This window comes from Hippopotamus amphibius, chromosome X (assembly GCF_030028045.1).
Source record: "Hippopotamus amphibius kiboko isolate mHipAmp2 chromosome X, mHipAmp2.hap2, whole genome shotgun sequence".
In the NCBI taxonomy this organism is placed as follows: domain Eukaryota; kingdom Metazoa; phylum Chordata; class Mammalia; order Artiodactyla; family Hippopotamidae; genus Hippopotamus; species Hippopotamus amphibius.
Window position 1 is genome coordinate 3,024,512 of NC_080203.1, and position 70,920 is coordinate 3,095,431.

Genomic DNA, 70,920 nt, shown 5'->3' on the forward strand with positions numbered 1-70,920 from the left:
CCTTCCAGGGCCCAGGTTCAATCCCTGGTGGGGGAACTAAGATTTAAAAAAAAAAGGAGCTCTTGCGAATTGGCCTCTCTCCTCTTTGAGGAGAGGGTGGGAGCATATTTTTATGGAACACGCTGGCCTTTGGTCAGGCAGAAACAACGTTGTCACCATTGCTGATGGAAGTTCAAATACACGTAGAAGGGTTTCCAGTGATGCTGAGAAGCCGAAGCGGGTGAGAGCGGGGCTCTCTGCCCGTTGGGTTTCACCAGTACAGGCACTAGAGGAAGACTGAAAGGCTGGACAAGGGGACAAGGGTCCTGCTCCTTCCTGCTTGCTTTCTGTTCCTACCGCTCTTGCCCGGCCTCGGCCCGCAGCCTGGCAGCTTCAGGTGATTTCTGTCTCGAGCTGATTTCAGCATTCTCAGAAGCGGCCAAGGGGCACCCCTCCTCAGAGATGGGAGACCCAGATGTGGCCATTCCACTAAGCCTCGGCAGCAGCCACTCAGCACCCTCTCCTCGGTGTCTGATTTCTAACCTCGCAGGGCCCCTCCTCTGAGCTCTGAAGTGCATATCCAAGCTCTTCCTTGTGTTCTCGCAGCCCGGTAGTGACGGCCTCTGTGCTATCTCCGTTCCTCCAGTGCCCAGCCTTCCGCTTCCTGCTTAAGCAATTCTCTGTATTAAATCCTCTCTGTTGAAATACGTGGTGTAGCTTCCGTTCTCCTGACTTAACAGTGTACTTTAATGGTCATGTGTCAATTATATCTCAAGCTGGAAAAAAATCAAATTAAAATGTCAAAAACGGGCAAAGCATATGAATAGGGAGTGTACAGAAGAAAAACCCAAAATGCTGAAAAGCATAAAAAGAAGATGGTCAAGCCCATTGATTGTGAGAGAAATGTGAGTTAAATTAAAACAGCAATGACATATGACTTTCTACCCATCAGATTGGCAAACACACACACACACACACACACACACACACACACACAGAGAGAGAAACACAGGTAATACTCAAGGCTGGCAGAGATGTAGGGCTGCAGGAGCTGCGTGTGCTGCTGCTGGGAATACGGGCTGGCACAGTCCGTGTAGAGAACAATGGGTCGGGATCTAGTTAAATTAAGTATGTGTACACCATGTAGGGAATATAGTCAGTAATTATGTAATATCTTTGTATGTGGACAGATCAAATCTAGATTTATCATGCTGATGATTTTGAAATGTCTAGAAATACAGAATCACTATGTTGTATAACAGGAACAACAACGCATTGTAGGTCAATTATACTTGAAAAACAAGCGAACAATAAAATTCATAGAAAAAGAGATCGGATTTGTGGTTACCAGAGTTGGGGTGTGGTGGGGGGGTTGGATGAAGGCGGTGAACATGTCCACACCCCCAGTTATAAGAGAATAAGCACAAGGGATGTAGTGGACACTATGATAAATATCATCTCCACTGCTGTGTGTTAAGAGAGGAAAGCCAAGTTCTCATCACAAGAAAAACTGAATTTCTATTTGTTTAACGTTGTGTCGTGTGAGACGATGGATGTTCACCAAACTTGCTGTGATGATCATGTCATGATGTATGTAAGTCACATGGCTGTGCTGTACATCCTACACTTGCACACTGTTCCATGTCAGTTATATCTCCATAAAACTGGAAGAAAAAAGGATAGCAACAAATTTTAAAAATAATAAATTTAAAATATTAAAAAATATGTATACACCTGGGACTTCCCTGGTGGTCCAGTGGTTAAGACGTCCACCACAGGGAGCGCGGGTTCTATCCATGGTCAAGGATGCCCACATGCGTTGCAGCACAGCCAAATGTGAAAAAAAAAAAAGTATGTGTACACCTAAGACACGAGGTGACAAGGTGTAAGATGTCACATGTGTGACAGAGCTCATTGTAGCTTTCTTTTCGGTGACAAGGAGGTGCAGGCAATGTGACCATCCGTCACTGAGGAAGCAGATAGGACATTAGGGAGCACTGTGCTTGTCTTTGCAAGCAAGGTTTACATGTAGAGAATTCCCCGCCAGTCCAGTGGTTATGATCGGCGCTTTCACTGCCGGGGCCTGGCTGCGGAACTAAGATCCCACAGGCCGCAGGGCACGACCAAAAAACAAAAACCAAAAGAACAGCAACCCGCAAAAACAAAACAAACAAACAAAAGGAGATTTACATGTAGATGCAGTGACATAAAGAGAGTCTCAAAGCATGGTGCTGAATAACGTCCGTCCGTGGCCAGCGATGACAGAGGGAGCCATCTGACCACAGCTCTCACCAAGAACAACTAGACAAGCTCAACAAAGTATGAAAAACATTTGCTTGAAAATGTCCAAGGGATAACAGGTTGTGAAGAATTATGAGGCCAAGATATGGAGGAAAGAGGAGAGTGAGAGAGACATGAGGTCAGCATTGGAAGAGGCTTATCCCCTAAGGCTGCCTGCCGAGTCCGGCAGCTGAGAGTGTGAGAAGCCAAGCACAGCTGCTGACACACGCGGCGGGGGATAAAAACCTGGAGTTCAGGGCCCACCAGAGAGGTGGCACCTCATGCTTTGGGGTAAAGACCCAAAGGTCTAGGAGTAAGTGTGAGGTGGAACTAGAACAGCTCTCTCAGATTGCAGCCCTCTCCCGTAAGGGACTGTACTTAAGACCTGAGCTATTTCAATCCTGGGAAACTGGATTAGGGAAATCCGGGATTTCTCGTGGGCCAGCTGTCTGCCACATGCAAATATAGACTGTCTACGGAGGACAGGCCTAACTACCGGACCATGGGAGGACCAGGGCATTCCGTACTGGTCGACTTTTTGGTGATGGCCATTCTGACTGGTGTGAGGTGATACCCCATTGCAGTTTTTTTTTTTAATTAATTTATTTTATTGGCTGTGTTGGGTCTTTTTTTTTTTTTTTTTTTTTTTTTTTGCTGTGCACGGGCTTTCTTTTTTTAGTTGCGGTGCGTGGGGGCTAGTCTTCGTTGTGGTGCGTGGGCTCCTCATTGCCGTGGCTTCTCTTGTTGTGGAGCACAGGCTCTAGGTGCGTGGGCTTCAGTGGTTGCAGCACATGGGCTCAATAGTTGTGGCTCAGGGCTCTAAAGCGCAGGCTCAATAGCTGTGGCGCACGGGCTTAGTTGCTCCGCGGCATGTGGGATCTTCCTGGAGCAGGGATTGAACCCGTGTGCCCTGCATTGGCAGGCGGATTCTCACCCACTGCGCCACCTAGGAAGCCCCCCTATTGCAGTTTTGATTTGCATTTCTCTAAAATATTCTTTAAATTTGACTACAGCTTTACAGGATAATTTGTTGGAACTGGCTATGGATGAAAGATTGAAGATGAATGTTGAAAATATAGCATCACTTGCTTCATTTTAGAGAAAAGTGTAAAATGAATATCTTGAGTTTGTGAAAATTACTTTAAAAGCTCTTTTTCCATTCCTGACAGTATATCATTGCTTCTCTACCGTGAGATTTATTAACATAAAAATATTACAACAGCTGAGATACACATTATCCCCTGCAAGTAAATTGCTGTCAATCTGACCTAAATTCAAAAAGGTAAGCAAGAAGCAAGATAATTTACCAAAACACTTTATTGTCCTTTTTTTTTTTATTTTTTTTTTATTTTTTGGGGGGGTACACCAGGTTCAATCCAAAACACTTTAAATATTAGTGCCCGCGGTACTCATTCCAGGACAGAGGGGCGGCGTTTTGTCGTTGCTGGAAGAGGCCTTAGTCGGGGTGCAGGTGTGCCTGCCCTGCACACGAGGCTTCTGCGCCAGCTCCCGCCCGCGGACCCACGGAACACCCCGTGTCTTTCCTCACGGCCCTGCGCGCAGCGCTGGGCGGAGGAGGAGCCGGCTTCCCGGCAAAGGAAGCGGCGCGGGGGCCCACGCTCGCGGCACCCACTGCTCTTCCCGCGGGGCGGGGGCCGGGTCCTCCCGGAGGCTCGCGGGCCCCGAGTCGGCGGCCGGCGGCCGCGATCCCCGGGCGCAGGCGTCAGGGCCCGGGCCGGGGCTGGCGGCGCCCTCCGTGAGCCCCGGGGACCCGCGGGCACAGGCGCCGCCTCCTCCTCCCGCGGCGTCGTGCGGAGGGGGGGACGCCGCCCCCGGGAAACGCCGCGAGGGTTCCCTGCGGCCGCAAGTGCGGACGGCCACCCCGCCGCCTCGGGCTCCTCACGCCCCCCAATCAGCGGGCAAGGAAGGGAGTTCCCGAGCTGCCGGTGCGGCGGGCTCTGTCACTCCAGTCTGGGATGCGGGAGATCGTCTGTGTGTGCGCATGTACATAACATGCCGTTATGGAGGCTCGGCAGCCCCACAGTCTACGGTCTGCAGCAAGCCGGTCATATAAACTCCACTCTGACTTCAAAGGCCTGAGAACCAGGGCAGCTGATGGTGTAAATCCCAGTCCAAGGGCAGGAGAGATCTTCAATGACACCAGCGCCCATTCAGGCACAGAGTGCGGATTCTCCCTGGGTCTTTGGGTTCTATTCAGGGCCTCAAGGGATTGGCAGAGGCCCACCCACACTGGGAAGGGCCACCTGCTTTCCTCAGTCTAACAGATTCAAATGCTCATCTCTTCTGGAAACACCTTCACAGACACACCAGAAATCATGTTTAACCAGATAGCTGGCGTTCCAGGGCCCACCCAAGTGGACACATAAAATTAACCATCACAACCACCAACAACAGAGGAGGGTTCCAGCCTCTCCAACAATTGTTTTTCATTCTGGGCATTCTAGTGGGTGTAAAGTCACATCTCATTTTGCTGTTAAATTGTGTTTCCCGAAGGGCAAATAAGGTGAGGCTTCTTTTCATGTGCTTATTATCCGTTCATATGTTTTCCTTGGTAGAACCTGTATTTAAATCTTTTGTCGATTTTTTTACATTGAACTTTTTCACTTTGAGATAATTGCAGATTCACATGCAGTTGTAAAAACAAAAACAAAAAAACAATACCAAGAGCTCTCCTGTCTCCTTCGCCTAGTTCCCCAATGGTAGCAACATCTTGCAAAATTGAAGTGTGATATCACAACTAGGTACTGACACTAATCCAGCCAAGATACATTCCCATCCCCACGAGGTTCCCTCCTATTCCCTTTTATAATCACACCCACTTTCCTCCATCCCCACCCTTTCCTTATTCTCAGGTAACCATGAGCTGTTTTGTTTTGTTTTTTGGCTGCACCGCACAGCATGCAGGATCTTAGTTTCCGGATGAGGGATCCAACCCGTGTCCCCAGCACTGCAAGCACGAGGTCTTAACCACTGGACCACCAGGGAAGTCCTGGAGTTGGTTTTTTACATTGAGCACAATTCTCTGAAGATTCTTCCAAATTATTGAGGGTATCACTACTTCCTTCCTTCGTATTGCTGTGTGCTCCATGGTGTGGATGGACCGCAGCTGTTTAACCATCCCCTATTGAAGGACATCTGAGTTCTTTGCAGTTCTTGGCTATTACAATTGAACTACATACTGCTGTAAACATTCGTGTACAGATTTTTGTGTGAACATAAGTCTTCACTTCTCTAGGATAAATGCCCAGGACTACAATTGCTTGGTCATATGGTAGCTACATGTTTAATTTTATAGGAAACTGCCAAACTGTTTTCCAGAGAGGCTGTGCCATTTTGCATTCCCATCAGCACGTATGAAAGATTCAGTTCTCTGCATCCTCACTGACATTTGGTGTTATGACTATTTTTTTTAAATTAATTAATTAATTTATTTTATTTATTTGCTGGCTGTGTTGGGTCTTCATTGCTGCACATGGGTTTTCTCCAGTTGCTGCGAGCGGGGGCTACTCTTCATTTTTGGTGCGCAGGCTCCTCATTGTAGTGGCTTCTCTTGTTGTGGAGCACGGGCCCTAGGCGTGTGGGCTTCAATAGTTGCAGCACATGGGCTCAGCAGTTGTGGCTCACGGGCTCTAGAGCACAGGCTCAATAGTTATGGCGCACGGGCTTAGTTGCTCCGTGGCATGTGGAATCTTCCCAGGGCAGGGCTTGAACCCGTGTCCCCTGCATTGGCAGGCGGATTCCCAACCACTGTGCCACCTAGGAAGTCTGACTATTTTTTATTTTAGCTATTCTGATAGGCATGTAGTGATGTTCTCCTAGTGGACAATGATGTTGAACATCTTTTCGTGTGCTTATCAGCCATCTGTATACCCTCTTTGTTAAATGTCTTTTCATGTCTTTTGCCCATTTTCTAATTGGATTGTTTGGTTTTACTTTTGGATTTTGAGTCCTTTAGATATTTGAGATACTAGTCCTTTCTCAGATATGTGCTTTGTATTTTCTCCCTGTCTGTAGTTTGTCTTTTCATCCTCTTAACAGTCTTTCAGAAAGCGAAAGTGTTTTAATTCTAATGAAGTCTAATCTGTCAATGTTTTCTTGTGTGGATCATGCTTTTGGTGTCAAATCTAAGAACTCTTCGCCTAGCCATAGGTCCCAAAGATTTTCTCTTTTTTTTCCCCTAAAGGTTTTACATTTATGTCCATGATCCATTTTGAGTTAATTCTGAGAATAAAGTGTGAGACTTAGAGATTTAGGTCAAGGTTTATTTTTTTTGTCTCTGGATGTCCAGTTGCTCTAGGACAATTGCTTGAAAGTCTATCCTTCCTCCATTAAATTGCTTCTGTATGTTTGTCAAAAATCCGTTTTATGAAGTTTTATAAAATGTCTCTACCAGAATCATTTAATTCCAAATCAGACACATAACATCACTATTGCATTACTCCCTTCAGCTCAAGATGTAACTGTGGAGTGCTATGGGCTCTTCATCTTGTGTTTATTTCTCTTTACAAATTCACAAAATTTACTTGAATGAAAAAATTTTTTTAAAAATCAGTTATATTTGTGCAGGTCTATTTCTGGGTCTCCATTCTCTTTCATTGATTTATGTGTCTTTCTCCTGCCAATAACATACCATCTTAATTACTGTAGCTGCTTAATAAGTCTTGAAATTGGGTAGACTGATTCTTCTCATTTTATTCTTCTTTTCAAAAACTGTTTTAGCTATTCGAATTCCTTTGCGTTTCAATATAAATTTTAGAATAATGTTGTTTATATCTACAAGAAATCTTCCTGGGATTTTTATAGGAATTGCATTAAATCTGCATGTCAATTTGAGGAGAATTGATATCTTTACTATGTTGTCTTTCAATCCATTAACAGGTTTCGTCTCTCCATTTATTTAGATCTTTCATTTGAGTTTTTTGTAATTTTCAGCATGTAAGTCCTATTCATGTTTTGTTAGATTTATAGAATAATCATTTCATTTCTTTGAGTTCTTGTAAATGTTATTGTAATTATTTTTTTGGCCTTGCCTCGTTACATGTGGGATCTTAGTTCCCCTACCAGGGATCGAACCCGCGCCCCCTGCAGTGCAAGTGTGTAGTCTTAACCACTGGACCGTCAAAGAAGTCCCTAAATTATATTGTGTTTTAAATTTTGGTGTCGACATGTTCATTTTTAGTATATAGAAATACAATTGACTTTTGTGGTATACTGCAAGCTGGCTTAATTCCTGTATTAATTCTAGGAGTTTTTTGGTACACTCTTTGAGATTTTCCACATAGACAACTATGTCAGCTACAAATAGGGACAATTTTATTTCTTCCTTTCTGATCTGTATGCCTTTTATTTCCTTTCCTTGCCTTAATACACTGGTTAGAACTTCTAGCATTATCTTTTTTTTTTTTTTTTGCGCATGGTCTTAGTTACTCCACGGCATGTGGGATCTTCCTGGAGCTGGGATCGAACCCGTGACCTCTGCATTGGCAGGCGGATTCTTAACCACTGCGCCACCTAGGAAGCCCCCAGGTGAATTCTTAACCACTGCGCCACCTAGGAAGCCCTCTAGCACTATCTTGAATAAGAGTAGCGAGATCAGACATCCTTGCTTTGTTCCTTCTAGATCTTAGGGGGAAAGAAGTCTTTCACCTTTAATTATATTTGGGGGGGCGTGTCTTTGTTGCTGCACGTGGGCTTTCTCTAGTTGTGGTGAGTGGGGGCTACTCTTCATTGCAGTGCATGGGCTTCTCATTGTGGTGGCTTCTCTTGTTGCGGAGCACGGGCTCTAGGTGTGCGGGCTTCAGTAGTTGTGGCTCGTGGGCTCTAGAACGCAGGCTCTGTACTTGTGGCTCACGGGCTTAGTTGCTCTGTGGCATGTAGGATCTTCCCAGAGCAGGGATCGAACCCGTGTCCCCTACATTGGCAGGCAGATTCTTAACCACTGCACCACCAGTGAAGTCCCACCTTTAATTATAATGTTAACTGTAGGATTTTTGTAGATGCTCTTAATCAAGTCGAGGAAGTTCCTCCTCTATTCCTATATTTTCTGAGAGTTTTTAATCATGAATAGGTGTTGAATTTTGCCAAATGCTTTTTCTGTATCATTTCATATCATTATGTGAATTTTCTTCTTTAGGCTGTTAACATGGTGGATTGCACTCATTAATTTTCTTTTTTTTTAAATACTGTCGTTCACACAGTGTATAATGGGATAATTTTTTTAAAGTATTTATTTATTTATTTGGCTGCACCAGGTCTTAGTTGCAGCATGTGGAATCTTTGTTGCCGCGTACAGGATCTTCCTTGTGGCATGTGGGATCTTTAGTTGCGGCATGCAGACTCTTAGTTGTAGCATGCATGCGGGATCTAGTTCCCTGACTAGGGATCGAACCTGGGCCCCCTACATTGGGAGCATGGAGTCTTAACCACTGGACCACCAGGGAAGTCCCTGATTAATTTTCAAATACTGAACCAGCCTGCATCTCTGGAATAAGACCCTCCTTGGTCATGGTATATGTCTTTCTATATTTTGCTGAATTCCATTCACTAATATTTTATTAAGCATTTTTGTGTCTATGTTCATGAGGGATATTAGTTTGTAGTTTTCTCTTTTTAAATTTTCTTTGTCTGGTTTTGATGCCAGGGTAATACTAGCTTCATAACATAAATTAAGAAGTACTTCCTCCTCTTCTATTTTCTGGAAGGGATTGTGTAGAATGGATATTAATTCTTCTTTACATGTTTGGCAGAATTCTCCAGTGAAACCATCTGTGACTAGAAGTTTCTTTTTTGGGGTGATTTTAAACCATCAATTCAATTTTCTTAATAGTTATAGGATTATTCAAATTATTTATTTTATATTGGGTGAGCTTTGGTAGTTCATGTTTTTGAGGAATTTGTTCATTTCCATTTCTTTATTTTTATTTTTGGCCACGCAGCACAACATGTGGGATTTGGTTCCCTGACCAGGGATAGAACCAGGCCCCCTGCAGTGGAATTGCAGAGTCTTAACCACTGGACCACCAGGGAAGTCCCTGTGCATTTCCATTTCTATTTATTTATTTATTTATTTTTTATTATTATTTTATTTTATTTTTTTTGGGGGGTACACCAGGTTCAATCAACTGTTTTTATACACATATCCCCATATTCCCTCCCTTCCTTGATGCCCCCCCCTCGATTCCCCCCCACCCTCCCTGCCCCAGTCCTCTAAGGCATCTTCCATCCTTCCATTTCTATTTAAATTGTCACACTTATGTAAGTTACTGGTAGAATTCCTTATGATCCTTTTGATGCCTGAAGGGTCTGTGCAGATATCCCCTTTTTCATTCCTGATAGTCGTCATTTGTTTCTTCTCCCTTTTTGCTTTGTCAGTCTTCTAAAGGTTTGTCAATTTTATTGATCTTTTGTTTCATTAATTTTCTCATTTGTTTTTCTGCTTCCACTGTCCTTGATTTCTGGTCTCACCTTTATTGTTTCCTTCCTTCTGCTTGCTTTAGGTTCATTTTGTTCTTCTTTTTCTACTGTCTTGATGTGGAAGCTCAATTTGAGCTTATCCTCTCTTCTAATGTACGCATTTAGTGCTATAACTTTCCCTCTCAGCATTGCTTTAGCTGTGTCCCACACATTTTGCTATACTGTATTTTCATTTTCATTCAGCTCAATATATTTTTAAAATTTCCCTCAAGACTTCCTCTTTGAGCCATTGGATTCTTTAGAAGTGTGTTTGTTGTTTAGTTTCCGAGTATTTGGAGATTTTCCTGTTGTCTCTCTGTTATTAATGAGGTGTTAAGGTGTTGGATGTCAATACTGGAAAGGAGAGCAAATGCGATATAATTCTACCTTTTTCTTGTCTCAATGAGAAGAAAACCAGCCCTTCCTATTTGGATGGCCAGCAAGGCTGATGCCATTGAGAAACTACCCAGGACTCTGAGGTCATCCATATGCCTTCCTGGACACCTGATATTACCATTTAAAGCCCCAAAAGTTTGCTGAAGCAGTGTCGGTTGCTCAGTTGGAACTCTCCTAAAGGGAGTGATCTCTACTCTGGCCAACCTGTAAGGGGGAGAAAGGAAGAAAGACCCTGCATGTCGTTATCCGCAGAAGCTGAAGAATCCCAGACAGAGGGATTGGAGAAAGAGACCAGAGGAGGCAGGAATTGCAGGGACAAGAGAATCAGGAGAGCCTAGAGGGCAAGACCTTCAGCTAGGAAACACTTGGCAAAGGGCTCAAAACTCACAGACTGTGAGACTTTGAGAGGTGCGAAGTGGGGAACCTCTGTGTCAAAAACATTTCCTCCTTTCCTGGGGCTAATCCACCCTTGCCTTTTCTGGCAGATACTGCAACTTCCTGAGAAATGTCTCGCTTCCCACCAATAAGGGCTGCTGTTCCTACACGGATACATTCTCTGACCAAGGAATGTGTGTCTTCACTGCCTCCAGAATCACCACAAACCTGCTGGGGAGAGGGGCTTGATGTGCAGCTTACAGGCTGCCATAGTCTTGTCCTCCAGAGGGAGTGTCTGTGTAGCTCCTGGGGAGAAAAGCACCTGATTTGGTTACTCTGTGCCTTCTGAAAGGAAATGGGGATGGCAGAAGTGATTGCGTCACACTGTGCTGAAAAAGCACCCCAAGCTGAAACAAATTGTTGCATCCTTTGAGCCCTAGAGGATAAAGATGTTAAATTCGCAATATAGAAACAATACAAATAGTTTACTAAAGAGATAAGCCAGGGACTTCCAGGGTTGCACAGTGGTTAAGACTCCACGCTCCCAATGCAGGGGGCCTGGATTCCATCCCTGGTTGGGGAACTAGATCCCACATGCATGCTGCAACTAAGGAGCCCGTGTGCCTCAACTAAGGAACCCACCTGCCGCAACCAGGGAGCCCGCCTGCCTCAACTAAAACCTGGTGCAACCAAATAAATAAATAAATATAAAATAAAATAAAGGGATAAGCCACAGTCATGTGTAAAACAATATCCTTTGTGATGAGCTCAAATAGAAGGAGTAAAACATGTTATAAAAGAATTAGAAAAATGAGGGATAATTTTAAAAAGGCACTCACCGCCTAAATTCCCACACTTCCAGTGAAAAATAAAGATACCTTAGTCAGCCTGGGCTGCTAGAACAAAATATCATAGACATGGGGTTGGGGGGAGGGTGCTTAAACTACAGACATTTATTTCTCACAGTGCTGAAAGCTGGATGTCCCAGATCAAGATGCCAGCAGATGTGGTTCCTGGTGAGAGCTCGCTTCCTGTAGCAAACTGCCTTCTCACTGTGTTCTCCCACAGCCTTTCCTATGCACTTTTGGGTAGAAAGAGTGATCTCTATCTTCTTCTCATAAGGGCACTAATCCCTTAAAAGCCTCCCCCACCCACCCCCGTGCCATGACCTCATCTAAACTTACGTACCTCCCAATGTCTCCACCTCCAAATACCATCCCATCCGGGACTGGGGCTTCCACAAATGAATTTTGGGGAGACATATTCACCACACAATGGAAGGAAAATTTGATAAAGAAATAAATACATTTGTTGTTTCATTAACTCCTGCAACTCTTCTGACTTTGGTACTGTTGTCCGCTCAAGTTTTTCTGTATCTGATCTATATCCTGCATTTTCTTTCTTTCTTTCTTGTTCCTCTAGCAAATGAGTCTAAATTGTTGTTTGCTTTTGCTTATGGAAAAAGTCCAATATTTACAGCAAAGGATTCCTCAAGGATTTCACACTTATTATTTTTTAAAATATGGAATGCTTCGTGAATTTGCATGTCATCCTTGTGCAGGGGCCATGCTAATCTTCTCTGTGTTGTTCCCATTTTAGTATATGCGCTGCCCAAGCGGGCACCACACTCCCTTACTATTTTCTTTAGTCATTTACAGGAAAACTTAGAGAGATGTGTCAACCAGAGAGCTCTATGGTTATTCAGGATGTAGATGATTTCATGGTAGCCTCAGAAACTAAAGAGCAATGCAAAACTGTTGCTTGGGTTTTCTTACAATTTCCCCCTAAAAAGGCACATAAGCCTCCCTGGACAAATTGCAACCTTGCTCAACTCAGGTCGAATATTTAGAGCATTCCTTGTCAGTTGCCAGCCATAGACTGTTAGAGTCTAGGAGTCAGCCCATTTTGCAGATAAAACAGTCTGCTTTGGCTAAAAAAAATTAGCCAATTTGGGGGCTAGTGCAGTGTCATCCACAGCGGATTCATTCCAGCTTTTGCAGAGCAGACCAAACCTCAGATGGAGCAACTGCATGGCCATTCTGCTGGTCTCTGCTTTGTCTCTGGAACCTGAAGAAGCTTTTGAACAACTGAAATTGGCTTCCAGTCTCTCCCCCAGCTTTGGGGGTTCCAAACTGTGAAAACCCCAACCTGATTCATCGGATATTCCTATTCATGTCGCACATTTGATAATGTTTACTCATGGGGTCATGAACTTGGGATAAAAGTGGCCCACTTAAATCTAAAATATGACACAAATGAACATATCCGTGGATTTCCCTGGTGGTCTAGGGGTTTCGATTTTGTGCTTTCATTGCAGAGGCCACAGGTTTGAACCCTAGTCAGGGAACTAAAATCCTGCAGGTCACAAGGTGCAGCCAAAAAACAAACAAACAAACAAACATCTACTAAACAGAAAGACTCACAGACATAGAGAACAGACTTGTGGTTGCCAAGGGGGGTGGGGAGGGAAGGAGTCTGGGGTTAGCAGATGCAAACTATTACATATAGGATGGGTAAACAACAAGGTCCTACTGTAGAGCACAGGGAACTAAATTCAATATCCTGTGATAAAGCATCATGGAAAAGAATATGAAAGAGAATGTGGGTGTGTATATATATATGTGTATGTATAGCTGAATCACTTTGCTGTACAGTAGAAATTAACACAACATTGTAAATCAGCTGTACTTCAATAAAATAAATTTAGAAAAAAAAGCAGCCCACTGAAGGCTTCCTGTACCATGGTGACTTGTCATAAAACCGTGGAGGTTTGAGTTTTGTCTGCAACTAAGCCTGCACCAGCAGACAAGTTAATGGCAGTAAGGAGGCCTGCAATTCTTGGTTTTAGACTTGAAATGAATATATATTTTATATAGAGAGTTTATATACACTTTATAAATTATATGTTTGGTATCAGGCATACCACATGGTGAATTTGAAAAAATAGACGATTCCTGGATTCCATGAGAATTAAAATACCTCATTGAAAAAATTGATAGATCAATAAATCATTGCAGAGCTCACACGGGGCAGAAGGAGGAAGTTGCTAAAGGCCAGGACTGTCAGGCTAGAGCTGCCAAAGCTGCTGGTGAAACATGGTGGGCTCCAAACACAGGAGCTCCGCTTTTTACAATGAGAAGCTTCTGTTCGTTTAAAAAAAAATGCTCCACAGAAGGAACTGGACAAATGGATGGAAAAGGGTCTAGAAGAAGTTTGGGCTGTGGGAATTCCCTAACACAATCCCTATTTTCCTGGTTAGTGTTGTTGTGTTATCAACAAAAATCATCTGAGTGAGAGAGGAGTTTTATTTTATTTTATTTTATTTTTTTGGCTGCAATGGGTCTTTGTTGCTGCGCACGGGCTTTCCCTAGTTGTGGAGGGCAGGGGCTACTCTTTGTTGCAGTGCACAGGCTCCTCAGTGTGGTGGCTTCTCTTGTTGCGGAGCCCTGGATCTAGGCACACGGACTTCAGTAGTCGTGGCACATGGGCTCAGTAGTTGTGGCTCTCGGGCTCTAGAGCACAGGCTCAGTAGTTGTGGCATACGGGCTTAGTTGCTCTGTAGCATGTGGGATCTTCCTGGACCAGAGATTGAACCCGTGTCCCCTGTGTTGGCAGACAGATTCTTAACCACTGCACCAGCAGGAAAGTCCCAAGAGAGGAATTTTAAAAGCACTGGACACTTATTACGTCCACTAAAAAAAAAATGAAAATTTTCAAAACCCATCAAAGAGATATGCCATTTTTCAGCAGAATACTCTACAGGCCAACGTAAGGGCAGGAAGTTCTCCCTGACCCACTTTATAGGGAAGCTAGTAGAACTAATGCTTGCAAAGGTAAGAGGTTAAAATTTGAGGACTTCCCTGGCAGTGCAGTGCTTAAGAATCTGCCTGCCAATGCAGGGGATGCAGGTTCGATTCCTGCTCCGGGAAGATCCCGCATGCCATGGAGAAACTAAGCCTGTGAGCCACAACTATCGAGCCCACACACCTAGAGCCCGTGCTCTGCGACAAGAGAACCCACCGCAATGAGAAGCTAGCGCGTTGCAACGAAGAGTACTTCCCACTCTCTGCAACTAGGGAAAGTCCATGTACAGCAACGAAAGACCCAATGCAGCCAAAAACAAAAAAGGAAATTTTCTATACCTCAATTAAAAAAATTGGTTTAAAAAAAAGTGAACATTTGCCATTTGCAGCAACATGGATGGACTTGGACGGCATTACGGTACATGAAATAAGTCAGACAGAGAAACACAATTACTATATGATCTCACTTATATGTGGAATCTAAAAAATACAACAAACTAGTGAGTATGACAAAAAAGAGGAAGAGTCACAGATACAGAGAACAAACTAGTGGTTAGCAGTGGGACGGGGGAGGGGCAACCTAGGGGTGGGGATGTTGGAGGTACAAAGTATTGGGTGTAAGGTAAGCTACAAGGATGCGTTGTATTTGCTTGGCCAAAAAGTGTGTTCGGTGTTTTTTAAAGATTAAGTTTCAACAGTTCTTTCTTTCTTTCTTTCTTTCTTTCTTTCTTTCTTTCTTTCTTTCTTTCTTCCTTCTTTCCTTCTTTCTTTCTTTCTTTCCTTCTTTCTTTCTTTCTTTCTTTCTTTCTTTCTTTCTTTCTTTCTTTCTTTCTTTCTTTCTTCTTTCCTTCTTTCTCTCTCTCTCTTTCTTTTATTTACTGGCTGCATTGGGTCTTTGTTGCTGCACGTGGGCTTTCTGTAGTTGTGGAGAGCAGGGGCTACTCTTCATTGCGGTACATGGTCCTCTTATTGTGGTGGCTTCTCTTGTTGTGGAGCATGGGTTCTTAGTGTGCAGGCTTCAGTAGTTGTGGCATGTGGGCTCAATAGTTGTGGCTCACGGGCTCTAGAGCACAGGCTCGTTAGTTGTGGCTCATGGGCTTAGTTGCTGCGAGGCATGTGGGATCCTCCGGGACCAGGGCTCGACCCTGTGTTCCCTGAATTGGCAGGTGGATTCCTAACCACTGCGCCACTAGCAAACCCCAAGTGCCTTCGGTTTTTCAGTAAAAATAAAAGACATTTTTCATTTTCACCAAGAATTTTATTGAAAAAAATGTATTCACCCTTTTGTTCCACTACCTTTTGCTATTTTTCAGGCAACTTCTAATTCCATCATCCTAAAACTTTTTGTCTTTTAGAGCAAAAAACTATTCCAGGTGCCTTTTACAGTCTTCCAGGGAATTGAAATTTTTTCCATTAAGAGAATTTTTTAAAGACCGAAATAAATGGAAATCTGAAGATGTGATGTCTGGTGAATACGGCAGATGAATCAGAACTTCCCAGCCAAACTGTAACAGTTTTTGCCTGGTCATCAAAGAAACATGTGGTCTTGTGTTATCTTGATGGAAGACTATGCATTTTCTGTTGACTAATTCCGGATGCTTTTTGTTGAGTGCTGCTTTCGGTTGGTCTAATTGTGAGTAGTACTTGTTGGAATTAATCGTTTGGTTTTCCGGAAGGAGCTCATAATAGAGGACTCCCTGGCAATCCCACCATATACACAACATCACCTTCTTTGGATGAAGACTGGCCTTTGGTGTGGTTGGTGGTGGTTCATTTCGCTCGCCCCAAGATCTCTTCCGTTCCACATTATTGTACAGTATCCATTTTTCATTGCCCTTCACAATTTGTTTTAAAAACGGAACGTTTTCATTACATTTAAGTAGAGAATTGCATGTGGAAATATGATCAAGGAGGTTTTTTTCACTTAAATTAGGTGGAACCCAAACATCAAAGCGAATAACGTAACCAAGCTGGTGCAAATGATTTTCAACACTTGATGTGGATATTTTGAGTATGTTGGCTATCTCCCGCGTGGTATAACCTTGACTGTTCTCATTTAATGTCTGGATTTGATCACTGTCAACTTCAACTGGTCTACCTGACCGTGGAGCAGTCCAGCGAGAAATCTCCAACACGAAACTTCACAAACCACTTCTGACACGTTCCATCAGCCACAGCACCTTCTCCAGACACTGCACAAATCTTTTTTTGCGTTTTAGTTGCGTTTTTACCTTTCTTGAAATAATAAAGCATAATATGCTGAAAACGTTGCTTTTTTTCTTCCATCTCCAATATTAAAATGGCTACACAAAAATTCACCAATTTTGATGTTTTTTTTTAAATGCACGCAGATATGACAGCTGTCACATACAATCTAACAAAATTGTTTCGAATGAAGGTAAAGACAACTAAGTGCTACTGATACCGAGCAGGGCCCTGTGGGGCTCCTGGGCACAAGGCCTTTCTGTGTCCCCTATCTCTTTGATTGTAGGAAAGAGCCGTCATTCAGCCTCCATGACCTTCCCTGAGTTCCAGTGGGCAGGTTCAAGCAGTTGTGAACTAGTGAAGTGAAGGGGTATGCTCGAGACCTGGGAGAAACAGGCAAGAGCAGCCTTGGGGCAAGTCCTGTTTCCCCAGCAAGAATACACACAACATCTTTGAGCTATTTTGCAGAAGTTGAAACCCCCTCCAAGTGCGAGAAGTTAATGATTAATGAGGGTGTGCTGCCCACAAGCATGTAGACCCCAGACCGGTGGGACCTGAAGGTTGGTGATGCTGACTCCTACTTACCTCACCACCCACCCATCAGAAGGATGCAGGACTGTGACTGCCTTGATCCTTATCTCCCACCCCTGACCACGAGCCCCAACTATAAGCCCTCTCCCTATTCCCCAGGGAGGGGGGGCACAGTTCTTGAGGCGCTATCCACTGTGTTCCCCCTTTGCCTGGCAAAGTGATAAAGATTCCTTTCTACTCCTCCACAGCCCTGTCTCCATATTTCTATTCAGCATCAGTGAACGGAGGCCAGGTTTTTCTCGATAACACTTACTAGAGCCAGCTTATGGGAAAAAAACCAACGAAGTTTTTGGCCAACCCAGTACAACACGTGGAACATAGGCAATATGACATAATAACACGGCATAAAAATGTAAAAGATAATTACATTAAAAAATTTGAAATTCTTTAATGCTGGGGAAAACAAATCATCCCACCAAGATCTCAGAGGCCTTCACTCGAATAGTCCAGCAGCTCTCAGCTATAAAAGAGCACTGAGATGTTACTAGTTCAAAGTTACAGGACTATTTAAAAGGGACAGTTAGCTATTGGGCCATGACTTCCGAAAGAGATGAAAGGATGGTGTCAAGAAGAAAAACATCTAATTAATAGACAAACAGAAATCTGGCATTTGCAGACAGAGGTTCCAAAAGACAGGTCTAATATCACTTGATTAACTTTAGGACACAAGCTCCCCCAATTCTAGTATGGATGGATAAAGAAAGGTTGGCTTTTATTCAGGGAGATGTAGTTGACTTAACATTATGATACTATGACTATTGGTTTGGACTGAGGCAAGAAAAAAATTGGCCCAAGGGACGGTTTCCCAAGACTAAAAACAAATATGGCCATGGACGTCAAACACTGGAGCTTCCATCTGTGCCCTTGAATTGGTGCCTCCTAAGACTTGGCTGCTACATGATGGCCATGGGTGTCTTTGTATTTCACATCTGAGACAAGGTATTTGAGAAGATAGGGCCTAAATTATCATGTAAATGTGATGTTACTTACATATTTGATGAAAACTCAGGAGAAATGTATTGGGCCTTACAAGAAAAACTCTGAACTAAAAATTTAAATTATAAAACTCCAGAGTTAAGCTACTCTAGACTTGGATTGGAAAAGACTTTGTAAGGAAATTCAAAATAATACTCAAATAGTTAAGCATTTGAAAGCTCATGTAATAAAGACGTCATAACCACTAGTAAAATTAATCTAAGATGAAGAGAAATGCGCATTGCTTCCCAAGACTCTGATTTAACCCTTCCGCATTGGTATGATATATTTAAAGCTTGTTCTCCTCCAAGGCAAATATCCTACTGAATTGTGAAATTCATCTGATTGTAGTTCTGATAATTGTTTTGCTTCGCGTTTTACTTGTTGGCTATTTAAGCGTCTGCGACTTGCACCTTGCCCAGAAAAAGTTAAAAGTACAATGGAGATAATGAAATATTGTAATGTTACAATTTCATAGGAATACAGGGAGGCGTTTGTAAGGACAAATACAAAATAAGACTAAGAGCCTTAATTCTCCCAGGAGGAGATAAGGTGAGAAACGCCCCCTCCCAGACCTTTTCTTTCAGAGTTTCTCCCTCTGTCCTTTTAAATATATGTAAATCTTTTTAATGGCTAAATAAGCCTCTGGTCATTGTCAGAACTCAGGAATGTTTCCCCTCATTCCAAGGTCTGGGAGCATCTTTTTGAATTGTAATCAAGGAAGATGCGGGCCCCGCAGACCTCCCAGCTTCCAGACAGGAGAGGGGTCTGACTTCAGCCTACCGGGCTCCAAACGGCAAAAGCTACTGGGCGTGGGTGGGGGTTGTCCACCACTGTGGAGGAGACATTCCTTCTGTCTTTTCATCCCTCAGGCGGGGGGCCAGGGTTTCACAGATCGTTCTGGTTTCAGGCTCATACACCTGTTTTCTATCTTTTCTGCTTTTGTGGAGAGGTGTTCCGGGTTGGGAGATTTTTAGTTGTATTTCTCCAACACACCTCACAGCCAGGGAGAAAGGGTAACTTTTCCTTCCTTGGAGATAGATGTGTTCATTGAATATCCATAGGGAGAAAAAAAATCTTCTCACTGAACTTTCCTCACGTGTAACCACCAGGTAGAAAACTGAAAAGTCATAAACGTACTGAGCCTTTTTCTTTCTGAAAGCAGGAGCTAGCCCACCCCTGTGAGAGTGCCTCCCTGTGCCAGCGACAGGTGTTGGGGCCTGGAAATCTGTGCAAACCTTGTTAGTCTCACCGTAGTATTCCGAGTTCTTTACCACCTGCCACCCAAGCCCAAACCCCTTTCTCTTGTCAATTCTTCACAAATGCAACATGTCTTTGTCTAAAAGGTAGAAAAGATTCCTTTTCTTGTCACTTTTTCGGGTCTTCATTCTCTTGAGAAGGCTTCCAGGTCCATGTAAACATTTAATAAAATGTGTATGCTTTTCTCCTGTTAATATGTCTTGTGTCAGTTTCATTCTCAGGCCCAGCCAGAAACCCAGAGACGGTAAAGAAGCATTTACCCTCCACAACCCTTCCCGAGGACAGAGATGCATTTGCAAAGCCTTCTCCAGCAGCAGCGGGAAAGATGGGGCTGAGGGGACTTCGAGAGAAGGTGGGACCCAAGGCAGAAAGGAGAGGAAGGGTGAATTCAAGATTGTCAAAGTGAGACACTGCACACCAACCCCTCCCCCAGGAACTCACAAGGTGAGAATTTCCAAGGGCCCCCTTACAATTTAAAAATGGTCAAGCCCCAATATGGATAAGCAAATGCCTCCGCCCTCAAAGGGACTTGCATTTCAATGCACTTGCGTTCTTAGAGGAGCGGAGAGCAGTTACAGTGAGAGAGCACACAGCATTCCCTCCCCAGGAACTCAGGAGATGCATTTACTCCTGGAGGTAATTGTGATCTGACCCTAAGAATTTCCGAGGACGTCCCTTAAAACTTAAAAGTGCCCAAGACCCTTCTGCAGAAGCAAATGCCCCGCCGGCAAAGCAAATGCATCTCAATGCCGTGTCCTTTTAAAGGAAGAGAGTGCTTTGGTCCGCTTCCTGGCATTGTTAAAAATAACAATGAGGAAAACCAACCTGGACCTCCTGATTAGACCCTACAGAGCATCTTCAACCTGAGTCTTTTTTTCCCTCTTTTTAAGGAAAAAAAAAAAATCTTGACCACTGCCTGACATACACAAAAATCAGTTCCGGTTGTATTGGAAATCTAAAAATAAAAGGCAAAATAACAAAACTTGTAGAAGACGACAGGAGAACATCTTCATGATCTCAGAATTGGGAAAGATTTCTTAAGTGGGACACAAAAGGCACTAACCATAGGAGAAAATATTGATAAATTAGTGTTTTCTGAGCTCTGCTGCGCACCGGCTCTGCCCCCCTCAGCCTGGCTTCTGCTCTCTCCTTCCTCTTGACCCCCATCTCCAAGCTCCTGCTTTATGCAAGGCAGATAGGATTACCACATCAGGATGAGCCCGTATACTTTGTTTCTGGTGTTTTCTGAGATTTTCTGCCCCTTGGCTGCTTTGCTATGCTCTTTACCCTAAAATTGCACGTTTCTCCTGCAGGGCTTCGGTTTCGCCTCCTCCCCATGTCCCCCAGGTCCTGTCGCTCTTGCTGTAGATAGCGACATAGGGTTACCATCACACAGTCAACTCCTTACTTGGACAGAGTGAGCTGGTCTATCTGGAACGTGCCAAGGTGGGGCACGCCTCACTGTGGACTCTGCATGCGAATTCTACCCCCCGGGGGCTGAGGAAACCTGTCTCTTAGTTTTGCTGAAAATGGAAGGGATTTTTTTTGGAAGGGGGCAGTTCCATGCAACTTATTGCTTTTGTGACATCACAGAATAGTCAAAGCGCTGTCTCACTGCCTTACATCTTTTTAAAAAAAATTCATTTTATTGAAGTATAGTTGCTTTATAATGTGTTAATTTCTGCTGTACAGCAAAGTGATTCAGTTATACATGTATACATATATATCTATTCTTTTTATATTCTTTTCCATGATGGTTTATCACAGGATATGGAATATAGTTCTCTGCCCTCTACAGTAGGACCTTGTTTGTATCCATCCTATATATACTAGTTTGCATCTACTAATCCCAAACTCCCAATCCTTCCCTCTCCCACCCCATCTTCCCCTTGGCAACCACAGATCCGTTCTCTATGTCTGTGAGTTTGTTTCTGTTTTGGTTTTTTTGTTTTGTTTTTTAGTTTTTTTTGGCTGCGGTGGGTCATCATTGCTGTGCATGGCTTTCTCTACTTGCAATGAGCAGGGGCTACTCTTCATTGCAATGAGCAGGGGCTACTCTTCATTGCGGTGCGCAGGCTTCTCAGTGCGATGGGCATGGGCTCTAGGCGTGTGGGCTTCAGTAGTTGCAGCACGTGGGCTCAGTAGTTGTGGTTTGCGGGCTCTAGGGTGCACCAGCTTGAGTAGCTGTGGCACACAGGATTCGTTGCTCCGTGGCATGTGGCATCTTCCTGGACCAGGGATCGAACCTGTGTCCCCTGCATTGGCAGGCGAATTCTTAACCGCTGCGCCACTAGGGAAGTCCCTGTTTCTGTTTCTTAGATAAGTTTGTGTCATGTGATATTATATGGTATTTGTCTGTGTCTTTCTGACTTACTTCACTAGTATGATAATCTCTACCTCTACTCTTTTTTAAAGGAATAGACATTGAATTTGATCAAATATCTTATTAGCACCTACTGATGTGATTGAGCTGTTTCCTCTAATTTGCTGAGTAGTGAAAAGACTTTCTCACGTTTACCTGATCTTGGGTGGCCTTGGCTGGTGGTGTGAAGCAGGGTTTCAGTCCCCAGCCAGAGACCGAAGTCAGGCTGCGGCAGTAAGAGCACCCACGCCTAACCATTAGCCCACCAGAGACTCGTGGCCACTGACAATGAGGCAGGTTAATAACAAAAGCAGGAAAGGACAAGGCAAACAGAAGAGAATGCACGCCTCAGGGAAGAAGTACCTTATGGCCTCTTTCACAAGATCCTGCCATGGGCAGCCCAGACATCTGAGTCTAGGAGATAAGGGAAAACCTAACGTCTGCACTCTGGCTTCTGTACCTTGCTCCTGCATAGATAAGCATAGCTATAGGCTCCCAAAAAGTGCAGGAACTGGTCTATAAAAGGAGACACTTTCCTTTGGTTCGAGGCTCAGTCTCTGGATGTGAGTCCACTGGGCCTGTACCGGTGCAATAAACATTGCTTCCTGTATTGCAAGCCTCGGTGTCCTGCCTACCTCTACCGATCCCTCCAACATTTCTGGGGGCTCATCCAGGATTGGGAGATGGTATACAGAGATGGTGCTTTCACCTCCCTTGTCTCTCGGGTGTTAGCCCTGGGACGCCGGGGGTGGTGACATCGCCTGGCGCCAGCGGACCAATTGATCCATAGGAGACTAGCCCTCCCAACGTGTTGGGGTGAGACTTCTGAGAGCACAACAGAACCCGGAGAGGCACAGGAACCAGTGCAGGGAGCACCGCCCAACAGACTGGTAAGAACCTGGGTTCATTTTGGTTTAATAGGCCCATCCTTAAGTGACGGAAGGGGAGCCTGATCACCTCCCAAGAGTCACCCGAGTAACCTCCAAGGCCCTCTCAGGGGGAAAGGAGGAGGTGAAGCCGCGACTCTAAGATTAAAGGATTGGGCGGAGGGCTCGAGCTTGTTGAATGAATGCTAGTGAATGAGACGAGCGAAGCAAGTGTTGAGTCCTGATCTGGTTCCATAGCAATCCTCATGTGGCTTAAGGTGGTTCTCTTTGGAGAAGTCCAGATGTGGGGTTTATTCCATCCCACCAAATGCTAAGAGGTGCCTGAAATTTCCGGGAGGGAAGCGGCTGGAGACAGACAAAGGGCATTTCCCAAACCCGATTTTCCTACTCCTACCCTCCCTTGCATGTGTGCGTGTTGTCTGATAGGACGCGAGGAAATGGGTGGCGAGCAAAGTAAACCCATCCCCTTAGAATGCATGATTAAAAACTTTAAAAAGGGATATTCAGGAGACTACGGAGTTAAATTGACCCCTAGAAAACTCCGTACCTTGTGTGAAATAGAGTGGCCATCGTTCGGAGTAGGATGGCCCTCGGAGGGCTCCTTGGATAGGGAACTAATCAATAAAATATATAAAGTAGTAACAGGAGACCCAGGATACCCAGACCAATTCCCCTAGATAGACTCTTGGCAGGATGTAGTCCTGATAAAGCCACCTTGGCTCCAGTCATGCCTAGAGGAAAATTGTAAGATCCTAATGGCACAGGTAATAGCCTCCTCTAGGTGCAAGCCTAAACCAAAAAGGCCGGTCCTAGCGGGAGAGCCAGAAGAAGTGCCCCCATCATCTGTGCCCCTATATCCTCCCCTACCCGCTACTAACTCAGCAAGGAAGAGTGAGGTCTGTAACTCATCTGAAACTTCCTCACCCGTTATGCCCCAGACATCAGACTCCAAACAATCTCCTGAGGGAAAGTCCCTAAACCCAGAAGAGCAGAAGGGAAATGAGGGCAGCCCACCCTTCACTCGGAGCCGACGGGCGGCCCTAGAGGCGCCATTGAGGGTAACACAGGGACCTCTCTACTATGATCAGGATGGACAGATGCAGGGAGGACAACGTATATTCGTGTATCAGCCCTTCACCACAACAGACCTCCTAAATGGGAAAAACCATAGCCCCCGTATACAGAGAAGCCCCAAGCCATGATTGATTTGATGCAGTCCATAATTCAAACTCACAAACCCACTTGGGCGGACTGTCGTCAGCTTTTACTGACATTATTTAACCCCGAAGAGCACCATAGAGTCACACAGGCTGCCCTGCGGTGGCTGGAGGAACATTCACCAGAAGGCACTCTTAACACCCAGGCATACGCCCAGCGCTATTTTCCTGAGGAAGACCCCCAGTGGGACCCCAATGAAATCCAGGGCCTTCGAATGCTAGAACCATACCAGGAGGCCCTGTTACGTGGGATGAAAGAAGGAGGGAAAAAGGCTATGAACATGAGTAAGACCGCTGAGGTGCTCTAGGAGCCCAAGGAAAGCCCGAGCCAATACTATGAGAGACTGTGTGAGGCGTTCCACCTTTACACCCCATTTGATCCTGAAGCCGCAGAGAACCAGAGGATGCTTAATGCAGCCTTTGTGAGCCAGGCCCGAGGGGATATCCGAGGAAAACTGCAGAAGCTTGAGGGTTTCGCTGGGATGAATATCAGTCAATTGCTGGAGGTAGCCACCAAGGTCTATACTAATCGAGACCAAGAAGCTAAGCGGGCGGCGGAAAGAAAATTAAAGAGAAAGGCAGATTTACTTGCGGCCGCTCTTATGGAAAGGAAAGGGTGCCCCCGAGGAAGGGACATACGAGGTCGAGGTCGAGGTCGAGGTCAAGGCAGCGGCAGGGGCCTGGAAGTGAGTTTAGAGGGGAAGCCAACCTATCTAAGATCCAGGCTGGGACCAAAGCTATGTGCCCATTGCTGTAGGGAAGGACACTGGAAAAATGAATGTCCTCACCAATCAGAGGACTGCCATTCAGGCCATAAAGGAGAGGAAAGGGGGTGAGTAATCCAGGGACGACATCAGCCTGGGTGACAGAGACACGAGACCTCCTCCGATGACTGTGTGGGTCTGGCTGCTGTGGAGGGGTACAGGGAAGACTGGGATAGACCGGGCTCCATTTTACTAGGCCCCCAGGCGCCCATGGTCCAAAAGACTGTAGGGGGCCAACCCATGGACTTCGTGGTGGACACAGATGCAGAACACTCTGTGGTAACACAATTGGTGGGACCTATTTCTCAAAAACAAACTACCATTGTGGGGGCCACAGGTGGTCGAGCGCACCGTCCCTTTTTGTTACCTAGGCGGTGCAGGCTAGGAGGCCATGAGGTGATTCATGAATTTCTATATCTTCCTGATTGTCCCGTAGCTCTACTGGGGCGTGACTTGTTAGGAAAATTACAAGCCCAGGTAACCTTTAACTCACAAGGACAAGCGGCTTTGACTTTGGGAAAGCCCAAGGCTAGGATTTTGGCTCTTATTTTCCCCCCAAAAGAGGAATGGCGCCTCTATAGTGCCATGAAGGACCCACAAGAAGGACCCGAGCTCCCTTTCCGAATACCTGGGGGATGGGCAGAAGATAACCCCCCTGGACTGGCTAGAAACATTCCCCCGGTGACGATAGAACTAAAACCCGAGGCCAGGCCAATCCGTCAAAAGCAGTATTTCATTTCCCGAAAGGCTCAGGTTGGGATCCAAAAACATTTGGAGAGGCTCTTAAAGTACGGGATTCTACGGCCTTGTCAGTCAGCATGGGACACGCCTCTCCTGCCTGTACAGAAACCAGGCACGGAGGAATATAGGCCAGTTCAACAACTCCGAGCCGTAAACCAGGCTACTGTCACCCTGCATCCAGTTGTCCTGAACCCCTACACGCTATTAGGACTTATTCCTGATGAAGCAACTTGTCTAGACCTAAAGGATGCATTCTTTTGCATCCGTCTAGCTCCACCATGTCAGGACATTTTTGCATTCCAATGGGAAAACCCTGTAAATGAAGACAAGGGCCAGTTGACTTGGACCAGATTGCCACAGGGGTTTAAAAACTCCCCGACTATCTTTGGGACAACCCTAGCAAATGATTTAAGGGCTTATCCAGCCGACCAGCTGGACTGCACCTTGCTTCAGTATGTGGATGACCTTTTATTAGCTGGAAAAACCAAAGAAGGATGCATGGAGGGAACCCGATGCCTCCTTACCCTCTTATGGGATGCTTCCCTATAAGTGTCTAAAAGAAAAGCTCAGATCTGCCAGGAAAGTGTAAAATATCTCGGGTTCCACCTTTCACAGGGACAGCGACAGTGAGGCCCAGAAAGAAAACAAGCCGTTTGCTCAATCCCAGTCCCTACAACCTGACGCCAGGTCTGAGAATTCCTTGGGGCGGCAGGCTTTTGTAGAATTTGGATACCCATCTTCTCTATAATGGCAAAACCCTATATGAAGCAACAAAAGCGGGGGGAAGGGAACCATTAATATGGGAACAGACACAACAGGAGGCATTCGAGAAAATCGAAAGAGCCCTCATTAACGCGCCCAGCTTAGGGCTCCCGGATGTCTCAAAACCTTTCTTTCTATATGTACATGAACGTACTGGGGTAGCGGTAGGAATGTTAACTCAAATTCTGGGCTCCTGGCACCGTCCGGTAGCATACTTGTCCAAGCAAGTGGATACAGTTGCTAGAGGATGGCCCCCTTGTTTGCGAGCACTGGCAGCTACTGTTCTCCTGGTCACTGAGGCTGACAAGCTCACTATGGGACAAGAATTGACTGTTCGGGTGCCACATGCAGTGCTCACTCTGATGGACTATAAGGGACAATATTGGCTGACCAATGCTCGGATGGTTAGATATCAGGGAATGTTATGTGAAAACCCCCGTGTCCACCTAGAAGTGGTAAAAACTCTCAAACCAGCTACACTGTTGCCGGTGGGACAAGGTCCGCCAGACCATGACTGCACTGAAGTCATGGATGAAGTATCCTCTAGCAGACCAGATTTAGACAGATCAGCCCCTCAAAGACCCTGATGTAGGATATTTTACTGACGGTAGCAGCTTTGTGAAGGAGGGAGAGCGGTTGGCTGGATATGCGGTGGTGACATTAAATTCCACCACAGAAGCTAGGCCCTTGCCAAAGGGAACTTCTGCCCAAAAGGCAGAATTGATTGCATTGATCAGGGCTCTTCAATTGGCAGCAGGTGTACAAGTAAACATCTATACTGACTCCAAATATGCCTTCACCACTCTCCATGTGCATGGAGCCCTATATAAAGAAAAGGGGTTAGTTAATTCAGAAGGAAAAGATACAAAATATGGAAGAGAAATTCTTGAACTTCTAGATGCAGTCTGGGCCCCCAAGAAAGTGGCAGCTATGCATTGCTGGGGACATCAGAAGGAAAACACAATAACTGCTAGGGGAAATTGGCGGGCCGATCGAGAGGCAAGACTAGTGGCCTCTAGAGAACTTCAGGAAACTGCAGCCTTACCTGCTGCTTTACTTCCCCATCCCCTGACAGAATGGAACCCTCCGTACTCTAAAAATGAGGAAACTTGGCTTAAAACTGAGAAGGGAAAATATCTCCCAAGTGGATGGCGGCAGTTTGAGGATGGCCGCATAGCCATCCCAGAAGCCCTTGCCTCGGCCTTCGTCAAATCATACCATCAAGGAACGCATGGGGGTCGGACAGCCTCAGAGGTTACTCTGAGCCGACACGTCTATGTTCCCCGGCTCTCTAGTATTGCTCGGACAATAAGCAAACAATGTGAACTGTGTGCCAAAAACAACCCACGCCAGGGGCCAGGAATGGCTCTGGGGTCACAGAGTGTTGGAGGAACTCCATTTGAGAATATTGTAGTAGATTTCACTGAACTCCCCCGTGTCCAGGGTCATACGTACCTGTTGGTATTTGTGTGCACATTCTCAGGGTGGTTAGAGGCCTTTCCCACCCGTACGGAAAAGGCACAAGAAGTAGCCCAGCTCCTTCTAAGGGACATCATTCCCTGATTTGGAATTCCAATTACCATAGGGTCAGACAATGGGCCTGCATTTGTGGCAGAAATAGTACAGTTAGTTGCCAAAGGATTAAAAATTACTTGGAAATTACATATGGCCTATCACCCACAAAGTTCAGGAAAAGTAGAACGAATGCATAGAACCTTAAAGCTACAGCTAAGCAAGTTATGTCAGGACACTCATTTATACTGGGATCAACTGTTACCTATTGCCCTGTTGAGAATTAGGACAACCCCCACAAAACGAACCGGGTTTTCTCCATTTGAAATTCTTTACAGGCGACCGCACCCTATAATTAAGAGCATAAGAGATTTAAAAGAAATAGGAAATACCACCTTCAGACAACAGATGCAGGCTCTTGGCTCGACCCTAACCGATATACATCACTGGGTGGGAGAACGACTGCCTGTAAGTCTAACTACTGACGTCCATCCCTTCAAACCCGGGGATACTGTGTGGGTGAAGGAACGGAATGTCCAGTCTCTGAAGCCCCTCTGGAGGGGACCATTCACTGTTATTCTGTCCACTCCTACTGCAGTCAAGGTGGCTGAGATGACACCTTGGATTCACCACAGCAGGGTGAAGCTGGCCTCTCCGGACTGGGAGTCCATCCCTGATCCAACGGCCCCGTGTAAACTGACTGTTCAAAAGAAACGAGTTGTGGTGCTTGGAAGCCCAGAAGACAGCAGCCCTGCCTCAGTCACTCCGGAAGCTGACTGATCTACTCACGGTGGAAGCCTGAGAAAGGACACCACAACAAAAGGACAGATAAGGCTATTACTACCTCCCCATGGACTGTAATCCCTTTTTCTTGATTCTAGTTACACTTTTGGCACTAAATCTAGCTGTGGGATTAGCATCTACTGCTCCTGAAGACTGGACATGGGGGGAAAGGACTTCACTCGCGCTGTTTTTCCTCGTGCTTATAAGCTGCTTGCTTGCTATTGGCTGTTTGGGATAATTATTGTGATAGGAAGCACCCCAAACCCCTATTTCCCTATTGAGCCGACCATTAATGTGACCAGATCAGCCACTCCCTTTTCTGTAAAGTTTGATGCTTGCCAGGTCATACCCTGTGGAGACTTAAATGCACAGAGACAACTCTCACAGATAGATAAATACCTCTGTCCTGAGACAGATAATAGCATGGGGCCACCCTGTCTGACTTGGAGTGACATATGGTGGACCACTCAGTACCAAAGGTGGACAGCCAGCACAAGTCCACTCAGGTGGCAACTCAGGCAGGGATGGGACCACATGAAGCCAAAATTGCATATTTACAAAGGGACTATGCCCCCTAACTGCCAGCCATTACAATGTAATCCGATAATCCTTTCTATTAATAACCCTGCTGAAATAAACATCTTCCCTGTAGTAGCCCCCCGGACTTATGGACTAGGAGCTGACACATCTGGAAAGGACCCCCGGGGAAAATTTAATATAGCTTTAGTTAGCGGTCCAGGAGTTAAATCTACTACCATAGTGCCTAACCCAAAAAAGGAGACATCAAAACACCAGCCTATAAATAATCCAAAACAAGTAAAGGTGATTGAGGTAAAGGATTTGAGACAGACTCTAGAAATTGAAACAAGATATGGGGGGCCAAATGCCTGGATGGAGTGGGTAAAATTCTCAGTGTTGGCCCTAAACAAAAGCGACTGTTATGCATGTGCTGCAGGGCGACCACAGGCACAGGTAATCCCGTTCCCTCTCAGATGGGACAATGATCCTTCCGGATTTGGCTGCATGATGGCACTCTACCAAGACAAAAAGGCCTGGGGAAATGAGACATGTAGGAGTTAGGCCCTGCTCTACCCCGGCGATCCGCGAGTCAGACCCGAGGGTGACACCCTCCTTCTCTGTGGGAAAGATGAACTACTCTTCGTGACTCTCTAGACGGGGAGAAAAGTTCACTACTCCTGTGGGAGACCTGTCAGACTGCGTAAAGCCAAGAGACGTGTCGCACAAACCGGGAGCCAATTACTCCAACTTAAATATTCCTCGGGCCCATGTCTGGTGGTACTGCGGGAACTGGACTCTCTTGGACAGATTGCCCACCGGATGGACGGGAACATGTGCCTTGGTTCAATTGGCTATACCATTCATCCTGGCATTTCGTCCCCCTATAAGGGCCAAAAGATCCATACCGGGATCTTTCGACCCAGAGATATATCTAGGCTGAATAGGAGTGCCCAGGGGAGTCCCCAATGAGTTCAAGGCCAGAGATCAGATAGCAGCAGGATTTGAGTCGTTCCTTTTCTGGTGGGTGACAGTTAACGAAAATGTAGATTGGATAAACTATATTTACTACAACCAGCAAAGATTTATTAATTACACTAGAGAGGCCCTAGAAGGAGTGGCTAGCCAGTTAGACGCCACTAGACTCATGACCTGGGAAAATAGAACTGCCTTACATATGCTATTAGCAGAAAAAGGCGGAGTATGTGTCAGGCTGGGAGGGAACTGCTGTACCTTTATCCCCAATAACTCCGCCCCGGACGGCACCATAACTAAGGCCCTCAAAGGATTATCATCATTGGCAGACGAACTGGCTAGAAATTCAGGAATTAAAAACCCTGTTACTGGCTGGCTGGAAGAATGGTTCTCAACTTTAGGTGGTTACAAGACTCTGATAATAAGTATGCTTACAATATTGGGAATTCTCCTATTCATTCCCTGTTTTATCCCCTTAATCACCTGAATCGTTTCAAACTTCATTGAAAATTTAGTCGAAAGGAAAACGGCCACCCATGCAATGATGCTATGGAAATATCAACCAGTAAGTCAAGATGAAAATGATGCTATTGGACCTTAAGTCAGATCCAAGCATCAAAGGGGGGAATGAGGCAGGTTAATAACAAAGCAGGGAAGGAAGAGGCAAACAGAAGAGAATGCATGCCTCAGGGAAGAAGTACCTTATGGCCTCTTTCACAAGATCCTGCCATGGGCAGCCCAGACATCTGAGTCTAGGAGATAAGGGAAAACCTAACGTCTGCACTCTGGCTTCTGTACCTTGCTCCTGCATAGATAAGCATAGCAATAGGCTCCCAAAAAGTGCAGGAACTGGTCTATAAAAGGAGAAACTTTCCTTTGGTTCGAGGCTCAGTCTCTGGATGTGAGTCCACTGGGCCTGTACCGGTACAATAAACATTGCTTCCTGTATTGCAAGCCTCGGTGTGCTGCCTATCTCTACTGATCCCTCCAACAACAAGGCCCCGGCTTGTCAGCTGCATAGAAATGAATTTCCACCTAGAGACGGAAAGTAGTGAAACAAGCAAAGTGTTTAATAGGAGGAAAAGAATACAGTCTGTGTGGATAGACACACAGGTGGGCTCGGAGAGAGTCGCTCCCTCCTGGTAGTTTGAATCACTTTTGGGGCATTTCTTCCAGGTTTCCTTTGGCCAATCATCTTGCTTTGCCTGGTTCTGAGTCCGTATTTGGTGTATCTCAGGGTCCTCCTGTGTGTGCGTCTCTTTAGCCAAGATGGATTCCAGGGAAGAGGCCTATGGGTAGTTGATATCACTTACTATGGGGTGGCGCCCCCTCACCTTTTGACCTCCAGGGAGCCTTTATGCACATGTGTAGTTGGGGAGGTCTCTTTGACCTTGAGAATGAGTGTGGTCTTTTATCTCTAATCTGGGCAGGGTGCAGCCTCCTCTCTCGATTGTCCTGCTATTATGAAGTTTCTGTCCACAGGGGAGAAACTGTTCAGCCTGGGGCCCATCTATCTCCTGCCTCAGAACTACCTTTGTATTCCTGGACTAAATCCTACTCAGTCATATATAATATCTTGCTCTTTTGCTATATTGCTGGAATCTATTTGCTTATCTTTTCTTCAGAATTTTTGCACTTGTCTTCAATAGGTTTCACTCTATAATTTGTTTAGTAGGTTTGTTACCCCTTGGAGCTGAATCGGACTCTGTGTTGGATCTATTTCTTTGACTCTGACCTTTGCTTTTTGTTGCTTTTGTTGCTGTAGTCATGCATGATGGCCTGCCTCCGGGAGCACTGCCCCTCTGCCTGAAGGTTGGACTGGAGTGCCTCTGTTCAGCCCGCCCGCCACCCCCTGCCACGCCCCCTCCCCCCCCACCGGCAGACAGTCTGCCCTGCCCACCTGTGTGAATGGCTGAAATTAACATATCGCCTCACTGAGGCTGGTTGTTTCTGGAGATCTTTTGTAAGACTGATGACCCTTTGGCTTTGCTTCCCCACAGCCCCTCCCTCTCTGGTTCTATGGGGCAGCCTGGCATCCAGACCCCAATAAGATGGTTTTTTGAGGAGACATTAGTCTGCCATCTTCTCAGTTTGCTGGCTTTCTGAATAAAGTCGTATTCCTTGCCTCAACACCTCGTCTCTGATGCATTGGCCTGTCGTGCGGGAGCAGAATGAGCTTGGACTTGGTAACAGGTTTATGTATTTGGTTTATTGTTGGCCTTACGGAAGAGCAAAGGTCAAGCCTAGGTAATACACCCCTGAAGAAGATGAATGAGCGGGGGCTTGCCTAGCAAACAACAATTTAAATGTCAAAAAGGAAACTTTAAAATTCCTATATGAAAATATAGACAAGTATCTTTTTGACTTTGGGGGTAGGGAAAACATAAAAGGCATGAATCCTTAAAAAAAAATTGATAGATTTAACCACATTAGAATTGAGAACTTCTGTTTACCAAAGAATCTTTCTTTTTTCTTTTTAAATGGACCAAAGTTATTTAATTAGGTTCTTTGTAAGAAGTTTAGAACACTACTTTGTGAGGATGAATTCCACTGGGGAGAACAAACACAGAGTGGAGGTAACCCCGGAGCTGAGGACCAGCTTTGATTCTTCGCAGAATTTGTGAGTCCACAGCTTTCTGACCAACCTTGCACTGCTCTGTAATCTCGTATTTCTCTCTTTCTGTGTCAAAGATCTCACCTTCCTGGTGCCTGGGCTTTCACAGCTTCTCCTTCTTGAAGTAAGCATCAGTGAGATGTTCTGGGATTTTCACACCATTGATATCAATTTTGGTGGAGGTGGCAATGACAAATTTCTGGTGTGTCCTACGCAGAAGAACTCCACTGAGGGACAAAGGCCCAGTCACAAGTAGCAAGCCACTGCTCCGCTGCTTCAGGAAAATGACCCTGTTGCCTCTGTGGTGCCCAGTGAGGATGATGAGAATGGTCCCAGGAGAGATGCTGGCGCGCCGTTTTCTCACGTGCTTTCTGAAGGGCTTTTTGCCGTGACTCAACAGCTTTCGAGGCACATCTTCAGTAGGATAATGCCTAGGCATTTTGCGAAGTTTAACCACCCGGGTACCACCATTCTTGTCACCACCAACTGGTTTTGTGACAGTACTAAGAACCTTCACCTTCTTTTCCTTTTCAACCTTGGATTTAGCTGCTGAGTATTTCCCCTTGTACAAGGCCTTTCTGGAATACATAGCCAATCGGGAATATCTGCCAATTCCTCTGACCAGGACAGGGTTTTGGCTGCAGTGGGGCTTCCCCTTCTTAACCGGCTTCACCTTTTTAACCTTGCCAGCCTTCTTGGCTTCGGGTTTTTTCTCCTTAGTATCTGGCTTCTCAGCCTTTTCACCTGCCATCTTGCAAGATGGGAAAGAACCCAAAGACTCTCTCAAGAAAGTGAAAAGGCAGGCCACAGACTGAGAGAAGATACGTGTAATATTTGTAAGTGACAAAGGATTAGTATCCAGAATATAGAAACAATTCCTATAGATCAGTAAGCAAATAGAAAAAGAAAACAATACAGAAAAGGGCAAAAGTCAAAACCAGGTGTAACGTAGAAGAGAAAATGCAAATGGCCAAGAAACCACAGAAGGAAAGATTTGCCTCAACAGTGTCAACGAGAATAACCAATAAACAATCTACAATAGGATAGAAAAGAATTTTATTTGAGTCAAAGTGAGGGCTGTAGCCTGGAAGACAGCCTCTCAGATGACTCTGAGGAACTGGTCCGAAGAAGCATGGTTTTCAGCACAGTTTTGTAACTGTCAGAACAAAGGACATCAAAGATAAGGATACATTCCTTCGAGGTTTAAAAAAAACAGACCAGCACATACATAGCGAGTCAGTATGGCCTTGGCACCTGGGAAGGGAGTCTCATCAAATCCAAGGAGTTCCAGGAAGGGAGGCATTTCATCTTTATTCTTATCATGGATATTCTTTACTTCTGGTTAATGCACACTTTTCTTTAATAAATAAAGCAGATGTACAATGTGTGTCCCATAGGCCACAAACACGCTGTTTTAGTTAGCTTCAAACTCAAGTTAACTCATGCATAAGCCAGAATGACTTCCCCAGACCCCAGGATGTGAACATTTCTTCCATCATCAGTAATCAGGGAAATGCAAAATCATGGTGAGAGACCATTTCCACTCTCCAGCCTGGCAGAAATGAAGTCTGAAAATACCAAGAGGTGAAGAAGATATAGATCCCAAATTCATCCTTAAAGAGGAATGATACACACACTGCAACCTGGACGAACCCTGAGACATTATGCTGAGTGAAATAAGCCAGGTGTTAGAATAACAAATGTCATACAATTCCGCTTGTGTGAAATATCTAGAATGGAAAAATTCCTACAGACAGAAAGTAGATAGAAGTTACCAGGGGCTCAGGGAGAGAAAGGGGGAATTATTGCTTAATGGGTACAAAGCTTCTGTTTGAGGTGATTAAAGGGTTTTAGAAATATGTTTGAACACTGTGAATGTAATTAATGCCCCTGAATTGTACTTAAAAGTGGTTAAAATGTTTTTGTGTTAAACGTACTTTTCCCCAATCTTAAAAAGCAAGAGAATGATAAATCCAACTGTAGCCTGTTGCTGTGGGGTGTGGGAGAAGCAGGGTCAGGATGGCATATGTAGGTTACCGATCATGGTCCTGGGCCAGGGTTGGGTGGTGGCTTCGCAGGTGTTAATGAGCTTATTTTTAAAATAAACAAAATGGAAGTGGGCCTTGAGTGGACAAATCTGATGGATAGTGAGTAACCCAATTCTGTGCATCTCAAAAAAAAACCAAACAAACTAGAAAAGCAAATACCCATGCTCCCATGAGCCAAAACGTGTTCTCATATAGGACATGAGAACCCCCCTGGGCCCACCATTTGCTTCCTCCATGTCAGCAACAGGGTTTTCAGTTTTGCAAGATACAATAGCAGAAATCGTCCCTTACAACTACTGTCGACTGATCTTTGACAAAGGAGCAAAGGCAATTCCATGGACAATGGATGATCTTGTCAACACATGGTGCTGGAACAACTGGAGGTCCACATGTAAAAACAACGAAGCTAGACACAGACCTTATGCCTTTCACAAAAATTGACTCAAAATGATTCATAGACCTACACATGAAATGCCAAACTCTAAAATCCTAGAAGCTGATAGGATTCTAGAGGAAACCTAGAGGAAAATCTAGATGACCTTGCATTTGATGATGACTTCTTTGGCTACAACACCAAAGGCACGAGCCATGGAAAATAGAGTGCCACAAAAACAGAAATATAGATCATACAGATGATTGACCTTGGTGTACCTCAAAAACTGGTACAAGAGTGTAAAGCAATTATATTCCAATAAAAAAAAAAAGAAATATAGATCAGTGGAACAAGATAGAAAGCCCAGAGATAAACCCACACACCTATGGTCTCCTAATCTATGACAAAGGAGGCAAGAGTATACAATGAACAAAAGACATCCTCTTCAATAAGAGATGCTGGGAAAATTGGACAGCCACTTGTAAAAGGATGAAATTAGAACACTTCCTATCACCATACACAAAAATAAACTCAAAATGGATTAAAGACCTAAATGTAAGGCCAGACACTATAAAACTCCTAGAGGAAAACATAGGAAGAACAGTCTTTGACATAAATCACAGCAAGATCTTTTTTGATCCACCTCCTAGAGTAATGGAAATAAAAACAAAAATAAACAAATGGGACCTAATAGAACTTAAAAGCTTTTGCACAGCAAAGGAAACCATAAACAAGACAAAAGGACAACCCTCAGAATGGGAGAAAATGTTTGCAAACGAAGCAACTGACAAAGGATTAATCTCCAAAATATACAAGCAGCTCATGCAGCTCAATATCAAAAAAACAAACAACCCGGGACTTCCCTGGTGGTGCAGTGGTTAAAAATCAACCTGCCAATGCAGAGGACATGGGTTCGAGCCCTGGTCCAGGAAGATCCCACATGCTGCACAGCAACTAAGCCCATACACCACAACTACTGAGCCTGTGCTCTAGAGCCCGCAAGCTGCAACTATTGAGCCTTTGAGCCACAACTACTGAAGCCTGTGTGCCTAGAGCCCATGCTCCACAACAAGAGAAGCCACTGCACTGAGAAGGCCTTGCACCACACAACAAATAGTAGCGCCCACTCGCCACAACTAGAGAAAGCCTGTGTGCAGCAATGAAGACCCAATGTAGCCAGTAAGTAAGTAAATAAATAAATAAAATAAAATAAGATAAAATAAACCAAACAACCCAATCCAAAAATGGGTGAAAGACCTAAACAGACATTTTTCCAAAGAAGACATACAAATGGCCAAGAGGCACATGAAAAGATGCTCAACATCACTAATCATTAGAGAAATGCAAGTCAAAGCCACAATGAGGTATCACCTCACACCGGTCAGAATGGCCATCATCAAAAAAGCTAGAAACAATAAATGCTGGAGAAGGTGTGGAGAAAAGGGAGCCCTCCTGCACTGTTGGTGGGAATGTAAATTGATACAGCTGCTATGGAGAACAGTATGGAGGTTCCTTAAAAAACTAAAAATGGAACTACCATATGACCCAGCAATCCCACTACTGGGTATATACCCTGAGAAAACCATAATTCAAAAAGACACATGCACCCCAATGTTCATTGCAGTGCTATTTACTATAGCCAGGATATAGAGGCACCCTAAATGTCCATCAACAGAGGAATGGATAAAGAAGATGTGGTACATATATACAGTGGAATATTACTCAGCCATAAAAAGGAATGAAATTGAGTTATTTGTCATGAGGTGGATGGACCTAGAGTCTGTCATACAGAGCAAAGTAAGTGAGAAAGAGAAAAACAAATAGCATATGCTAATGCATATACATATGGAATCTAGAAAAATGGTACTGATGAACCTAGTGACAGGGCAGGAATAAAGACGCAGATGTAGAGAATGGACTGGAGGACACGAGGGTGGGGAAGTGGAAGCTGGGACGAAGTGAGAGAGTAGCACTGACATATATACACTACCAAATGTAAAATAGATAGCTAGTGGGAAGCTGCTGCGTAGCACAGCTTTGGTGCTTTGTGATGACCTAGGGGGTGGGATAGGGAGAGAGGGAGGCTCAAAAGGGAGGGGATATGAGGATATATGTATAAATACAGATGATTCACTTTGTTGTACAGTGGAAACTAGCACAGTAGTGTAAAGCAATTATACTCCAATAAATATGTATTAAAAAAAGAAAAGAAAAAAAGAAAATACAGTGGCAAACACAAAAAAGTAGGAGGGTACAACCTCTTCATTCTAGAATGACAGACGACGGGTCCAGCCTCCCCAGAGACGGGGAGCTGGACAGTTTCTGGGTTGTGGTCTGGCCTCTGCTTCCCTGGGAGCTCCCTTCTGGGGGCACCAGTGGGCAAGGTCATGAGTGACTACGGGGAAACAAGGCTTCCCAGTTGGGCATCTGGCAGGGCTGGGGTGAGGACCAGGCAGGGACCGTACATCCCCCGGAAAAACAGGAGACTGGGCTCCTGACCTCTCTGCAGCAATCAGGGATGAGTTGGAGTGGAACATTTCTGTGGGGTTACATGGTGTCCTCAGCAGGTCCAAGCTTCAGGACATGGAAGGAAAGAAGCACAGAGTCATGATAGGAGCAGTCCAGATAAGAACCTGGGCCAGGCTCACATTGGTATTTGGTCTTCAGGTTAAAAAATGCTGCAGTGGCCATGGAGATTATGGTAGTGACAGCCCTCATCATGTCTGTCTCTTGAGCGGGCTGTTCTGCTCCAGCCTGGCTGCCCGCCATACCTGTTGCCCTCCTGCCATGCTAGGGTGTCCCTCCACCCTCCTCCTCGTTGCCGAGCTCAGATCAAAGTAGCTGCTCCTGGGTTAATTGACTGTCCCCAATCTTCGTCTCTCACACTCTCAGAGGGTTTTGTATATTAGGATTTTACTGACTGCAGGAAGAAACTGACTCTAACTTAAGCAAGAAAAGGGATTTATTGTGACTTCCCTGGTGGCGCAGTGGATAGGACTCTGCGCTCCCAATGCAGGGGGCCTGGGTTCCATCGCTGGTCAGGGAACTCAATCCCACATGCATGCCGCAACTAAGAAGCCTGGCTGCCTGGCTGGCCCAACTAACTAACTAAATAAATAAATATTTTTTTTTAAAAAGGGATTTATTTGGCATGATGCTGGGTAGATCATCCAATTTGTGGAATGTCTAATTAAGCAGGTCTGGAGATGTACAGGTGTCACCTGTTTTCAGAGTAACCCAGAGCAAGAAAGGGCCCTGCAGGGGGTCTAGGCTGCAGTGCAGGCTGCGGCCGCTAGAGCCGTGAGAAGCAGCCAATAGAAAGGCTCAAGGGGATCTGTCCATGGTGGATCAAGACGCTGGACAGAGTGTGTGGGAAGCCTCAGTGGAAGGATCCCAGTACAGAGCTACTCACCACTCAAGAAGCAGCTGCTGTCATGCGGCTGGGCCGAGGTCCAGACTTCAAGCCTGATCCCAGGATATCAAGAGCCTATGTGACCAGAGCTGCCCATCACAAGCTGAGTATAGGCAGACCCAGCAAGCCCTTCAGCACAGCAGGCACAGCAGCGATCCAGCGGATATGGCCCCTTCCAGACCAGGCCCAACTGGGGCCCGAGGCTATGTGGGTCAGGTATGTGGACAGGTCGTCAAGACCGCACGCCACCTGCCTCCATCTCACTGTACTTTCCCTCAGCTCACACCTGTGGGCTCATGGGCGGAGGTTCCCTGGGACTGACCCACGCTGGGGACATACCGAGACCCGGCTCATAGATGGGTCACCGCATCATGTCGGTACTCGTGAAAATGGATTGCTGCCTCAGTACAGTCCCGTTCAGGGGGGCCCTCAGGGAGAGGGTGAGGGGAACCCCCCGTGAGCAATGCACTTGGCCGTCCACTTGCTCGCTGTGGCCTGAGATACGGGTGTCCATGGAAAACAACTTGACTGATGGGTTAGGGACCCAGGAGAAGTAAGACTGGGTCAGTAGGAAGGGTTCTGCACCCAATTTCAAGGTGTGACGTGGGATTCTCCCCCAGCACCAAGCAATTCTCACACAGAAGCTGGTGTCCTATAATTCAACTCAATTCCGACCCTTTCTACCCGGAGATAGCATCAGATTCCACAGCTGAAGGGTTCAGTCCTACAAGACTGCCCACCGCCTGCGACTTCAGCTGCTAGTCACAAGGCCAGGTTGTCATCTGTGCCCCTGACGGACTGGCTACAGATTGGAGGTTCCCACGTCCCCTCCCTTGGGTCTGGCTCACAGGACTCCGCGAAACCCTTTACTTGCTAGGTCACTGGCTTATTATAAAAGGATGTAACTGAGAAACAGCCGGATGGAAGAGATGCACGGGGCAGGGCGTGGGGAAAGGGCCCGGAGCTTCCACACCCTCGGCAGGCGCCCTCTCCCAGCACCTCCACGTGTTCACCAACCCAGAAGCTCCCTGAACCCGGTCCCGGTGGGTTTGCATGGACGCTTCGTCCCACAGGCACGAGGGATGAAATCACTGGCCGTTGATTCAACCTCCAGGCCCTCTCCTCTCCCCAGAGGCCGAATAGGGGTGAAACTGAAACTTCCCACCCTCTAATCACTTGGTTGGTTCCCCTGGCAACCAGTCCCCATCCTCAGGTGGGGTCCGAAAGTCATCTCAGTCACATAATAGAGACACTTTGATAGCTCTCATCACTTAAGAAATTCCAAGGGTTTTAGGAGCTCTGTGCCAGGGACAGGGGAAAAGACCAAATATATATATTTCTTATAAATCACAATATCACAGTCAAAGACTAGAAGATTTGGAGACGAGGGTGTGGAGGTAACTAGTGCACTGAAGGGGGTGCACAGCAAGAGGGTGTGGCTCCTGTGTCTCTCACTGGTGGAGGTCAGCTGGCCTCTCTCCACGGTGCCCTGGACCCACGAAGGCAGTGGCTGTGGTGGAAGGGCTGGAGGCTCTGCGCAGGCCCAAGAGCAAGGGTTTCCTCTCACGAGGAGGCTGATCTTGATCCTGCCACCACTGAGTGCCCAACCCGCCAGAGCCGTGACCAATACTCAGCCCCCAATGTGATGCCATTTCTCCAGGGGAGCATCCAGCTGTTTGGAGGCAGGGTGATTACACTGGTGGAAGGGGCAATAATTGGTTGTACTCCAGATGTGGATTGACCTTCCTGTGCACAGCGTGTCTGCCAGCAATCCATGTCGGGGCTTACATAGTATGCCGCGTACCAGGGCTTCAGAGTAAGGGGCTCTTTTCCAAGAAAGGAGGTATGACAACAGGCACACAACTGTGGGAGTCAGTGGTCTTGCCATACACTGCATCTCCCCAAAACACCCAGCGCCTACCAAAGGCTCAGCAAAGATAGCAGCTCAGGGAAAATACCCTGTGGGGCTGGGGAGCGTTGCTTGATAATGTGACAGATGCACTGAGTTAATAGTTAATACCCGGTGCTGTGTCCCCAGTAGACAGAATCCATGGTGCTGTGGACCAAGGGATAAGAGTAGGGTTGGCTGCTCTCCCAGTCAATCCCAGTGACCCATCTGGGGAATCTGTGCTCCCCATTTCTGAAATCTTAGGCCCTGCTGAGCTAGAGGCCCTGATTTCTGGGCCGGGGGCACTGCTTCCATCAGGGCTCATGGTAAGGGCTCTGCTGAACTTGAAATGAAACCTACCGTCTGGTCAACGTGGGCTCCTCGTACCCAGGGACCATCTAGCCGAGAAAAGATCTATGTATTGGCAGAGCAGTTGATCCTGAGTACATTGGGAGCTAGCATGGCTGCTATCCAAGGACAGCAAGAAGCATGTCCATGACACACGGATTCACTAGGGTGTCTCTCGGTGTTTTGTAAACAGGCAATTGCACACTGGTGGCCTGACAAGGGGAAAACAATGAAATGCTCAGACCAGACCTGTGGTGGATAAAGGTCAGGTTCAGTCCTCCGTGAAAATCACCTAGACCAGTGGAGATGCTTTCTGAGGGTGAGGGAAATCTAAAATGGGTGATGGAGGAGGGTAAGGTCAATAGCAAAATGACCACAGAGCCCTCCCATTCGGGTCTGCACAGACACTCTCGTTCCTATCATATGCGACTTTGTTGCTCCTCCCACCAAGAGGCAGAGTGCATTTCTGCAGGCTCGGAATCTGGACTTGCTGTTGTGTAGTGGGTAGAATTACATCCTCCAAAAAGTTCAAGGTCCAGTCCCTGGTACCTGTGAATGTGACCTTATTTGGAATTAGAATCTTTGCAGATGTAACCAAGTTAAGAGGAAGTCATGCTGGATTTGGATGGGCCCTAAGTCAAACGACTGGTGTCCCTTTTTTTTTTTCTTTTTTTGCCACGCAGTGTGGCTTGCCATGGCAGTGAAAGTGCAGAATCCTAACCACTGGACCGGCAAGGGAACTCCCTGGTGTCCTTATAAAGAAGAAGGAAAGTTGCACCCAGACACAGAGGAGATACATGGGGAAGAAGGTCATATGAAGATGAAGGCAAAAATTGGAGGAATGTAGCTACGAGTGAAGAAACACCAAAGATGGCTAAGAACCACCGAGCAGCGAGGAAGAGGCAAAGAAGGACCCTCCCCTAGAGCCCTCAGAGGGAGCGTGGCCCTGCCAACACCTTAATTTTGGACTTGGAGCCTCTAGAACTATGAAGAGAATCCATCTCTGTTGTTTTAAGCTGCCAGGCTCATGGTCTCCTCTTTGGGTTTAGGGCAGACAATTCTATCCAGCCAGCCACTAGCAGGGTCAAGTTCCAGCAGCTTCAAGTGCAGACCAACTTGAGAATGTACCCTTATGTTGGCTCTCATTCCCCTGAGACCACCTTCTGACATATGCAACCTGCACACCAGCCCTTGCCTCAAGGTCTGCTTTTTGCAACACTCACACCCCTTTTCCAGACTCCAGGCAGGCCCACCGTTCCTGATTCCTGTTCTCTGAACCAGGAGTCAGGGAGGAAAGAAGGGCTTTGGAGGGGCCTTCGCCAACCGCTGCCGTCTAATTAAACAGCCCTGTGTGGTTAATGAGTCTATCACTTGCCAAAGCCTGGAAAGGAAGCATGCAACAATTTAATCAAGTCATCTTCTGCAGCCAGAGGGCCTGGGCTCTGCAGCTCTGCCTGGCACCCCGTGGGACCCCGGCCCTCAATCCGATGCTGCTTTCCAGGCAAAGGCCTTCTCTCTCCAAGCTTGTCCAAGAAGAAAGGACAGGTTGTGGGAGAAAAGAGGGAGAGATGGAGGGAACGTTAAAGCGGTGTGCCTGAGCGCAGGCGGAGCCTGGGAGAGACACAGGTAGTCGGCGGACCCAAGGGGCCCAGTCCTGCGCGCCAGGGCCCCAGGGCATCCCAAGCCGCTCGGTCGGCTTTCCCTATGACCCACCCCATCTCGTGCTATTTTTCTTCTTCTCCTTCTTATTTCTTAAAAAAATTTTAACAAAGTTGTCCATTTCGACAACAACGAAAGAACAGCTGAGTTGAAGGAGAGAAGCAGTCATTCAAGGGAAGCCGGAGGGAGGGCTACAGGCATTCGGGCTGCAACGCGGAGGACCTGGGAAAGGGTCTGAAATCGCGCCCCCCTTCCGAGGCCCCAAGCTCTCTGGGGGATCCGTGGAGGCGCTCCTCCAAACAGGACCCCCGTCTCCCGGGCTGGCACAGCGCGGGTGGCACCAACTGTGCCGGGCGCTGGGAGACGGACGCCGGGGATCGCGGGGAACGGGAGCCCCCCGCCAGCCAGCCCCCCCGTCAAGGCCCCGCCCCCGGCTTCCCGCGCCGGCTCCGGCAGCCTGCAGCCGCTCGCTCTCCCACCCAGCCCAGCTCCCCTCTCTCGCGCGCTTGCGCCCGTTCCCCGCGCCCCTCCCCCGCCGCCGCCGCGGGCGCGCGCGCTGTGCCCGTCGTCCCGGGCGGGAGCTGGAGACCGCGAGGCCGGCTGCGGGCCGGAGAGCAGGCGCCGGGAGCGCCGGGAGCGCGGCCGGGCGAGGCGAGAGCGCGGACGCGGGCCTGGCCGCGGGCGGGGGCCGCCGCCGTGCCGCCGCCCCCCAGTCGGCCGGCCGGGCCGCGGCGCCACGCGCGAGGGCCGGGCTCCCGGGGCTGGTGGCCATGGGCGGGAGCCGGAGGCGGCAGCCGCAGCGGCAGCGGCGAGCCCCGCGGGCGGGGAGGCACGCGGCCCACGGCCCCTGACGGTCCCCTGTGGCCTGGCGCGCCCCCGCGCCTCCTGGGGGGCCGTAGCCGAGCAACGCCCGGCGCGCCCGCCCATCCCCCGCTGCCCTTTTTTTTCCTGGCCGGGTGCGAGGGAGCATGCCCGCGCCTGGCCTCAGCCAGCTAAGAGTTAACCCGAGGGGCGTGGAGCTGCTCCCCCCGCGGGGGCGTGCTCCCCTCCCCCGCTAGGCGGCCCGCCCCCCGCGCTAGGGTATGGCCCCCGGCCCCGGCCCGGGACCCGAGGTCCCGCACACGGGCCAGTGAAAGGCGTTTTCCCGTTCCCGCCCTCCTTCCCTCGCCGGCCAGCACCATGGGATGTAATATGTGCGTGGTCCAGAAACCGGAGGAGCAGTACAAAGTGATGCTTCAGGTAGGGCGGCTGGGCCGCTGGGGCGAGGGGCGTGGGCGACACCTGGGGAAGAGCTGGCACGGGGGGGGAGGGCTCGAAGAGGAAGAGGTAGGGAGCCATCCTCGCCCTCAGTTTTTGGGGTTGCTGGGTATTGGTGCTCCGTGGGAACCAGGCATAAATGGGGAGTCCCAGCTTGGGGATAGGGGTGCGGGGCGCATCCGTTGCGCGCCCGGAGTAGACTGATTGGGACGCGAGCCCTGGGTCCAGATCGGCCCGGGTCGGGAAGTTGGGCTCAGCCCAGGTCCGGTGCGCATGCACCCCGGGTCTGGGAGCCGGGAAACGCTTTGCTGCCGGCGCTGGCGCGGGATGGGGGTTGCATAGCAACGGCCTCTGTTCCCCACACTCGCTAGCCCGGGTGGACCCAGGGCGGGGAAGGGAGAAGGGCGCCCGCGGCGCGGGGGGGCGGGGCAAATCCAGGTCGCCGTGGGCCTGGGGTACAGGAGCGCGCCGGCCGCCTCGGGACCCCGCGGACGCCCGGCCAGGGTCGGGTGCCTACCCCGACACCCACTCTCCGCTCCGGCTCTTCCCAGACAAACGGTGGGCTCCCAGGCCTTGGGAGCTTCGGGTGAGTGGCTGTCGCCCGGTCTGCCGAAAGGGCAGTCTGCGGGTGTCGTTGCCCGGCCTGTCCTATGCCCCGCAGGGCCTTGGGGCCTTGGGCGGGGTGGGGGTTGGCGTGTACCGGGCAGTGCTCGGCGGGGAGGGAGGGGAGACTCCAGGTCGTGCTCTCGGACCCGGAGCTCGGCATCCTTGCCTGTGCGTGGCGTGACTTCGTGAGTGCGTGCCTGTGCCCCGTCTGTGTGTGCGCGGAGGCTCCTCCGGTCCCGCGTGTGTGTACTTTCTGTGTGCGCTCTGAGAGCTGTCAAGAGAAATGTCCCGGATGGCTTGGCCTGAGACGCCCCCAGGGCTCTGCAGAGGGAGTTCGAGGTCTGAGGGAGCCGGGACCCAGGGGCAGACCGGGCGCCCACAGGTATACGTTTCTACTCTGGGTTTGTTGGACCAGACTGGGGAGCAAGTGCAGGTCGGAGAGGTGTTGGCCGGGGGAATGGGGTCTCCTTATAAGAATAGGGGGAACCCCTATAGGCATTGGCGGGGACGCGGTGGGGATTGGGAAAAGAGCGGGAGCGCTGCATTCGTGCTAGGAGCCTACTTCCTCTGCCCGTCCTGGGCGGGAGCAGGAGGCGGGCAGACGGGAGTCTTGCCCTAGCCTGGCGGTGCTCCTCATCCACGCTCCCGGGCGGTCTCCCGGGACGCGCGGGCCCTCTGCTTTTCCCGCTCGCCGGCCCTCTTGCCCGCGGCCCTTCTTTCTGCCATTCTTCTTCCCCACCCCACCTCGCCCCGTGCTTTCTCTCATCTCTCGTTCCAGCTCTTTGGAAATCTTGCCTGGCCATTGCCATTCCTCCTCTTGGGATCGGGTTCGGGAATGACCCAGGTTGGGACCGCGAGGCAGTCTGGTGGAATCCCGTGGTGGGCACCCCAGCTGCCGTCGGGAGGTGGGCTGCGCCGATTGGTAGATGAGGCCGTGGGATCCCATCCTAACTGCTTCCTTTCTTGGAATCATTCCATCAAATGGCAAGCGAATCCAGAGCGGTTGGCTCTTGACTTCCTCCGAGAGGGACTGATGTTCTTCGTTACAGGCCAACCCCGTGGGGATGTGTGGAAAGTGGAGGGCAACCTGCACTGCACTGCAGGCCCCAGATGAACCGTGGTTGGGAGGCGACGCTGCTGTTACCTTCGGGTTCCGGGGGCGAGGGGAGGCTGCCACAGATCTGGCTGGGACGGCCTTCAGGGAGGCTCCATGTCAGAGGAAGGCTTGAGGTGAACCTGGACAGGAAGGCCCTGGGCCTGGCTTTTCTCCGGGAGCAAGTTGCTCCCCTGGAGGGGGGCCGCTGCAGGCCAGCTGCCTCTGCTTTTCCTCCTCTGAAGCCTTCGCTGACCAGTCCCTGGGGACGCTGCTCCCTTTCAAAGTTCCTGCAGAAGTTTGGACAGAATCTGAGACTGGATGCAGTTTTATTTTACTTTAAACATTTTTTAATTTATCTTTTTAAGCTAATTTTTATTGGAGTCTAGTTGATTTAGAGTGTTTTAGTTTATGCTCTAACGCAAAGTGAATCATATCCACTCTTTCTTAGACTCTATCCTCATCTAGGCCATTGCACAGTATTGAGTAGAGTTCCCTGTGCTGTACAGTATGGATGCAGTTTGAAAGAAGGAACTATCCTTTAAAATTAAGGGAAGACAGAACAGAATTTACAAAAAAGGTCTGGAGAGCAGGGAAAACCATTAGCTGTCCCAGATTTCTCTGGGTCTGGGGGCTGGCGTCCCAGGCGCAGCAGGGAGCTTCTCCTGGCCCGAGCCTCTTTTCAGAGGGGAAGGAAGCTTTTGTCCCAGAAAGCTCCCAGGACCCTGTGCCTGTCTCCCCTTAAACTCTAGTGTTTCCCAGCTTCAGAGACACTTCTCCGTGGCTTATCCATACCTACGTGTGGCCTCTGCACCTTACCAAAATAAGGAACCCCACTGGGACAGAGTGCAGCCCAGAGAAATGTACAAGTACACCTACACCACTTGCCCTGTGGCTTCCTTATGCCGCGGGGCCTTGAGGCCCCTTCCTAGATCCCCAGAGGTCTCTGACCCCCAGGTTAGGAAGTCCCAAGTCTCTTATTCTAGCCTTGAGTTCCAGACCCTTTTCTCCCAAAGGTTCACAGGCACTTAAAAAAAACCCAACAACCAGCTTTATTGAGATGGGATTCACATACCCTTGTAAAACGTACAATTGAGTGTTTTTTTAGCATATTAAGAGAGTTGTGCGACCATCACCACTATCGAATTCCACAACACTATTGAATTCCGTCACCTTGAAAAGAAACCCTGTACCCATTAGCAGTCCTGTTCTCATTTCCCCCAATACCTCAAGGCTCTGGCAACCACTAAGCTACTTGTCTTTACGAACTTGCCTGTTCCAGACATTTCATCTCAATGAAACCATTGATACATGACCTTTTGTTGTCTTTCCTTTATGGTGTTTTTAAGGTTCAGCCATGTTGTAGCATGTATCAGTACTAAATTCCTTTTTATTACTGAAGCATATTCCATTGTGTAGCTATACCACATAATATTTATCCGTTCATCCATTGATGGACACGACTTATTTCCACCTTTTGGCTAGTGTGAACAGTGCTGTTGTGAACATGAGTGTACAAATATCTGTTTGAGTCCCTGCTTTCAGTTCTTTTGGGTAGATATCCAGAAATGGAATTGCTGGATCACATGGTAATTGTGTTTAGTGTTTTGATGAGCTGCCGAATTGCAGCATTTTACATTTTACATTCCCACCAGCAGTGTAAGAGGGTTCCAGTTTCTCCACAACCTCCGCACACACGTTTTTGATTATAGCCATCCTGTGTTTGAGGTGGTATCTCATTGTGCTTTCCATGTGCATTTCCTGATGAGCATCTTGTCCTGTGCTGTTGGCTATTTACATATCTTTTCTGGAGAAATGTCTTTCTTTATGCCTGTACCACATTCATTGCTTTTACTGGAGCTTTGTAAGTAAATTTTGAAGTGCGGGTCTCGCAACTTTGTACCCTTTAAGATTGTTTTGTGTTTCTGAGTCGCTTGAGTTTCCAAATGAATTTTAGGATCAGCTTGTCAATTTCTGAAAAACTAGCTGTGATTTTGTAGGAATTGCATTGAATTTGTATTGAATATGTATTGAATTTGCATTGAATATTGCATTGAATTTGGGGCAGTATTACCCATGAACATGGGATGTCTTTTTATTTGGGTCTTCAATTTCTTCACCCTGCGGCTTGTGGGATCTTAGTTCCCTGGCCAGGGATTGAACTCAGGTCCTTGGCAGTGAGAGCACAGAGTCCTAACCACTGGACCGCCAGGGAATTCCCTGGGTTTTCAATTTCTTTCGCCAATATTTTGCTCTTTTGTTAAATTTATTCCTGAGTACTTTATTATTTATGATGCTATTGTAAGCAGAATTGTTTTCTTAATTTCCTTTTCATTTTTCTTATTGCCATTGCATAGAAACACAATTTATTTTTTTTTACGTTGATCGTGTTATCTTGCAACCTTACTAAACTCATTTATTAGCTCGAATAATTGTTTTGAGTAGACTCTTCAGGAATAAATAGAGATAGTTTTACTTCCTTTCCAACCTGGATGCCTCTCATTTCTTTTTCTTGTGTATTTGCTCTGGCTAGCACCTTCAGTACAATGTTGAATAGAAGTGGTAAGAGTGGGCACCCTTGTCCTGTTCCTGATCTAAGGGATGAAGCTTTCAGTCTTTCACCCGTGACTATGAAGTTAGCTGTGGGTTTGTCATAGATGCTTTCTATCAGGTTGAGGAAGTTCCCTTCTATTTCAAGTTTGAGTGTTTCTATCATGAAGGGTTGTTAGATTTCGTCAAATGCTTTTTCTGTGGCTCCTGAGATGATCCTGTGGTTTTTGGGCCCTTGATTCTACTGATGTGGTCTATCACAGGCACTTTAAGTGCAGCTTGTCAGAACGCCAGCTCTCTTATCCCAGTCTTGTCCTCCAAGGATTCTTAACTAAGTGTGGGCGCTGGGGGGCGCACAGGGAGAGATGGAAAAATCTGGAAATGACCCTTGGGGGGGCGGGGCAGCTCATGCATGTTGTTAGGAAGAGGAAGAAGCAGGTCACAAAGGGTAGAAAGTGGGTTAGCGTGGTCACATAACAGTGAGCCGCAAAAGCACCTCCCGAGAGCCTTTCCTGGTGTCCCTGCTTGCCAGGCCTGTGTCCTTCTCTCCGACACCATGACCCCCTTGCTGTGGATCTGTCTGAGCCATTGATAGAAAATTCTAAAAAATGCAGACTAATCCATAGAGACTGAAAGCAGATCAGGAGAGTTACCTGGTGACCTAGTGGTTAAGATTCGGTGCTCTCAGTGTCGTGGCCCGGGTTCAATCCCTGGTCAGGAGAACTGAGATCCCGCAAGCTGAGTGGTGTGGCCAAAAGAAAAAAAAAGAAAAAAAAAAGCAGATGAGTATTTGCAGGGATGGGTGGAAGGGAGGGGTGACAGACATAGGGGCAGGAGGACACTTTTGGGGATAATGGAAGTGGTCATCTTGATTGTGGTTATGGCTTCACAGATATATATATGTGCCTCACATCAAAACTTTTCAAGCTGTACGCTCCAAATATGTGCAGTTGATCATATGGCAGTTATACCCCAGTAAAGCTTTAAAAGCAAGAAATACATGTACACCTACCAAAGGAAGAAAAGCATGTGAGAGCACTTAGCTCAGCAGGGACCCCAGTGGGGCTGAGTGGGTCTGTCTTTCCTTCTACTTCAGGATCCCTGCCAGCGAAGACAGTGGTGTGGGGTTACTGAATGGCTCACGGGCTCTGTGCCTTAGTTTCCTCACCTGCTTGCTAAATGGGAATAAAGAGTGTCTGCCTCCCAGGGTCACTGCCTTTGGGAAATCAGCACGGCACTGATTTCCCTGGGATCTCATTTGGGTGGGGGTGGAGTTGCTGCCATCAGGCCATTTGGTGAGGCGTTAAGGCGTGGGAATTGGATGGAGAAGGCATTCCTCATCAACATGTCACAGTTAACGTCCAGTGACAGAAGAATGTCCAATATTATTTTGAGCGTTTTTCTAATAAGAAAGAGGGGAGAAAAACAGAGGGGCCCTGAGTTGTGAAGTGTAACGTGTTAAGATTAGTTTAGTCCGGTGATGGACACATACCAGGGTGGAGGCACATTTGGTCCCTTTGCACATGAGCCGAGCCAAAAGAAGAAAGACAGAAGCTGGGGCTCAGAGCTGGCTTTGGGTGTGACAAGGCGTCTCCCCTCTTTGTAGTGCAATCTGTCTCTTCCTCATGCTTGTTTTGAGCAGTGGAAATGAAAAGCACTCCATAAAGAATATGATTTTGATTACTGCAAGACAGGAGGCTTGCCTTTGGGCCAGCCAGAGGTGGGTGGGTGGGTGGGAGGGAGGTTTTTCATTGTCGTCCAGGGTGCCTGGGAAGCTGTGAGCACACACCCAAAGATGGATCTTAATGATCACCTCAGGAAATGCTTTGCTTTTCCATACTTGCCGCGTGTGGGGCATCCCTCATTCCCAGCCTCTCTCCTGACAGAGGTGCCAGAGAGGACTGCTCTTCCCAGGAAAGGCGGGGTGGGGGCAGGGCAGGTGGATGGAGAGGGGAGGAGACACCCTTTGAAGCACTTGCCAGTTGTCTGAATCCTGTCCAGGTGTATACAAGTCCTCCCTGGTTCCTCACGGGGGTGCTCTGGGCAGGCATGACTCTACCCTGAGGGCCTTGTTAAAATGCAGGATCTGCTTGAGCAGGTCCAGTGTGGGGCCTGGGATTCTGCATTACCACAAGCTCCCAGGGGATGTCCATGCTCCTTGTCCTCAGACTATACATTGAGTAGCGAGGACCTCGCGCAGGACTTGGGATAAATCAGTGAAGCCCCAAATTAAGTCAATATCACCTAGGAAGTGAGTTTATTACAGATGAGAGGGGGCAGGCCTCACCTCACACCTATCAAATCAGCTTCCAAGGTTGATTGCCCAGGTGGGGCCCCAAGGGACATAATCTGTTCTTCACGCCACATGCCGCTAACTGAGCCTCTTCCCATCACCCATATCCTTACCAACCTACAAGCAGCTCACACGGGTACCTAGACACACAGACACACACCATCCCCAAACTACTAAAAAGTCCTTTGAGATGAAGGCTTTCTGTTCTTTCTCTCGCTCCTGCCCCTGGGCAGAAAGAGTGGGCACAGAGTTCTGGGGGTGGATGTCCAGGCTGCCTCAACTGGGGGCACGCCATTCGCTGGGTCAGTCACATGTTGGCTTGTAGTGCTGTGTCCCTGCTACGATTCAAACAAATTAAGGCATTTTGCAGCCACCAATGCAGTTCTTCCAGCTGGGGATTGTCCTCGGATGGTAAAACCATTAGATAAAGGTTGTTGGGGATAAGATAGTCCCTGGGTCTCAAGGTATCACCCAGATTACTTGCGCATTAGGAAGGGAAAATGCAACTTTACAGGGGAGACACCAGGTGATCAAACGGAGCCTCCCTAACAGTGGGCAGCTGGGCCCCCTGCCCCTCCTCACCCTGTGGGGTTGGGGAGAAGGACATAGCCTGCCCTGGAGGCACTGTCCTCAAAACACCTAAACTGAATCTAACAAGCCAGCAAATCCAGACTGGGAGTTTCTACCAGGCGTGTGCCCTGGACTCTTCCAAGAGGTCAATGTCTTGAAAGTTTTTTGTATTTTATTGTTTGTTTTGTTTTTGAAGTGCATAGATTGTTCTAGATTACAAGAGACTAGAGACCTAACAACAAAGTATGTGATCGTTGACTGGATCCTGGATCTGCGGGGGGAAAAAAAGCTATAAGGGCATTAGCAGTGCAACTGGAGAGATGCAGAGGTGCTGATTGTGTCAGTGTTAAATCCCTGAGCACATTAAGGGTGTCGCGGTTTCCCAGGAAGGGGAAGGGGAAGTGCCGCCGTGCCCGGCATCTTGCTTGGGAATGTGTGTGTAGAAAGCAGGGAGCAGGTGCGGAGGAATGTGCACTGCGGGGAGAGCTGGATGAGGGGAATGCAGATGTCCACGGTCACATGCTCCAACGTTCCTGTGGGTTGACAATTTCCAAGCTCCAGAGGTGGGAACACATGAATGAGGACTCCTCTGGGCTTCTTTCTCGGTCCGCGGAGCTAGAGACACAGCTGCGCCCAAGGTGTTCCCTGGACGCTAGTGACAGCAGATTTGAGACAGCTGGTGGAACGGGGCGCCAGGACAGAGGCTACCTTCCGGTTTCTGGTCTCGCCTAGCCTCAGTTTTCCCATCCGCAGAGTGGGGTTCGGAGAGTCAACCCAACCGTGGGCGCCCCTAGAATTCTGTCGTTAACCTCCTCCCTCTCGCCTTACACTGGGTGAAAGGGGCGTTCCCTAGACCTCTCCGGGAGCCCTGGGGCCCGCGGGACCCGCGGGACCCGCAGCCAGCCGGGCCAGGGCTCTTTTCTCAGCCCACCCTCGCTCTTCTCGCCTGCTCAGATTCCCCACCAGAGCATTTGGTACGGCGAGGGCCTCCCACCTGGAGCCCCCGGCCCAGCCGCGGCCGGCCTCTTGGAGCGGGGCCCGGAGACACGCCCCGGCCGGGGTGGGGGGCCGGAGGGGTGAGGACGGAGGACTCGCACGGATGGGTCGGGGCTGCTAGCGCGGGAGACGGGTCGGCGGGCAGTCAGCCTCGCTGGCGCTGCCGCCGCCGCCGCGCGCTCTTTGTCTGCGGCTCCACACCCGGGGGGCGGGGCGGGGGCCTGGGCCCCGCCCCCCGCTGCCTGGGCCCCGCCCCCGCCCTCCCGGGCGCGGGGGTGGGGTGGGGTGGGGTGGGGTGGGGTGGGGTGCGGCCGTGCCTCCCTTTTGCGCGTCAGGCCCCTGCTGGATCGCCACTACCCGCTGAGCTTCCTGCGTTGCTCTTGCAACGGGGAAGCTTGTCCCCAGTCCCCTCGTTGCCCCATGTGCCCCTAGTCAGCCATGTCTCAACTGACACCGATATCCCTTCTGCTGCCCGCCTCCCGCTGTGTCCCTCCTTCCAGCCCCCCCTTCCCCTCCCTCAACATCCCCCATACCTTCTCCAGGTCTTTCCCTCGCTCTCTTTGGCATTTTGAATTTTTTCCTCTTCTGAACCTATCTTTCCCATCAAGCTTTCAGATGCTCTCAGGAGTCTGACTCGGTAAAACCCAAATGTAGTGCTGTCCCACAGCTCCAAGCCGCTTCCACCCCATTCTCTGCAAAAGCTGCCAAAGGCTGAGTCCCCTCCTCAACTGCCCCCTTTTAACAAATCCCGAGGACTCTTCTGCATCCTGATCCAGCCCATCCTCCCCCTCCTTGGTGCACTGTCTTGCCCAGCTTCCCTCCTTAGCTTTCCTTCCCTCTGGCTGACTTAAGCTCTCTTTCCTCAACTACTCAATGTCAGGGTGCCTTAGGGTCCTCCTTGGGCCTCTTATCTTCGCTACACTGAATCCCCTGGTGATAGCCTCCATCTCATGAATTTAAGTCAAGAACAATCAATCCCTACTTGAATTCAATAACAGTGGTCATATGACACCCGGTTTCGTGGCTTACTTTGGAACACATGTAGGTGGAGTGGGACACTGAGGCTGTCTGCAGGTCTCAGACACTTCAAATCAGAGATAAAGATTTACATTGATTAGGGACTTCCCTGGTGGTCCAGTGGTTAAGAATCTGCCTTCCGATGCAGGGGACGCAGGTTTGATCCCTGGTGGGGGAACTAAGATCCCACATGCCACGCACCGCAACTAGAGAGCCGGTGTACCGCAAACTACAGAGCCTATGCGCCCTGGAGCCTGCGCACCACAACTAGAGAGAGAGAGAAACCCAGACACCATAACTAGAGAGAAGCCTGTGCGCCACAATGAAGAGCCTGCGTGCTGCAACAAAAGATCCTGTATGCCACAGCTAAGACCCGATGCAGCCAAAAATAATTAATTAATTAATTAAATAAAATAAAAAAACATTAAAAAAAAGATTTGCATTGATTAAACCAGTTCTCCAGGTCCCCGCCCCTGTGTCTTTTCCAGTGGTCCTCACCTCTGTAAGGGCACCGATGGTTTCTGTGGATCTGGGCAGCAGTTTAAATTTTTTATTGTGGGAAACGATATATGACATCAAGTTTACCATTAGTGACACTGAGTACATTCACAGTGTGGTGCAATTGTCACCACTCTCTAGTTCCAAAACATTTCATCACCCCAGAAGGAAACTTCATACCATTAAGGAGGCAATCACCATTCTCCCTTTCCCCAGGCCCTGGTAACCACTAATCTACTTTCTATCCCGATGGATTTGCCCGTTCTGGAATCATACAGTATGTGGCCTTTTGTGCCTGCCTTCTCTCACTCGGCTGGGCTGTTTTCATCCACGTTGTAGCGTGTGTGAGGACTTCATTCCTTTATATGGTGGAATAATCCACCAGGTGGATGTTACCACATCGTGTTTATCCATCTGTTGGTGGACATGTAGGTTGCTTCCAAATTTTGGCTATTAAAAATAGTGTTGCTGGGAATTCCCTGGTTGTCCAGTGGTTAGGACTCAGTGCTTACTAAGATTCTGCAAGCTGAGCCGGCCTGCGGCGAGGGAGAAAGAAAAAATAATAGTGCTGCTATGAACGTTTGTGTACAAGTTTTTGTTTGGGTGCCTGTTTCCAATTCTCGTGGTACTGCTGGGTCATGTGGGAACTCTAGACAGTTTTCCACGTCCACTGCTCCACTGACATTCCTACAAGCAGTGTGAGAGCTGAATTTCTCCCCATCCTCATCAACAATTATTTTCTGTTTTTATTTCAGCCATCCTAGTGGCTGCGAGGGGATATCTCATTGTGGTTTTGATTTGCATTTCCCTGGTGATGAGTGGTGTTGGGCATCTTCTCTTGTGCTTGATAGGTGTTCTTCCTCCCTTCCGGTTCCTTGGTCCCTTGTCCCCAGCCCAGCAGCAGCTCATGGCAGCCGCGTCTCCACTACCATTCCATGAGCTGAGCCACTGCAGTTGTCTGCCTGTCTGTTCCCTGCCTCCGCCCTGTCCCCTACGTGCCTTCTCATGGAGGCCAAGGTGGTGGTGACCTCTCTCTGTGCCCATTATTCTCCAGCAAGCGCTAAGTCATTCCATCCTAGGGCTTAGCACTGCCTGCAGTGTTCTTCGAAGTCCCTAGCATGGCTGGCTCCTTGTCATCTTTCAGGTCTCGCTTCAGATGTCACCAGAGAGGCTGTCCCTGTGTGCTCTATCTAGAGCAGCCCCCATCCAGGCATTTTCCACCACGGAACTCGAGGCTCTGTATGCTCCTTTCTCGCCTGGCTTCCACCCCGGCCCTGGCCTCCCCAAACGTGGGGACCGTGTCTGTCTTGCCCAAGGTCGTTCCTCCCATTCTGCCGCTGCTCACACCGGTGCTGGGTGAGTGTGGGCTCTGAGCTGCCAGTGGGCCTGCCCTGTTCGGGGACGTGCCCTCTTCCCTCCGGTGGTTCCCAGCTGACCAGGGACTCGAAGGGTCCCTGGTGCACCCACACCCCATGTGCTGACCTCACGTCCTGGGCTCTGCCATGGACCCTCTGAACTGCAGCCTTGCCCCCCCTTTCCCTCCTACCTTTTAACCAGGACCCTTGTGGGAGGGGCTGTGTGCTGCATCCCACCAGGCTCAAGCCTCTGTCCACAGCTTGGAGCAGGCTGCCTTCCAGCTTCCCAAAGGGAACCCGGCGCGGGGGTGGGGGTGGGGGGGAGGGGGGAGGGGGGGAAGCCCCAGTCCCCCTCCCTTTCTGTGCTCATTCTCCCATGTCCCTCTGATCCCTGGAGAAGCCTGGTGGAGACAGCACAGCATGGGCTTATGCCAGGAATCCCTTGTCCTCGGCCCCCTGGGGATAAAGGAGTGGGTGTCCCCCAGGGACCCCTCAGCGCATGAGCAGTGGACAGTGGCTCAGGCACCCAGACCCCTGCCCGGGTTCAGCCTCTGACTCTGGGGGCCTCCCCTCCCTTGCTCACTCCCCAGCACCCGGGATTGTTAGGATCGCCTGCCTCCCAATCCTCCTTTGGAGCTTGGGTTGAGCCAGTCCCCACACCAGCTGTGTGCCAGCTGTGTCTCCTCTCCTCCCCCACCCTCCCACCCTCATCCCACTGCTCGCCACCACAGGCACCTGCCCTCCGATGGTGGGAGGGGCCTTGTCCCAAGGCTCAGCTTACTTTGAGGGGCTGGGGTGGGCGTAGCTTCCCTATGAAGGCTGTGCTCTCCCACCTCGGATCCGTACCCCCACACCCCGTGGGGCCTCCTGCCGCCTTCTGCTCAGACACTGGGCTGGGGGAGCACAGGGCCCACTCCTTGGCCACCCACAGAATCCTTTCTGCAAATGCAGTCCTAGAGCCAGTTGTGGCGGGGGGGGGGGGGGTGTATATAATGCGGGGGATGATGGGGGAAAGTGAGGGGAGGGTGTCAGCTCTGTCCTGCCCTAGGCCTGAGACTAACTGGCAGCCCCATGACCAGGCCCTTCTCCAGCCTTCCAGAACCAGCTTCCTGGTGCTTTCTGGGGTGGATGTGGGACCCTTTTGGCCACCTCCCCTAGGGGTGGTGGCTGCGATTCATCCCCCCCTCTTCCAGGCTGGAGGTCCTGGAGTGAAGGCCCTGCCCCTACCTGGCCTCCTTCATTCCCTCCGGCACACAAAGCAGTCCATTGCCTCCGGGCCAGAGGCCTCAGGGAAACTGAGGAAAACTCAGAACAGAGCACAGGCTAGTTTGTTTTTGGGTTTTCTCTGAGTATTAAAGTAATGTTCATAGGAGAAAATGCTGTAAAGAACAAAAGGGAAAAGTCATTATAAATACTAATTCCCAGAGATAACTAACCAGTGCTAACATTTTTCCATTTTCATGAATTTCCTTCCAGTCTGAAAGTTTTGTGGACTAATCAATACTTGCGCACGTACTGATGAGTAGACATAATGGGTACCCCCATTCCAAATGGTTTTCAAAGCCCCATGCGCCTCCGTGCACCTTCCGAGCTGGCACACTAGGGGGCCCTGTGGGCCCGCACCTCCCTCCACGCCTCCACCCCGCCAGCTGCCTCCTACACCTGAGATCCATGGTCTCAGAACTGGGGTCACACTCATCTCTCCAAGCAGGTCTTTTGCTCAGTAGTTTATCATGAGAATTGTACAGCAATGCTATTTTTTTTTTGAAGTTTGTAAACATTTTCTCAGAAAACAATTTGGCCATGGTATATAAAGTTTGGAAAAAAGCAAATTCTCAGATTTCCATTTCCCTCAAACAGTGTTTTTATATACTCTTTCCCAGTCTTTTTCCATAAATATATACTTTACATGGTAATTATCATAGTTCACGTGCCATTTTATATCTTTTTTGAGAAACAGGCTTGTTATTAGGCAGACACTTTAAAAAAAAAGTTTATTTATTTGGCTGCACCAGGTCTTAGTTGTGGCATGTGCGATCTAGTTCCCTGACCAGGGATTGAACCTAGGCCCCTTGCATTGGGAGTGCAGAGTCTTAACTGCTGGACCACCAGGGAAGTCTCGGGGCAGGCACTTGTGCTTAAGACTGTTGTAAAGTTTTGGGCATTAAAAATAATGCTGGAGGACTTCTCTGCTGGCACAGTGGTTAAGAATCTGCCTGCCAATGCAGGGGACAGGGGTTCGATCCCTGGTCTGGGAAGATTCCACATGTCACAGAGCAACTAAGCCCGTGTGTCCCAACTACTAAGCCTGCGCTCTAGAGCGCATGTGCCACAACTACTGAGCCTTCGTGCCACAACTACTAAAACCCACGCACCTAGAGCCTGTGCTCCGAAACAAGAGAAGCCACCGCAATGAGAAGCCTGCGTGCAGCAACGAAGACCCAATGCAGCGCGCCCCCCCCCCCCCCCCCCGCCCAATGCTGGAACCTCAGTAAGTTAAATACAGAATGATCATACAACCCATGAGACTTGAAAACTTGTACACAAATGTTCACCGTAGCATGATTCACAATTGCCAAAATGTGGAAACGAACCAATGTCTGTTGAGGGAAGAACGGGCTGTCCACACGATGCAATATGATGGAACATGATGGAATGTTTCTCAGGCAAAAAAGGAATGAAATGCTGGTGCTGCTGTAATATGGGTGGACCTAGAAAACATACTGAGGAACGATGCCAGACACATTGGCCCACCTGTTGTAGGCTTCCACTTATGAAATGTCTAGAGGCAAAGAAAGGAGACAGGTGAGTGTCAGGGGCTGGGGTGAATTTGGAGAGAATGGGTAGGGGGTCTCCTTTTGGGGGGATGAAAATGTCCTGGAATTAAATAGACATGATGGTTGTACAACTAGGGGAATGCACTCAATGCCACTGAATTGTACACTTGAAAATGGTTAAAATGGTACATTTTGCGTTTGGTGTATTTTACCACAATAAAACCAATATGAATGCTGCTGTGAACATCCTTGTCATTCATGAAACATGGATTCTGCTTCTTTTAGGATCTATTACATAGAGTCAGTATTTACTTGGATCAAAGGGTATGATGACCGTTTTCAATGTTCTGTATAGTTTTTGACAAATTCTTCCAGCAAGTTTACCATTTTATGCTCTGGGCTAACGTTCAGACTGAGAGTGTGTGGTCTGAGATGGGGTCAGCCCGCGCAAGGGATGCTTAGTGCCGGGGAGTCTGGAGGTGGCCACCCCCTCTCCAGACTCGGCTCACAGGTGCTTCCAGGGCAGGGATCTCTGGGTAAATGAGAATCAGGCCCTCGGCAAGCAGAAGGGGAGGGCCACCTGGGCCACATTTGGGCAAAGAAGCGCCTCTGAGGCTTGTGTGCCCGTTCCCCGGCAGGGCAAGGGCACCTTTCTGCAGAGCCCCCAGTGGAAGCAAAGCGACTTCCAGCCCAGCTGGGTCTGGGTTGGAGCTGAAGTCCACAGGGGGGTCCACTTGGGCCCATCCCAGCAGCAGGAAGCCCCCTTGAGCAGAGAGCCTGAGGTCTCAGGCCAGGCGGTGCACCATGAAACCCACAGGACTGGCTGCCCAGCTCATGGCAGGGCCAACAGCCACCCCGCAGCATTAGGGATGATAATGAAAGCCACTGGGGCCTGGGAGACATGGGATAGTTGAAGAGGGCTTCAAGTATGTGAAGTGTTGGAAGAGAAAGTGGATTTCTTCTGGGTCCTTCCAAAGGAAGGAGGTTTACACTTGATGAAGGCAGCATCTTCGAATTGATTTTCCTGACCGTGGGTTCAGCGAGCAAGTATTTGCTCTCGCGAAACTAGAAGGGCTCCTGGTGAAGCTGAGCCCAGGTCCATGCAGAGTGGGACCCAAACTGGATTCCTGCTGGCTATAAGCAGTAGCCAGGTGCCCCCGCCCTGCCTGGGAGACAGATGTGGAAGCAGAGCTGAGGGCCACTTTGAGGGCTAAGGACATGCCATCGGTCCTCTGGCCTCTCCACACCCATCCTGAGCCTTTGAGCTCCACTGGGCACCCTCAGGCCGGGAGGCGAGGTGTGGTGTCCGTGTATTTGGCCAGGCCTACGGGCAGCCACCGCAAACTGCCTGCCTGGCATTCTCCCTGGGTGGTCACTAGGCCTTGTGTGGCTCTTGGGCTCAGAATGGACATGCCTGGGCGCCTGACCTGAAGTGAGTGTAGGTGACGGGAGGGGTCAGGAGGTGGTGGGCAGGCATTCAGGCAGCCTGGCTGGAGCGCTTAGGGGGAAGGTGGCGGCGGAAGCAGGGGCAGAGAAGACCCTCTGCAAGGAGAAGAGAGGCCAACGCAGGGTCACAGACCTGCCCGCACTGCCCACACCCCTCCTCAGACCACCCCGCACCCCACCCGCAGCCACCGCCCTAGAATCCCCCACCTCAGCCACAGCCCCACCTCCTCACCCCCACCCCTCCCCCGAGGGGTACCCACCACCCACATGCCCTCAGCCCCTACTATATATAGCAAGGAGGGGCCCCTGGCCGAGCCTGTGCCCTGCCTGCCCCTCATCAGCCTGAGATGCTGCCCGAGGTGGGTGTGTCCGGGTGAATCCCTTAGCCTCTCCAGTTTCCTCACCTGTGAGGTGGACGTACTATTAGCGCCTGTTTCATGGGACTGGCCGTAAAGCACTCAGAACGGAACATGGCACGGTGGCCCGTTAGTGAATGGTAACTATTGTTATTGGTTTGTAGCTATTACTAGTAACAATAGTAATGTCATCCTTGCCAGGCCAGAAACCTCTGTGCCCCCACGTCCCCAAGTCTCACCCATCTCACATCCTAACGGGTGATGGCAGCAAGAGTTCCCCAGCTGGCCTCTGTCCCCCTGGCTGCCCCTCCGTGTGGAAATGTTCTGGAATATTTCCTGAGTTTGGAAAAGTATAGGCATCATTTTAGCATCCCTTTTGCAGGAATGCCTGTTTCCCTGCTGAGTTCTGTATTTTGCCAGTGTTTTGTAGGAATTCTTTATTCTGGCTAATCCTGTATCAGTTCTATGCCTTGTAAGGATCTTGTCTTAGCCTGTCCTATCTTTTCACTGTAGTTATGGTGTCTTTTGTTGTCCAGAGTTTTACATTTTAATATAGTCAAATTTATATCCTTTCCATTCTTGTTTGCCCATTTTTTATGTTAAGGGAATTTCCTGGTTGTCCAGTGGTTAGGATTCGGTGCTTTCACTGCCGGGGCCAGGGCCCAGGTTCGATCCATGGTTGGGGAACTAAGATCCCACAAGCCGTGCTACTCGGCCAAATTAAAAAAGAAAAAAAAAGAAAAAGAGGGACTTCCTGGTGGTCCAGTGGTTAAGACTCTGCGCTTCCACTGCAGGGAGCACGGGTTCGATCCCTTGGTCAGGGAACTAAGATCCCGCATGCCGCGAAGTGAGAAAAAAAAAAAATTGCTTTCTACTTCAGCATCATAAAGACACTCTTCTGTTGCCTCCAAGGTAGTTTTAAAGCACGGTCCCTTTAGGACTTTGATATATTTTTGAATTGCTTGGTGTGGGTTTGGAGCAGTGGCAGCCAGGGAGGTGGGGAGCACCTCCAGCGTGTGTAGTTGGTGTCCTTAGCTTGAGGGGGACTCTGAAGGGAGGCTGGCCTGGGTTCAGATAAGTTGGGACTGGAGCAGAGACATTTGACCGGTGGCTTTGCTGGTGCATGTGAGTCTTTCTCTTCGTGGCGGTAGGACGAAGAAGGACGAGAAGGGGCAGGACCCTGGATGCTTCCCATGTGCCTGGGCCCGCACAGGCTTTGCCCACTGCCCCGCATTTCCCCATCTTGTTGGTAGCCTTCACCCTTTCTGGGAGGGGTTCTGGCCTGTCTCTGCCTCACACACCCTTCTTAGCTCTTGGGGCCCATCATGGCTGCTGAGGAGGAGAAAGGAGGCTGAAGGAGCCCCAGGCGCTCTGGCAGGAGTGGCCCGGGAGCTCCAAGCCTCCACACCCAGAGGTCTGCCTCTGCTCTGCGCCACACGGGTCAAGGGGAAGGCTGCTGGGCTGTCACGGGCATCACTCCGGTGGCCTCCATCTGCTCTGCAGTGTGTGCCCATCCCCCTCTTGACATCCCAGCCCACCCTGCACTCTCTTCCCACTGCCTGGGCCCAGTTTCCATAGCAACGCTGCTGCTGGGTAACGTTTCCAGGGAGAAAATACATCCCTGTGTTTCTCAGCGTCACCTGAGCATCCCACTGCACTCCGTGAAAATGCGAAATATCCTCCACCCCAAAGATCTGGCTCGGCCCCTCCGCTTCTTACGGGAGCCCTTGACTTAAGGGCAGTGGGGCACTGGTAAATGTTCTGAAACCCAAAGCCCTTGTTTGGAGCCTTTGTCGATGTCTGTGGTGTAAATACCCCTACCACGGCCACCAGCCCGATGTCACTGACCCAGGGATGGGAAGAGATGCACAGTCGCACACTGTCCTATGGTGTTTCCTTCCAGACACATTAGACCAAAGGAACCCTAAGGGCACAGATAACTGGAAAGTGTAGTAAAATAATTAGAAAGCCATGAGCTTGGAGGATTCGTTGCCTTTGTTTTTAATGTAATTCATTTAGTTGTAAGTCTACCATTGAAAGGTCAATACTGGCTGTGTTAATGCTGCCTCAAACACTTCCTGACAGTTTCAGCTCTGCGAAGGGCTTCACAGCCAGTCCTCACATTCCCTCGGTCCCCAGCCTTTGCCAGACCGCCCTTCACACACCTCCCCAAATACACATCAGCAGCCGGCCCTTTTCTCCTGTGCACTTGGCCCCTCGGCCTCCGTTCCCTCCTCCCTTTATAACTACAGCCTCTCCGGCTGTCCTGATCCTCTTTGGCTGTGCTGACCACATTCTTACAACTAATACCTTCTTGGCTGACAAGCTGTTTCCTTGATGCTCTTTGATCCAATAATTCCACTTCTGGAAATTTTCTCTAACATGACAAGCACAGATTACACAAAGATATACATAGACAATAGGTACAGAATGTACAAAAAACGTCTGCAACCTTTTTTTTTTTAAGAACTTTTATTGAGATACAGTTAACAGACAATAAACAGCATATATTTAGAGTCTACAATTTGGTATCCCAATCTCCCAATTCATTCCCCGCAAACCTCCCCGCTTTCCCCACTTGGTGTGCATATGTTTGTTCTCTACATCTGTGTCTCTATTTCTGCCTTGCAAACCGGTTGATTTGTACCATTTTTCTATAGTCCACATATATGTGTTAGTATACGGTATTTGTTTCTCTCTTTCTGACTCACTTCACTCTGTATGACAGTCTCTAGGTCCATCCATGTCTCTACAAATGTCCCAGTTTTAAAGAACCAGCTTTTAGTTTTATTGATTTTTGCTGTTGTTTTCTTTGTTTCTATTTCATTTATTTCTGCTCTGATCTTTATGATTTCTCTCCGTCTACTAACTTTGGGTTTTGTTTGCTCTTCTTTTTTAGTTTCTTTAGGTGTAAGGTTAGATCGTTTATCTGGGATGTTTCTTGTTTCTTGAGGTAGGATTATATTGCTATAAACTTCCCTCTTAGAATTGCCTTTGCTGCGTCCCATAGGTTTTGGATCATTGTGTTTTCATTGTCATTTGTCTCTAGGTATTTTTTTACTTCCTCTTTGATTTCTTCAGAGATCTCTTGGTTATTTAGTAGTGTATTGTTTAGCCTCCATGTGTTTGTGTTTTTTACAGTTTTTTTCCTGTAAGTGATTTCTAATCTCATAGCGTTGTGGTCGGAAAAGATGCTTGATACGATTTCAATTTTCTTGAATTTATCAACACTTGATTTATGACCCAAAATGTGATCTATCCTGGAGGATGTTCCATGTGCACTTGAGAAGAACGTGTAATCTGCTGTTTTTGGATGTAATATCCAATAGATATCTATTAAATCAAGCTGCTTTATTGTCATTTAAAGCCTGTGTTTCCTTATTAATTTTCTGTGTGGATGATCTGTCCATTGGTGTAAGTGGGGTGTTAAAGTCCCCCACTATGATTGTGTTACTGTCGATTTCCTCTTTCATAGTTGTTAGCATTTGCCTTATGTATTGAGGTGCTCCTATATTGGGTGCATAGATATTTATAATTGTTATCTCCTCTTCTTGGATGGATCCCTTGATCTTTACGTCATGTCCTTTCTTGTCTCTTGTAACATTTTTTATTTTAAAGTCTATTTTATCTGATATGAGTATTGCTATTCCAGCTTTCTTTTGATTTCCATTTGCATGGAATATCTTTTTCCATCCCCTCACTTTCCGTCTCTATGTGTCCCTAGACCTGAAGTGGGTCTCTTGTGGACAGCATATATATGGGTCTTGTTTTTGCATCCATTCAGCTAGTCTGTGTCTTTTGGTTGGTGCATTTAGTCCACTTACATTCAAGGTAATTATCGATATGTATGTTCCTATTACCATTTTCTTAATTGTTTTGTTTTTGTTTTTGTAGGTCCTTTTCTTCTCTTATGTTTCCCCCTTAGAGAAGTTCCTTTAGCATTTGTTGTAGGGCTGGTTTGGTGGTGCTGAATTCTCTTAGCTGTTGCTTGTCTGTAAAGCTTTTGGTTTCTCTGTCGAATCTAAATGAGATCCTTGCTGGGTAGAGTATTCTTGGTTGTAGGTTCTTCCCTTTCATCACTTTAAATATATCCTGCCACTCCCTTCTGGCTTGCAGAGTTTCTGCTGAGAGATCAGCTGTTAACCTTATGGGATTTCCCTTGTGTGTTATTTGTCGTTTGTCCCTTGTTGCTTTTAATAACTTTTCTCTGTCTTTAATTTTTGTCAGTTTGACTACTATATGTCTTGGCGTGTATCTCCTTGGGTTTATCCTGCCTGGGACTCTGCGCTTCCTGGACTTGGGTAGCTATTTCCTTTCTCATGTTAGGGAAGTTTTCAACTATAATCTCTTCCAATATTTTCTCAGGTCCTTTCTCTCTCTCGTCTCCTTCTGGGACCCCTATAATGCGAATGTTGGTGCGTTTAACATTGTCCCAGAGGTCTCTTAGGCTGTCTTCAGTTCTTTTCATTTTTTTCTTTATTCTTTTCTGCATCAGTGATTATCACCATTCTGTCTTCCAGGTCACTTATACGCCCTTCTGCCTCAGTTAATCTGCTGTTGGTTCCTTCTAGTGTATTTTTCATTTCAGTTATTGTGTTGCACTGTTTGTTTGCTCTTTAATTGTTCTAGGTCTTTGGTAAACTTTTCGATCTTTGCATCCAGTCTTTTTTCAGAGTCCTGGATCATCTTCACCATCATTATTCTGAATTCTTTTTCTGGAAGGGTGCCTATCTTCTCTTCATGTAGTTGTTTTTCTGGGGTTTTATCTTGTCCCTTCATCTGGTACAAAGTCTTTTTGCCTTTTCATTTTCTCTATCCTTCTGTGGCTGTGGTTTTCAGTTCCACAAGATGAAATACTGCTGATACTGCTTGATACTGCTGTCTGCCCTCTTGTGGAGGAAGCTATCTCGGAGGCTTGTGGGTGCTTCCTGATGGGAGGGACTGATGGTGGGTTGGGCTGGGTGGGTGGAGCTCAGTAAAACTTTAATCTGCTTGTCTACCAATGGGTGGGGCTGTGTTCACACCCTGGTGGTCATTTGGCCTGAGGCTACTTAGCACTGGAGCTTACTGGCTCTTTGGTGGAGCTAATGGTGGACTCTGGGAGGGCTCACGCCAATGAACACTTCCCAGAACCCCTGCTGCCAGTGCCCCTGTCTCCTCGGTGAGCCACAGCTGCCCCCCACCTCTGCAGGCAACCCTCCAACCCCAGCAGGTAGGTCTGGTTCCATCTCCTATGGGGTCACTGCTCCTCCCCCCTGGGTCCTGGTGAGCACACTTTTTTGTGTGCCCTCCAAGAGTGGAGTCTCCGTTTCCCCCAGTCCTGTGGAGGTCCTGCAATCAAATCCCACTGGCTTTCAAAGTCTGATTCTCTGGGGATTTCTCCTCCCGTTGCTGGACTCCCAGGTTGGGAAGCCTGATGTGGGGCTCAGAACCCTCACTTTAGTGGGTGGACTTCTGTGGTATAGCTGTTCTCCAGTTTGTGAGTCACCCACCTAGCTTTTATGGGATTTGATTTTATGTGATTGCGCCCCTCCTACTGTCTCATTGTGGCTTCTCCTTTGTCTCTGGATGTGGGGTGTCTTTTTTGGTGAGTTCCAGTGTCTTTCTGTCCGTGATTGTTCAGCAGTTAGTTGTAATTCTGGTGCTCTTGCAAGAGGGAGTGAGTGCACGTCCTCCTACTCGTGCCATCTTCTGCAACCTTCTTTATAATAAAATTGAAAACCACTAGTGATGGACAGTAGGGACCAAGCCAACACACAATGGATGGAGCACGTGCAGGCTGGCGTGCTCCAGGCCTCGGGGCACCTGCAGTCACAAAGTGGGAAAAGAGCAAGAAGGACACATGTGCACACAGTCACAGCTTTTACATCCCTGAGGTGGTGGCTGATTTTTGTTTCCTTCCTTATGGTTTTAGGTATTTTTCAAATGTTCTACAATGAAACTGTGTTTTTTTTTTTGTTTTTTTTGTTTTTTTTTTATAATTAGACAAACCTGATTAAAAAAATCTTTTCTGACTATGCAAAAACTGGGGAGAGGAGATACATAAAAACTGAAATGACTATCTACAAGGACATAACCAAGTAGCAGCAAGGTGATTATTTGGGTTCCATGACTCAGGAGCCACCGGCTGGCCAGGGGGTCCCTAAGACTCCTTGCGCTTTAACAGCCTTTCTGGAACCACATCCAGGGCTGCCCTGTTCTTTGCAGCCCAGAAGACAGGATTTTGCAATTGCATTGGGCATCTCTGTGAAGATCCCCCATCTCTGGAGATGCCCAGGGAGGGGGTGGCACTGTCAGAACTGAAGACTAGGACAACAGTGGTCTTGTAAGGGCCACTTCCTCAGCACTTCTCTTAGGCTCGGTGTGTGTTGGCCTCTGTGGTGAGTCGTTGCTGCCTTGAGGACAGAGAGCCTGTCCTTCGAGGCTTCTTGCTCTTCCGGACTCTTCCACCTGAATCCATTTGTTGACTGACTCCCCTCGGCAGGAAGGATGTTGGATGATCCCAGCAGATGCTCAGTCATTGCCAAGGGGGCTCCCTGTGATCTTTTCACACCAGCTCTGGCCTGAAGGAGGACGGCTGAAGGGGGTTCTAGGGCGAGGCTCCCCGGCCCTCGGGGTGTGGCCCAGCGATCCCCAGATGGCACCATGTGGGGGCAGGGTTGAGAAGTGGGGTTCACCTGGGAATGAGGGCGCCCGGGGTAAGCAGGACCTCAGCGGGTCCTCACGGGGGCGTGTCTCTGCCACAGGTGAACGGGAAGGAGCTCTCCAAGCTGTCTCAGGAGCAGACCCTGGAGGCCCTGCGCGCCTCCAAGGAGCCCCTGGTGATCCAGGTGCTGAGACGCAGCCCCCGCCTCCGGGGGGATGGCTCCTGCCCCGACCTGCAGCTGGTGGACAGTGGCACTCAGACCGACATCACCTTCGAGCATATCATGGCGCTGGGCAAGCTGCGCCCACCCACCCCGCCCATGGTCATCCTGGAGCCGTACGTCCCATCTGAGCTGTGAGTCGCCCTCAGGAGGGCCCCGGGCCCTGCCTCCAGAGAGGGCACGCCACCCGGGCTCACCGTCCCATGCCAGCCAGAGGCTACGTTTTTGCAGCTCTGGGCGTGGCAGGGAGACCCCGACTGGCTGCCCCCTCAGGCAGGAAGCAGGCTCCTTGGCCTCCAAAGCTGACTGTCTGCACCCCAGGGCTCAGGAATCTCCGGGCCTCTAGCCTCTGGCTGGACGCCAGCTGGTGAATGGGCCAGAGGGGCTGACACGCAGGCTCCGCGTTGTATCTATCTACCCCCAGGGTCAAGGGAGGACCATCCCGGGACCTTACTGCCGGAAGCTTGAGGTCCTCAGCTCCTCCTCCTCCATCCTCTCTCCTCCTCTGCTGCCCCATCGTCTTCTGCCTCACAAGCATCACCCCTTGAATCTTCTTGCATCCTTGTCTGTCCCATTCCTTTCCCTGCTCTGAACTTCCTCCATCTCTTCGCCTTCTTTCTTTGGCCCGCTCGGAAGAAGGGCCTCTCATCTGGGCCTGCTGGCTCACGACTGTGTGAGCGCTGACTCATTTCGCTAGACTCACCCCGAGCTGTGAGCGCTGACTCATTTCACTAGACTCACCCCGAACGGCAGGGAGGTCGGCCTGGGATCCCCTCCTCCACAGAGAGGTAGGCCCAGGGCTGGCGGCAGCCAAGCTTAGCCTCGGGGCAAGGGGGGCCGCCCCTGGAGATAGACGGGGTCCTCCTGCTCCCCAGCAGTCCTCCAGGGCCTGGATAACTCCTGGGGGCATTGCATGAGTGGGGTGAGTGCTGGGTGGGAGGGGCACCGGCATGGCTCGAGGAGTCTGAGCTGGGGGACAGGATGGGGCCGGGCGGGGCGGGGCGAGCTAGGCATGCCTGGGTCTTTGGTGCGGACGCCCTCACACTCCTGTTCAAGAAATAGTCCTGGTCTTTGCATGGGTGCATGTAGTTCAGAAGGACGGGGTACAGAAGAGGTAGCTGGGCCGCCGCCTCCCAAAGGTGCACGCAGAGCAGGGCTCCGATGCTGAGTGCACCGGGCCCCACCAGCCGGGAGCTGGGGCTAGGGAGAGGGGCGCAGATGGCTGGCCTGACGCCCCGCCTCTCCTGGGCAGCCCCCCCATCAGCCATGAGTATTATGACCCGGCGGAGTTCATGGAGGGCGGCCCGCAGGAGGCAGACCGCGTGGATGAGCTGGAGTATGAGGTGAGCTGGGCGGCCAGCCTCGGGAGCCAGCCCCAGGACGTCTGTCGGCAGCCCAGCTCCGGCCTGGCTCCTGAAGCCCCCAGGTGGCCGGGCCTCACGGCCCTTTCCCTCGCGTGGCTCATCCGTCAGGCTCAGCGGCCAAATGGGGCTGAGTTGGGGAGGGCACGGGTGAGGGCCTCAGTCAGTCTGTGTTGGTGAGTCTGTGTCCCACGCATGTCTGTATCCTGTGCGTCCCGTGTGTCTTGTGTGTGTCTTGGGCATTTCCTGGTAGGGGACACCACAGGACCCACGTGCCATTTGGGATGGTAAGAGAGACCCTTGGAAACTCAGCTCAGGTGACACGCTCCAGGGGCTCGGGGCTGGGCTCAGGCTGCCGCCCCTGCAGCTTTCTCCCTCTGCTTCTCCATCCCCCTTGTGGCAGGAGGTGGAGCTGTATAAAACCAGCCACCGGGACAAGCTGGGCCTAATGGTTTGCTACCGCACAGATGACGAAGAGGACCTGGGCATCTATGTCGGAGAGGTATGAAGGGGGGATGGAGGGGTGGGGTGGGATCTGCTAGGAAGCAGCGGATGCCCATCTGTACAGCGCCCGGGCGGTGGCCAGGGCACCGTGGTAGCAGGTGCCGAGGCAGGGTGTGGCACGTGAAGAGTCCTATGCCATCCTATGCCCAAAGCCTCGCCACGCTGCCCAGGGCTCTGAGACTACCCGTAAGAAACCAGCTGAGCGTCACTTAGCATCACAGGGAGTCTGCCAGTCGGTGAGGCCAGGGCAGCCAGTGGCTTCAGGGTGTGTCCAGCCAGGCAGTCTCCCCAGGAGATCTGTGCCCATAGTGGAACCATGGGGCCCTGTGGGCTAAGGCAGGATAGAGTCCGGCCAGGCTTTGTTCTCCCGCCACGTCCTGCGGGAGCCCTCCTGGTAATCGCAGGGGTCCTTCTCCCCCACCTGTCTGGCAGGTGTCTGGATACTTTCCCATACTTTGCCATGGTCAAAAAATCAGCCCTCTGTTCGCTTTGGGGCCCCCGAGGCGAGGCTGCCCCTTCCTACCAAATGGGCACCTTAGTGGAGGGGGCTGAGTCCCCACGATGTGCGTGCTTTGCAGGTGAATCCCAATAGCATTGCAGCCAAAGACGGCCGGATCCGCGAGGGAGACCGCATCATCCAGGTGAGCAGGGCAGGCAGGCCCCCCAGCTCTCCTTAGCCAATCCCAGCTCTCTCGTGCTCAGAGCCTAGCCTGATGCCGGGCATCCTGCCGTGCCTGAAACCAGGGCTAGGCCTCATCCCCCTCCTGCACAACCGCGCAGGTGGCTCCCATTCGCCCATAGGTTCTATTGGCATTGAGAGCTCGTGCTGCTCCGGCCCCTTGCCAGCCTGTCCCTCCGCGCCCCAGACATGAGCACGCCTCCCACTCCACGCCGTCTCTGAGCACATGTGCTCTTGTGTGGGCCAGGCTGTCTTCGCCCCCGGCACCTTCCACTTGTTTCCATCTTGCCAGAGCTTCAGAGCCTGTCCTGGCCCAGGGCGCTCAGTTCGGAGGTCCCTGCAAGGGGATCTCTGTAGCTCAACAGGGGCCTGCCCCAGAGCCAGCCCTGGCGTCCTTGTTGATTGTCCCTTGGCCTGCCACAGATAAATGGCGTGGACGTCCAGAACCGGGAAGAGGCAGTGGCCATCCTGAGTCAGGAGGAGAACACCAACATCTCCCTGCTGGTGGCCCGGCCTGAGAGCCAGGTGTGTGTGTGCCCGGTTTGGCATCCTGGGTCCCCTGACACAGGGCTTTCTGTCTTGAATGCTGCCGACTAACATCTAAACATGCCAGCAACCTGGCAGTGTTGGAGGGCAGGGGTGTCCCAGGGCCCATTTCCCTTTCTGGCCTCTGATGGCTGAGTCGGCTGGGACCTAGACGCAAGTGGGGCGTTGTCTGGGGAGGTGCTTAAGGCAGTGGGGATAGCACAGGCCTGTCTCTGCAGCTGGCGAAACGGTGGAAGGATAGTGACCGGGATGACTTCCTGGATGATTTTGGCTCTGAGAACGAGGGGGACCTGCGGGCCCGGCAGCTGAAATCGCCCCCTGCCCAGCAGGTGAGGAAGGAGGAAGGGCGGGTGGTGGGGAGAGCAGGGAGGGCGGGCAGGAGGCCAGAAGGAGGAGGGGCTGGGAGGCTGTAGGAGATGGACCAGGTCCGAAAGCCCTTCCCGTCCCCTCCCGCGGTGCCCCCGCTGGTGGGTTCCAGACTGAGCGGAGCTCATCTTCCCGCTCCAGCTTGGAAAAGAAGAGGAGAAAGGGGCCCCCAGTGCAGGCGCGGGCCTGAGCAACAGCCAGGAGCTGGACAGTGGGGTGGGCCGGACGGATGAGAGCACCCGCAACGAGGAGAGCTCCGAGCACGACCTGCTGGGGGATGAGCCCCTGAGCACCGCCAACACGCCCGGGCCCCTGCGCAAGTTCGGCCTGCAAGGGGACGCCCTGCAGAGCCGCGACTTCCACTTCAGCATGGACTCCCTGCTCGCCGAGGGTGCGGGGCTGGGTGGTGGCGACGTGCCGGGCCTCACGGATGAGGAGTACGAGCGCTACCGCGAGTTGCTGGAGATCAAGTGCCACCTGGAGAATGGTAACCCCCTGGGCCTCCTCTTCCCCCGGGCCGCCGGCGGCAACGGCGCCCTGGACGTCAACCGCAACGAGAGCGCGGGCCATGAGATAGCCGTGCTGGAGGAGGAGCTGCGGCACCTGGAGTTCAAGTGCCGCAACATCCTGCGGGCGCAGAAGATGCAGCAGCTGCGGGAGCGCTGCATGAAGGCCTGGCTGCTGGAGGAGGAGAGCCTTTATGACCTGGGGCCTGGCGAGCCCAAGAAGCACGAGCTGTCCGACATCTCCGAGCTGCCCGAGAAGTCGGACAAGGACAGCACCAGCGCCTACAACACGGGCGAGAGCTGCCGCAGCACCCCCCTGCTGGCAGAGCCCCTGCCCGAGAGCCCCCTGAGGCGGGCGGCCGCTGCCGGCAACTCCAACCTGAACCGGACCCCTTCCGGACCCCCTGTCACCGCCCACCCCAAGGCCGCCCCTCCACAAGGGAGTCCCGGCAAGTTCCGATCCCTCTCCCGGGATCCTGAGGTGGGCCGGAGACAGCACTCGGAGGAGCGAGTCCGCCGCGGCCCCAAGACGGGGGTGACCCTGGAGCGCATGGGCCCCGAAGGCAGCCCTTACCTGTCGCGGCGCCACCGCGGCCAGGGCCAGGAGGGTGAGCACTACCACAGCTGCATGCAGCTGGCCCCGCCACGCGGCCTGGAAGAGCTGGGCCATGGCCCCTTGAGTTTGGCCGCTGGCCCTCGGGTGGGCGGGGCAGCGGCAGCAGCCACCGAAGCACCCCGCATGGAGTGGAAGGTCAAGGTGCGCAGCGACGGGACCCGCTACGTGGCCAAGCGACCAGTGCGTGACCGCCTCCTAAAAGCCCGGGCCCTGAAGATCCGGGAAGAGCGCAGCGGCATGACCACCGACGACGATGCGGTGAGCGAGATGAAGATGGGCCGCTACTGGAGCAAGGAGGAGCGGAAGCAGCACCTGATCCGGGCCCGAGAGCAGCGGAAGCGGCGTGAGTTCATGATGCAGAGCCGGCTGGAGTGTCTGAGGGAGCAGCAGAACGGCGACGGCAAGGCCGAGCTCAACATCATCGCCCTGAGCCACCGCAAAACCATGAAGAAGCGGAACAAGAA

At 49.5% G+C, this 70,920-nt stretch overlaps 1 protein-coding gene, 1 non-coding gene and 1 pseudogene across 2 annotated transcripts in view; 1 reads left to right on the forward strand and 2 right to left on the reverse strand.

The window, feature by feature from the left end:
- Positions 1–12,019: 12,019 nt before the first annotated feature.
- On the reverse strand, positions 12,020–12,122 carry LOC130842840 (U6 spliceosomal RNA). The gene has a single exon (XR_009050612.1). It is a non-coding gene; the product is annotated as a U6 spliceosomal RNA (small nuclear RNA).
- A 20,253-nt stretch (positions 12,123–32,375) lies between these two features.
- On the reverse strand, positions 32,376–33,221 carry LOC130842505 (60S ribosomal protein L6-like; annotated as a pseudogene).
- Positions 33,222–43,377: 10,156 nt separating this feature from the next.
- The window catches only part of PDZD4 (PDZ domain containing 4), a 28,177-nt gene continuing 634 nt past the window's right edge, over positions 43,378–70,920 (forward strand). The window contains exons 1-8 of the mRNA XM_057718356.1: positions 43,378–43,437; positions 65,759–66,012; positions 67,131–67,221; positions 67,643–67,741; positions 68,322–68,384; positions 68,846–68,947; positions 69,187–69,297; positions 69,476–70,920. The exon at positions 69,476–70,920 is cut by the window's right edge and continues 634 nt beyond it. Coding sequence (XP_057574339.1) covers positions 43,378–43,437; positions 65,759–66,012; positions 67,131–67,221; positions 67,643–67,741; positions 68,322–68,384; positions 68,846–68,947; positions 69,187–69,297; positions 69,476–70,920 — 2,225 coding nt within the window. The remainder of the gene's footprint in view (positions 43,438–65,758; positions 66,013–67,130; positions 67,222–67,642; positions 67,742–68,321; positions 68,385–68,845; positions 68,948–69,186; positions 69,298–69,475) is intronic.